At 43.0% G+C, this 59,916-nt stretch overlaps 2 protein-coding genes across 5 annotated transcripts in view; both read right to left on the bottom strand.

The window, feature by feature from the left end:
* The window catches only part of LOC124148353 (tetraspanin-18-like), a 16,931-nt gene extending 8,942 nt beyond the window's left edge, over window positions 1-7,989 (bottom strand). Inside the window, exon 1 of the mRNA XM_046519399.2 lies at window positions 7,803-7,989. Within this exon, the coding sequence (XP_046375355.1) occupies window positions 7,803-7,862 (60 nt within the window). The 5' untranslated portion in view covers window positions 7,863-7,989. The remainder of the gene's footprint in view (window positions 1-7,802) is intronic.
* Window positions 7,990-19,833: 11,844 nt separating this feature from the next.
* On the bottom strand, window positions 19,834-47,567 carry LOC124148378 (trichohyalin-like). Of its 4 annotated transcripts, none has more exons than XM_046519444.2 (6): window positions 47,416-47,567; window positions 28,933-29,028; window positions 27,364-27,566; window positions 23,719-23,952; window positions 22,454-22,681; window positions 19,834-21,673 (listed from the first exon to the last, which is right to left on the bottom strand). In XM_046519444.2, exons 2-6 carry the CDS (start codon window positions 28,939-28,941, stop codon window positions 21,271-21,273), a joined length of 1,077 nt encoding a protein of 358 aa, XP_046375400.2. In that variant the 5' UTR covers window positions 28,942-29,028; window positions 47,416-47,567; the 3' UTR covers window positions 19,834-21,270. The 4 variants fall into 4 exon arrangements, with proteins under 4 accessions (XP_046375400.2, XP_046375402.2, XP_046375401.2 ...); XM_046519446.2 differs by having other exon boundaries at window positions 28,981-29,028; window positions 47,416-47,566; XM_046519445.2 differs by having other exon boundaries at window positions 47,444-47,562.
* Between the last annotated feature and the right edge of the window lie 12,349 nt (window positions 47,568-59,916).

Raw genomic sequence — 59,916 nt, 5'->3', positions numbered from 1 at the left:
CTGCGGTATGGTATCTCAGTGGGCTAGCACTATAAATCGGCATCAGTCCGGACTAGTACAAGCAGCCACACAAACACACACACGTACATGCACGCCGCTATATAAGTGCAATAATCTTGGACGCGACGTTAAACCCCATTTCACCTCACCTCTTGTCAACCAAGTACACAACAAGGTCAATATGTCTCCGTCGACAGATCTAACCAACATTATTAAGTCTACGTCAACTCTGGGCATTTAACTGAAAATACAGATGGCAGATTACGTTCACCAAGGCCGGTCGGGAGGCTGTTGGTAGAAAACTATTAGAAATTGAATTTGAAGCTCTAATCTAAACTAAATCTGAACAACAAGGGGCGGTTGATACACTACTGCTCACAAGTACCTACCTCTTCTTGTGAAGAATTTCGCGATACCACAGGTGTACATTACGGGCTTTAACGTCGCGTTCAAGATTATTGCACTTATATAGCGACGTGCATGCACGTGTATGTGTGTGTGTGGCTGCTTGTACTAGTCCGGACTATGGCCGATTTTGTAGCCCACTGAGATACCATGCCCCAGTTTAACATGAATATCCCACTCAGACACAGTATACTGACTCCGAGCCGGCCAAACTTTGTTTTAGCCCCTTAATTCAATCAATCTTTATTTGTGCTTGAGGCCTCAGCCCCATATACAAAGTATACAAAGTATACAAAGTATACAAAAATACTTCTGAACGTCAGGCAGGGTAACAACAAGTACCATCTTTCAATGTCTTTTGGTGCGACGCGGCCGGGAATATAATCAAACCCACAACCTTCGTCTCCGGGCAGACGCTCTATCTACAAGACCACAAAGGCGAACCCTTTAATTCCGAAAACATAAAGCAATAATTCCGAAAAAATAAAGCTCAAATCCACTCAAGTGCGAAAGTTCCGCCTACGTTTCGCGAAAGTACTGCTCTAAAAGGTACTTAGTGTTGAGCGGTAATGTATATATACACCAATTTGTGCGTGACAGAATAACGCGTGAAAAAGGTGTTACTTACAAAGAAATCAATTATCATGATTCATGACTTGGCAAGGAGAGAAAATCAATAATCTGAGCAGACTTTATTCAACACTGTGATTTTGTTTTAAGCGACCTCCCCTTTATATCTAGATATGACTTGGTTCATCGACTCCTCCACACACCACCACCACCACCACCACCACCACCGCCGCCGGCACAACCACCGCCACCGCCGCCGCAAGTGGAGTAGTGACTATGTGTAAATAGCTTACCAACATATGCCCCAGTATATAAATTTGTACAATATGGCTGATTGTGAGAAAAACTTTTTATGGTAAATAGACATTTTAGTTACATAAACCAAAAACTATTACATAACGGTTGCGACTGCCACCGGATCGCGTTATACAATGTAATAGTCACGTAAAGTAGTGAAACTAGTGAATCCGGTTTCACAGTGGATTTCTCCAAATATTGGTATGACCTGTATCACTGAGAAGAGCCGAGTAAAGGGCCCCTGTTTATCACGACCTGAAGCAACGTAATATAGGCCAGCAGATAACTGGTTGCCATAGTCGCACTTGCTGACCTGGCATTCCTAGCGGTCATGCGCAGATCATGTCAGTCCTCTCCACTTTGCATGGCAGGCATAAGCAAAAGAGCTTAAAACTAAAACAACTTTATTTAAGCACTAACAGTAAATGTGCTTTGAGATGTTAACAATTCCATTGCCTGATCATCAGGATTCAAAGGGTCCTAGTTGGATGTCTTTTCAACTGTATAGCACATAACCGTCGGGGGAGTAGCTAAGGTTGGTTGGTTTGTTGTTTAACGCCGCACTCAGCAATATTCCAGCTATATGACGGCGGTCTGTAAATAATCGAGTCTGGACCAGACAATCCAGTGATTGACATCAGAGACCATATAATCTATTATATGGTCTCTGTTGACATCATGAGCATCGATCCAAGCATTTGGGGTCGATGACATGCATCGACCAAGTCAGCGAGCCTGATCACCCAATCCCGTTAGTCGCCTTTTACGACAAACATAGTCACCTTTAACGGCAAGCATGGGTTGCTGAAGACCAATTCTACCCCGGATCTTCCCGGGTCAGGGAGAAGCTAAGACTAAGTAGAAGAGTAGGCACCAAAGTGAATACCGTAAACGTGAACCGAGAGCCCAAAGCAGTTAACTAGGGTAACTAGGTAGTTAACTTGGCAGTAAACTAGGGAGTTAACTGGGGATGAACTTGGAAGTTTGCTGGGTTACCTAAGGAGTTTACAAGGTTAACTGGGGACCTGGGGAGTTAGCTAGGTTAACTAGGGAATTTACTAGGCTTATTTTAAGGAATGACGTGGGGAGTTAACTAGGTTAACTAGGGAGTAAACTAGAGAGTGACGTGGGGGGGGGGGGGGGGGGGGGGTAATTAGGTTAACTAGAGAGTAAACTAGGTCAACTAGGAAGTTAACTAGGTCAACTAGTGAGTTAACTGGGGAGTTAACTAGGGTTGAATAGGTGAACTAGAGAGTGACCTGGGGAGTTAACTAGGTTAATTAGGGAGTTAACTAGGGGTAACTGGGGAGTTAACTAGGGTGTTAACTAGGGTTAAATAAGTTAACTAGAGAGTGACCTGGTGAGTTAACTATGTTAGCTAGGGAGCTAACTAGGGAGTTTTAAACAAACAGGCCGTACAATTCGTTTTTCATTATGCATTTATTGTTGTTGTTAACTTATTTACATATCCTTTTATAATGTTCAAAAATTGCAATACAGCATCAGCTGTTTTCCCCATCCACTGCATTCGCGATAATTCAGATGTAACGAATCAGAAATGCTAAAATGAGGATTAACCTTTGTGCATTATTATGGATATGTTGTGTGCCTATTATTTTGCTGGATGGAAGCAAGAGTCTCCTGCTCGAGAAAGTCAAGTCTTGACGAGACTCCGATAACGACGTTTCCTAATATGACACAGGAATGCCTCGGTGCACACAGTGGGGAGATCATTCTCAATAGGACACAGATACCCAGCAAAAACAGTTTTATAAAAAAAAGATTTATTTTTCTTCAGGAAATCTAAATCACGTGCATTCTGTGCCTGAGGGCAGCTACGTCCCTCTCCGTCAAGCAGTTAGTGAAGGTCGCTGATCAGATATGTCGTTCTTGAGCCGTGTCTAAGTGGTAATGTGATACCTCATTATTCACCGTGCTTTGTCCCGTGAAGGGGGTATCAAAAATGTCCCCGGCCCGCGCGTCCAGGGCTCTCCTGGGGGGCTTGATCTTGCGATGTTATTCCGTGCAGGAAATTATCCTCATATTCCACTGATATCATTTAGACATAAGGCTAGTGTCTTATATGTTTATAGACACGTGTAACTTGATACGATGGTAAAAAAAACGATCAGTTACTAATAACCTACAGGTTTTATTTACCAAATCAATTACGCCTTGCTGACGGGTGTACTGCTTCATCAATATGTACCCGGTCCTCGGTAATAATACCCCTTTGTTTAAAGCAATACCATGTCTTGCTTCAAAGGAATTTGCAAAATCAAAAGTTTAAAATGGTGTTATGACTTTTTATAGTCCATAACAACCCGCACAAAAAATGTGGTGAATAAAATTCACTTTTGTCTTTGAATAAAACCATGTTCAACAAACACTACATGATAGTTCAGTGAATGTATTGAAATACCGGATTTAATATCCAAGATAATATCGCTGCCCGCAACATGGAAACCTGATGCGCGATTTTTTCTTCTGATATGGCCCTTGGCTTGAGAGTTGCACGCACTGACACACTACATGTTATCTCAATATACAGGAGCGTGACATTATATATCCATTTCACATAAGGGTTTAAAAAGTGTTTGAAAACCTTCAAATGAATGCTCATTAGAGATTATCATAGCCGAGGTCAGGGGAAGACGCGTGACCTCATCTGGCGGCATTGTTGAAGACAATACGATATGACGTCATCCACTGTTCATGACCCCATGAGTGTATGACGTAAAGTACTTAAGACAAGGGTGTCTTTGTGAGGACAGCCAATTAGAGCCCCTTCCAATGAACTGAATGTAGCAGATTATAAGTGTTTGTATTACTATTTACTACTCATAGTTCAAGTCATTACAGGGGTGGTCGGGTAGCCTAGTGGTTAAAGCGTTCGCTCGTCACGCCGAAGACCCGGGTTTGATTCCCGACATGGGTACAATGTGTGAAGCCCATTTCTGGTGTCCCCCGCCGTGATATTGCTGGAATATTGCTAAAAGCGACGTAAAACCAAACTCACTCACTCACTCACTCAAGTCATTACTAAATGTGGAATCATATATTACTTGTGATATGTCTTCTTACCAACGTAGACTTATAGCCATGTTCCGGTGTAATAATTTCAGACTTGCTGTTGAACTGCGGCGTCACAACAACATCCCATATAATGAACGTGTCTGCACTTTCTGTTTTTCGAAGGGACATAACCATGTTGAAGATGAATTCCATGTTCTTATGATTTGTGACCAGTATTCTAGAGCAAGAAGAAACTCTTTTCCCAAGCGTCTCGTTACCCCTCCCTCTATTGAGAATTTTATAAGACTGAAAAAAATTATAAAAAGCTTAGGTAAATTTCTCTTTCAAGAACATTCGAACGGAAACATAGTGTTGAATGGTAAATCATGATTAAATCAGCATGCAAATATATATACAGTATAATTCCATTGTATTATGGGCCGGTGGCCTGAAGTACCCAATATATTTGTCTGTCTGTCTGTATTACTATTAGAAATATTAATCAAAATTTACTGAATTGATATTTCTCGATCTGTATTAATAACCTTACGGGCAAAAGAATTTTTTTTAAATTTGAACTTGACCCAAAAATTACAAACGTTATTAAATACGTTACCAGGTTGAAAACACTCGCCGAAAAACGGCAAACGTACGGTCCAAAACACGACGATGACATCCGTATCAAATACATCACCATCGCATTACTATTTCTGGTTTGTTTTCCTTTAAGGGCAAATATCACAATTAATTCACGTATTTTTTTCATTAAAACGATTTACATTTTTCACATTTATCAAGTGTTCTATTCCCATAACAAAAACACCATGGCTTATGTCCCTTGCAATATGACGTCATTGGTGCCAATTGATAAACATTATGACGTCATCATGCTTTGTTAGAGCCGCTTCACGTGGTGTAGGTACAGGTGTGTGATTCTAGCGTCTCAGATGCCAGCCAGCATAGTGTTATGCTGAGTCACCACTGCGCCGGTGTGTGTCGTAGGCCATGTTGTTTTACCGCAAACTGGTACTTGATATCTTTTGCGTTGAGAATAGACAGGGACCCAGTTGAATTGGCACCAATGACGACATAATCTAAGGGGGTTAACTCAGGCCTGTTTAGCTCGAAAAACGAAGGCCTTATAACGGCATATCATTTTCACACTATTGTGAGCTTCTTTCTTTCACTGTGAAAAAAATTAGTGTATATTTTCAAACACAGATACTAACTAATTCTAAAATTGCGTTTTGTTTAGAAAAAGAAAGAAAGTAATTTTTGCGTGTACACTTCCCCTTTAAGCCACCATGAAACATTCGTGTATACGTTCTTTTGCCCGGCACTGTATTTCCCTTATCAAAAGCCAGATAATCATAAAAATATTATATATTCACAATGAGAATTGCGAATTTTCTGAATTCCCCACTTGTTCGAACAATCCTGTGAATCGAAACATGTTAGTTTACACAATTAAATGTCACCATTCACTGTCCTTATAAATCTCATTAAATAAATTCCTTAAACTCTGAAATTGCTACCTTTTTAATATATCATTTGAAGAGAAACCAATTACAAGGGCCCTGACGGGTATTTGAGTACAAACAAGTCTATGCATGACACAGTATCAATACGCAGACAGCTCGTCGAAAAAGAAGATCGCATTTCGTTGCAGCGTTTATGTCCTTAATAAATTCATATTATTGATTCTTTGACAGATTCAAGTCTAAAGCCTATCGTCGACACATGTTATCGTTATGGGAAACATGTACTAGCATGTATGCTCTGCATAAAAAGAAACGCAAAAGTAGAAAAATCGTAAATATGTGTTGCCGACATCCATACAAAATTAATATCCAGAAATGAATTGGTCATTTCTGCATGGATTGGGATTGATTTGTGACGAAAGAATGAGGTACAAGATTGAAAAATTGCAAAAACACAACCACGTGAGATCATCGCGCCGAAACACACCAACATGACATGCACGTGCAGCATCACTTGTTGGGCTATAAAAAACGTTGAGTTTTCATTTGATGCCATCACACCAAGTGAACAGCGTAAACATGTCACGACTAACGGAAGCCCAAAGCGACAACGCCTTCGGTCGACTGTGAAGTGGAGAATCATCTTTAACTCTAGCCATTACAAGACAGTTTAACCGTTATCAGACACACGGGACAACACGTGACCTTCCCAGATCCTGTCGAACACGTATCATTACTACAGCACAGGACAGATTGATACGTGAAAGAACCACCACGGCCACCTCTACAACTACGGCAATACCAGGATTTCGAAGGGTATCAGCCCAGACAGTGAGGTATTCGCGCTAGGCGACCAGTTCGAGGTGTCATTCGACGGACCTGCATCGTCGGCAACTGTGATGGAGACAAGTTTGGTTCGGTGACGAGTCACGATTTATGCTTTGACGTGCCGGATGGTAGACGTCGTGTTTACAGGCGTCGCGGGGAACGCTATGCACGAAACTGCATCCAGGAAGTGGACAAAATAGGTGGTGGTAGCGTGATGATGTGGGGAGCCATCACCTACACTGGTAGAACAGACTTGGTGAAAGTTCTCGGGAAGTTAACGGCACAACGTTACACGGATGAGATTCTTCGGCCACACGTCTTTTTCAGACAAGACCCCCGACCTCACACGGCAAGACTGACAACAGACTTTCTCAGGAATCACTACACCCAAGTCCTGCCAGGGCCCTGCAGGTCTCCACATTTTAATACAATCTAACATTTATGGGATGCACCAGATCAACGACTGCAAACACGTCAGCAGCAACCACAGAACCTCCGACAGTTGGCTAAGCACTGGAGGCAGAGTTTGTGAACATTCCCCAGGCCACGATTCGGGACCTGATTGCTTCCACGGGACGACGATGCCAGTCAGTTTTGGACTCTAATGGTTTCCATACAAGATATTGAGAACAGGTGACCTTCACCTTGAAAATCTACTGTTCCATGTGTGACATATGGAACCTGGGTCAATGACTATGACTATGTGTGTGTGTGTGTGTGCGTGTGTGTGTGCGTGTGTGTGGCCGCTTGTACTCGTCCGGACTGATGCCGATCTTATAATGCTAGCCCACGGAGATACCGTGCTGCACTGTGAGACAATATAATGTCTCCGAGCCGACCATTCCTTGTTTTAACCCCTTAATGCCGAGCGTCAGGCAGGGTAACAACAAATACCATCTTTTAACGTGTTACGTAGGACGGGGCCGGGAATCGAACCCCCGACATTCCGCTCTCTTGGCGGACGCTCTACCACTAGACCACGGAGGCGGTATTGTACTTATACATTCGCTTTAAGCATATACTACACTGATCCAATGATAACATACGTTTTCAAAATTGTATTTATTTACAAAATAGAATAAGCTTCTAGACAATAATAACTGACTTTAAACACATGATACCCTTATAGAAAAGCATATATTTCTTGTGTCTTTACATTGTATAAATAACCTATAGGGCTTTGCTGTAAACTGAATTAAAACTCACCACAAAAATAACATTGAGCAGTATCAGCACACATTTTCCTATACTTGCACAGCTCCCCATGGTGCTGCAGTCGTAGTATACCGCCTGTATCCAATACCTCCTCTGCTGCTGTGGTCGTAGCTGTTCGCCGAGAAACAACCTTGCCTGTCCGCTGCTGTGTACCCGTTGATTGGTTCACGGTCCGCTATTACGACATACGGAACACGTTTCCTAGAAGCGTCTCCTTATGCGCGTCTGTTAAAAGGCAAATGGGGGTTATCGATCCTTTGTTTATTGCTGTTAAAGCAGTTATACCTTGTTTTGCCGAAGTTCATCCATTGTGTTTTACCATAAAGGGAATTCTTCTCTTGAAAATATTACCGGGATATTCCATGTAACGCAGTTGATTGAGGTGAGGTGAAATTGGGTTTAACGTCGCGTCCAAGATTATTGCACTTATATAGCGACGTGCATGCACGTGTATGTGTGTGTGTGGCTGCTTGTACTAGTCCGGACTGATGCCGATTTGTAGTGCTAGCTCACTGAGATACCATGCCGCAGTTTAACATGAATACCCCACTCAGACACAGTATACTGACTCCGAGCCGACCAGTCCTTGTTTTAGCCCCTTAATGCCGAGCGCCAGACAGGGTAACAACAAGTACAATCTTTTAACGTCTTTTTGTATGACGCGGCCCGGGATCGAACCCTGGACCTTCCGCTCTCCGGGCGGACGCTCTACCACAAGACCACGGAGGCGGTCGCGCAGTTGATTGAAGGTAATGTTATAGCTTTTTTCTTCGGACATTGAGGGAGCCGTTGTTACAATGATTAGTTATACCATTCATTCATTCATTCATTCATTCAATCATTCATTCAACCAACCAACCAACCAACCAACCAACCAACAAACAAACAAACAAATAAACAAACCAATCAATCAATCAATTAATCCCTCATTTTGACATAGCCTAAGGCTTCGTGAATATGACAATTTAGTCATCATGATAACGTTATTGTGATCAGTTGATTAAAAACTAAATGTACACCTAGGAAAACACCTGACACCAGACACGAAGTCATTTCGAACCGATCAGGGAAGTTCGTGCACCACAATTTGTAGAGTCACAATGCAACGAAATACGACACGGGGCTTGCGTCGACGCATGATCTCATGTCGCAGATCGTTATCGATTTACATGTTTTATCCTTTGTACCTTCATCTATGTTTAATATGCCAACGGTGCGGCTGTCATATCACCGTATGATTTGTTGGAGTCGGAAATCAGGTTGTAAATACATCCAGAATATTGCTGAGTGTGGCGTTAAACATAAACAAACAAACAAACCACGTTGGAATTAATTCCAAATAATTAAATATCGTTGTCTTCATTGTAATTCCTGCGTTCCGATTAGCCGAACTGGTCATGTGTTATTGCATTCATTTCCCAATGAATGTAAAAAAATTAGCCACGCCCACCGAGGCGGACTACGTTTATTGCTGTGGAATGTCGGGGAATCCTAATATTACAGTCGAGGGAATTCCCGTACTGTTTACCTGCATCGTTATGCACAGGACTTTCTAGCGACATTCATGCATATTCATGGTCCAAACCCACCCCACCCCACCCCACCACCATGCCTCAGTGAACTTAAAGAAATGCACACTCAGTCAATCCTTAATTATTACCCAAATGGTTAGAAATAACCGACTTTATAAAAGTCGTATGTGAACTAGTGCAAATATCTACAACTACGGCAATACCAGGATTGCGAAGGGTATCAGCCCAGACAGTGAGGTATTCGTGCTAGGCGACCAGTTCGAGGTGTCATTCGACGGACCTGCATCGTCGGCAACTGTGATGGAGACAAGTTTGGTTCGGTGACGAGTCACGATTTATGCTTTGACGTGCCGGATGGTAGACGTCGTGTTTACAGGCGTCGCGGGGAACGCTATGCACGAAACTGCATCCAGGAAGTGGACAAAATAGGTGGTGGTAGCGTGATGATGTGGGGAGCCATCTACTACACTGGTAGAACAGACTTGTGAAAGTTCTCGGGAAGTTAAAGGCACAACGTTACACGGATGAGATTCTTCGGCCACACGTCTTTTTCAGACAAGACGCCCGACGGCGAGACTGACAACAGACTTTCTCAGGAATCACTACACCCAGGTCTCCACATTTTAACACAATCGAACATTTATTTATTATGCACCGGATCCACGACTGCGCGCACTTCTCCCGCACCAGGTTGTTCCTTCCGTCATCATGATGGCATTGTTGACGTCATTCGAATCTAATTGTGACGTGAGGACGGAATGACGTCACACTAAAAACGACGTCATAGTTGAATATTGTCATTCGACAAATTGTGGCTTTCTTGGGCAGTGCATTTTTCTAAAGAGGGATATTAAAAAACTAAGAAATAATGGATAATAAAGAAATTATAACACTAACACACACACACACACACACACACACACACACACACACACACACACACACACACACACGCGCGCGCGCGTGTAAGAATTCATGTCTAACCCTCGCTCTCGCTCGGGAAATACAAGACTTCTGACACTCGTTTGTAAAAAATAGTATGACACACATGCTCGTATAATAATCTATGTTTATTAAACACCATTTCTAGACCTGTGCATGTTATTTATCTGTCACGGAGACAAAAAGGTAAATGTCGGTGAAGTGCAAGTCGAGGTCCAAGTGTTGTTGGTACCGGCGTGTTCGCAATGGAGGCCAGTAAAAGTAATTGTTGTTTTTTATGGTTTTTTCCATTCCCAATCTTTATGTGGATTGGTAGACAAATTTTGACCAAACATATTTTAAAAATCAAACATTTGTTTCTTATATTCTACATCTGCTAAATATTGATTATTCATTTTCCAAACAATAAATGCAAAATGTCTATCCTTATCTATTTCTAATGATACAATTTTGGGATCTGATTTCATGCTTGGAGTTATGCTAAAAGTAATTGTTAACTGGTGTATTTATATACTTGAACGTGATAAAGAAACACAGGGGTGCTTGCATAACATACATCTAAGGTACTATACCGAGTGGACCCGTGAAGATTCCGGGATAGAATAGGTCTTCAGCAACCCATTCTTGCCGTAAAAGGCGACTATGCTTTTCGTAAAAGGCGACTAACGGGATTGGGTGGTCAGGCTCGCTGACTTGGTTGACACATGTCATCGATCCCAATACCGTGGATCGATGTTCATGCTGTCAATCACTGGATTGTCTGGTCCAGACTCGATTATTTACAGACCGCCGTCATATAGCTGGAATATTGCTGAGTTAAACGGCGTTAACCACAAACAAACAAACAAAACTATACTGAGTGCAGTCCCCCTTTAAGACAGAGCCATCGTGACATCAAGACTGACAGAGCCCTTTGAGGTCTTCATTCTCAATAACCTCTTACAAACCAATAACACATACACTATTCGCAGTATCTATAGATCTGAGTGAAGCTATACATCCACAAGGGGACGCTCTACCTGATCACGTGTGCGCCCAAGTTCCGGGTTGACTTAGTCAACATGGTGGCCACCGTGAAGATTTACTGCCCACTTGACCCAAGTCCCTGCTGTCTGATCGGAATATGTTCACCCCCACAGAGGCAAACACTGCACTTCAGGATATGTGTGACTGTGTTAACTTTTTGTAAAGCACAGACTTGTCTCCTGGCATCAACATGTTTGGACACAATCTCGAAGCATAAATGACGTCAATGGCATCCGTACACATCGAGTGAGTGAGTTAAAGTTTAACGTCACATCGGCAATACACATCATCATATGCTTACCGACGTCACACATAGACATCATCATATACATATCGACGTCACACACAGACATCATCATATATATACTGACGTCACATATAGACATCATTATATACATACTGACGTCACATATAGACATCATCACATATATACTGACGTCACACACAGACATCAGCATATGCATACCGACGTCACACACAGCGTCAGCATATGCATACACATATAGACATCATTATATATATACTGACGTCACACGTAGACATCATCATATACATACCGACGTCGCAAATACACATCATCATATATATACTGACGTCACACATAGACATCATCATATACATACCGACGTCGCAAATACACATTATCATATACATACTGACGTCACACATAAACATCATCATATATATACTGACGTCACACATAGACATCATCATATACATACTGACGTCACACATAGACACATCATAATATACACACTGACGTCACACATAGACACCATCATATACACACTGACGTCGCACATAGACATCATATACATACTGACGTCACACATAGACATCATCATATACACACTGACGTCACACATAGACACCATCATATACACACTGACGTCGCACATAGACATCATCATATACATACTGACGTCACACATAGACATCATCATATACACACTGACGTCACACATAGACATCATCATATACACACTGACGTCACACATAGCCACTATCATATACACACTGACGTCACACATAAACATCATTATATACACACTGACGTCACACATAGCCATCATCATATACACACTGACGTCGCATATATACATCATCATATATATACTGACGTCACACATAGACATCATCATATACATACCGACGTCGCAAATACACATTATCATATATATACTGACGTCACACATAGACATCATCATATACATACCGACGTCGCAAATACACATTATCATATACATACTGACGTCACACATAAACATCATCATATATATACTGACGTCACACATAGACATCATCATATACATACTGACGTCACACATAGACACATCATAATATACACACTGACGTCACACATAGACACCATCATATACACACTGACGTCGCACATAGACATCATATACATACTGACGTCACACATAGACATCATCATATACACACTGACGTCACACATAGACACCATCATATACACACTGACGTCGCACATAGACATCATCATATACATACTGACGTCACACATAGACATCATCATATACACACTGACGTCACACATAGACATCATCATATACACACTGACGTCACACATAGCCACTATCATATACACACTGACGTCACACATAAACATCATTATATACACACTGACGTCACACATAGCCATCATCATATACACACTGACGTCGCATATATACATCGTCATATATATACTGACGTCACACATAGACATTATCACATACACACTGACGTCACACATAGCAATCATCATATACACACTGACGTCACACATAAACATCAGCATATACACACTGACGTCACACATAGCCATCATCATATACAAACTGACGTCACACATAGACATCATCATATACATACTGACGTCACACATAGACATCATCATATACACACTGACGTCGCATATATACATCGTCATATATATACTGACGTCACACATAGACATTATCACATACACACTGACGTCACACATAGACATCATCATATACACACTGACGTCACACATAGGCATCATCATATACACACTGACGTCACACATAAACATCATCATATACACACTGACGTCACACATAGCCATCATCATATACAAACTGACGTCACACATAAACATCATCATATACATACTGACCCAATACACAGACATCATCATATGCATATTGACGTCACACGCAGACATCATCATATACACACTGACGTTGCATATATACATCGTCATACACACCCTGCAAGTATCATACACACAAACATCATACACACACTGCACACACCACACACGCACTGGAAGTATCATTCCACACTCCGCATACTGGTGTGTCAACATATTTGCTTATTGAGAGGCTCGGCCCTGTGACAGGTATGTTCACGTATGTCGCTGGCAGGCCTGGCGCTGAGTGGTGCATGCCCCGACCTGCCCCATGCTGCACCACTGAGTTGTGATGTCTCCCACGTGTCACCAGCTCACATCTTAGAGACGCAGAAGGGGACGATGGGTAATCAAATACAATCTATGGAATGCGTCTCTATGTGTAGGAGAATGTCCGAAATCTCGGGATTATTTTCGCACGTGAAGCTTGTTCGAGGCCGTTAGGCCGAGAACAAGTTTCATGTGCGAAAATAATCGCGAAATGAGGACTTTCTCCTACTTAAAACAAAGTTCGATCAAGTGATATTCACTATACTATGCTATACTATGGGAGGGTGACCGCTCTTGTTTAACTATGGGAGGAGAACCTTTCAAGGAAGACTGTGGGACGATTAAGTACCCATATTCAAACTATTGGAGTGTTAGCAAAACGGTTGCGTCTATCCAACTGTCATTAAAGTTCACGTAACTTTGTTTTAATCTGCGATTTAAGAGCTTTCTTACGTACCGTATTCGACGTAATAAGTGCCCAGGGCGCTCTTAAAATTAGAAAAAGGGAGCTCTTATTAGAAGTTTGGTGAAAAAAAACAGAGTTGAAAGATCGTAATTTTCGTGGTTTGTGCTGAGAGCCTGAATGATACAAAAGAAAAGTCTGTGCGTATTATACACGACAGATATATTTTTCCAGAATTGAATTGCCCGTAATTATGGGTGCATATAACACTCGAGTGTGTATTACACGCGAATAAATAAGTCTTGTGTACAATGATCAATCGGAAGAGGTGCCAATTGGGATTGTTCACTAGCCAATATATTAGCAAATAAAGCATTATTAGAGCGGGACGCTTTTTACGTCGAATACGGTATGTGTGTTTTTTTCTGACTTTGGCGCAACACAATTTGGCCATTGCTCTTTTCATTCTTTTGTGATTGATCCGGGACAAGCATTTTCCAATCATGGAGATCAATTTCAGCCTGAAAACAAGCTTGTCATTATTTCAGACCACGGTTGATAATTGCTGCAGGTCGGAGATAACTGGCGGTTATTCCCCACTGCGCCCGAACATGCATATCTTGGTGACAACACTGGTATAGCCTGTACTGCTGGATATAGGCTTATTGCCTCAATATATGAGGGCGCAGTCGTACTTAATATCTCACTGATCGTGTTACATGTTATTGAAGGGTATTGGCAAGTTATTGGACGGCAAGTCATGGCTTGTCTGCCAATCGTCAGTGCCAGGTGCAGTAAGTCAGATGCAAACACCTTATTATATACAGGCCGACGTGATATTGATGGTTGGTTTGTTGTTTAACGCCGCACTCAGCAATATTCCAGCTATATGACGGCGGTCTGTTAATAATCGAGTCTGGACCAGACAATCCAGTGATTGATACCATGAGTATCGATCCACGCAATTGGGATCGATGACATGCATCAACCAAGTCTGCGCGCCTGACCATCCGATCACGTTAGTCGCCTTTTACGACAAACATAGTCACCTTTTACGGCAAGCATGGGTTGCTGAAGACCTATTCTACCCCGGAATCTTCACGGGTCTGATATTGATGGAATATTGCTGGCTGTATGAGTGAGTGAGTCGGGCTTAACGCCGCTTTTAACATTATTACAGTTATATCACGACGTGTCAGCTTAATGTGGGAGGAAAGCCCGAAGTGATGCAGGTCTCAGACGTTTACCACTTCGGTGAAACCCACTAGCACGGGTATGGTGCTGACAAACCTAGAAACATAATCTGGGCGAACCGGGATTCGAACCCACAATCATAGGTTTCTGGCGTACCCAAGGGACGCAACTCTGCACAGCGAATCGCATCGCCTTAGACGACTGGGCCACCCGTGCCCCTGCTGGCTGTATGAACATATAAGTGTGTGTATGTATGTATGAGTGTATGACTGTATGAGTGTATGACTGTTCGATTGTGTGACTGCATGTCTGTGTACATCTTCCCGAGGCAAGGGCGTTAACTGACCATGAAAGTCCAGTTTCCACCCTTGCGGAACTGGGCAGGAATGTCCAGGCTCGATCGTAGCGCCACCAGTGGCTATTACGAGTTATGTCCCTTCTTTGTTACTCCTTTTGACCAATCAGATTCCTTATCTCATATCACTTGCATTTGCTTCAAACAAAACGGCGGCGGCTTGTCAAGACGATCTGCTCGATAGTCAAGATCTGTATTGTAATAAAACGGGTCTTTCCCCGTGAAGTGCATCAAATCACGTGAGAACCTTGATTAAAAACATGAAAGAATTTGCGAAATATCTGTCGACGCCCAGTTCGTGGTACACATGCTCTTCAAATCCTGCAGTCGACCGAAATCAGCACATTGAAATACATTACCAACCGGATGTCGTGTTCGTTGCGCGACTTTAATTGGGCTATGCACAGACTCGTTAGTCCAGTCAAAATGTGACTCCAGAATTCCAGCCTAGTTCGTCAAGGGTGGAAACTGGACTTTTACATTCAGTTAATTCCCTTGCCTCGAGAAGATGGTCCGTGTTCGTGTATGAGTTTATTACTGTATGAGTGTATGACTGTTTGCCTATGATTGATTGACTGCATGAGTGTATCAACGTTTGACTGTATGACTGTATGACTGTGTATGTATGAGTGGATGAATGGAAGATTATGTTTCAGCGCCAAAATGAATTCGTAGAATATTAATTCACTCACAAACTGTGGGACATATCGAAAGAAACGCACTCAGTCTTCTGGGATCTTGTAAAACTTTCACACGAGTCTTGCCAGTAATAACCTCGTATACTTGCCCATCATATAATATATTCGCATTAAGATAAGGAAATAGCACATGGTTGAAAAGAAAAAAGTAACATATACTGACTGTATGCTCAGTTTCTGAAATAGTGATTGAGTGAATATGGTTTTACGCCGCTTTTAGCAATATTCCAGCAATATCACGACGGGGACACCAGAAATGGGCTTCACACACTGTACCCATGTCGAGAACCGAACCCGGGTCTTCGGCGTGACGAGCGAACGCTTTAACCACTAGGCTACCTGACCGCCCCCTGAAATAAATAAGTCCGTTAGTTCATGATTGACTCAATTCCCCTTCGACGGGGGTTTTATGGGCTGTTTGAGAGCATTAAAGTGTAATAATTGAGGAGCTATATAGCCTATAGCAGCCCGATGTCCCCCTCTCACGGCAACCCTGAAAGGAGAATATCTAATGGGCAGCTTACTCAGGGGAGAAATCGGGCCATGGGCAAATCAGTGGGACATTTGTTATCAATAGGAAAATAACAGTCTAGGAATTCAAAAATCTGGGTCTAAAAGGCGCATGGCTGAGGTTTTTCATAAATGTAGGTAACATTGGAAATATGAACTGCGAAGAGATTTTGCGACGACGGCCGTCATATCAGTTCCCTGACCGCTTGTAGACCTCTGCGGCCCTGGGTCTTTTCAGGAATTTAAGACCGTTGGGTTTGAAAGAAATATGTCCTAAATCTTACCTTGTTTCATATCTGTCTGCAATCCCGTTAAGAAACGTTACGACAGGACACGTTCATCTAACGTGACGTTTCAAAGACAAGAGTAGCCTCCCTTCGAAAAAGGGCAAGGGTACATATGCATTTTCACCTCTCACAAACGGTATCTGAACATTGTAAGTTGTCAAGGAATGCGCACATTAATATTTTAGGTCAAAAGGTCAGTGGTTAGACAGTGACAACATTCAATATTGTTACAACTAAAACTTATCTTTCTGACAGTGTCGTATCCATAATGAAAGATAATGATAACCAGGTGTTGTATCTGATTTACCAGAGAATATGACTGATTGAAGGTAACAGTGACAGGTACGTGTGGTGATTCGGTTCTTGTGGTGATAGCACAATCATTGCTTGATGAGGAGTGGTGAACATCGTGTGTTATTTGAGTTACCTTAAATTCAGTTTTAATACGTGTTAGGAAAAAAGGACTTCACTTAGCTCGAGGGAACTGCGAATTATCTCCCTTGGTCCCTTGGCGAGCGCTGTACACGTGCTTTTGGCTAAGGCAATTTGTTATGGATAGAGAGAAGCGTGAAAGCGCAGGCAAAGAGATGCTTCAGGGAGTCGTGTCGTACAAACCGACAGTTTCCAGCAGAGATTTGGGCTGTGACAGAATCACCAGCATCTGAATCAGAGCCACATCAACCATTCATTACATAAAGGGGCTGTGGGGTAGCCCCCAGGTTAAAGCGTTCGCTCGCCACGTCGCTTTTAGCAATATTCCAGCAATATCGCGGCGGGGGACACCAGAAATGGGCTTTACACATTGTACCCATGTTGGGAAATCGAACCCGGGTCTTCGACGTGACGAGCTCAAGATTTAACCACAAGTTTGTTTGTTTGTCTGTTTGTTGTCCTAAGGGACGCACAATTTTTAATTTTCATTGTACCTACATCGTATAAAGAGCAATGGCGGGTGTCTGTTATTTCATCCATCAATTATACCCACTGTCCACGTAATCATTGATTTTATTCCAGGCTGTAAAGGAAGTATCTAAATGTACAGACGTTACACCATTTCATGGGTACAATGTGTGAAGCCCATTTCTGGTGTCCCCCGCCGTGATATTGCTGGAATATTGCTAAAAGCGGCGTAAAACCATACTCACTCACTCACTCACTCACTACACCATTTCATCACTTTACAGGGGGCGGTCGGGTAGCCTAGTGGTTAAAGCGTTCGCTCGTCACACCGAAGACCCGGGTTCGATTCCCGACATGGGTACAATGTGTGAAGCCCATTTCTGGTGTCCCCCGCCGTGATATTGCTTGAATATTGCTAATAAAAAGCGGCGTAAAACCATACTCACTCACTCACTCACTTATTACTTTACAGGACCCACATATTACCTGCAAGGACCCTTAAAATTAATTATTGGGGGTTCCGTAGACCCTCGACCTTGTAAGTCAAGGTGAAACCCTGAATAGATGCTTGTAGATATAACCACAATCTGTTTCCTTTATTATCGCAACAGGTCACCCTGATTATTCCGATAAACGTTATCTTAGGATAAAAACTGTACTAATGTCATCTTTATTTATTTTACAAATAGGGTGCACGGGTGGCCCAGTCGTCTAAGGTGCCGCAATTCGCTGCGCAGAGATGAGCCCCATGGGCACGCCAGAAACCTATGATTCGAATCCCGGTTCGCCCCGATTATGTTTCAAGGTTTGTCATCACCATACCCGTGCTCGTGGGTTTCACCGAAGTGGTAAACGTCTGAGACCTGCATCAGTACTTCGGGTTTTCCTCCCACATTAAGCTGACACGCCGTGATATAACTGGACTACTGTTAGAAGCGGCGTTAAACCCTTAAATCTTTGAAAGGGGCGGTCGGGTAGCCTAGTGGTGAAAGCGTTCGCTCGTCACGCCGAAGGCCCGGGTTCGATTGCCCACATGTGTACAATGTGTGAAGTGACATGAGTAGAACACGTTGATCTATTTTAAGAGAGTGAATGCGTGAGTGAGTGAGTGGTTCCTACTATATACCAGCATCCACATCGTGACCTTAGCAGTACAACTGTGGGGGCGGTCGGGTAGCCTAGCGGTTAAAGCGTTCGCTCGTCACGCCGAAGACCTGGGATCGATTCCCGACATGGGACAATGTGTGAAGCCCATTTCTGGTGTTCCCTGCCGTGATATTGCTGGAATATTGCTATAAGCGGCGTAAAACCATACTCACAGGTATATACTTACAGGTGCGACCGCCTCCGTGGTCTAGTGGTAGAGCGTCCGCCCGGAGAGCGGAAGGTCCGGGGTTCGATCCCCGGCCGTGTGATACCAAATGACGTTAAAAGATAGTACTTGTTGTTACCCTGTCTGGCCCTCGGCATTAAGGGGCTAAAACAAGGACTGGTCGGCTCGGAGTCAGTATACTGTGTCTGAGTGGGGTATTCATGTTAAACTGCGGTATGGTATCTCAGTGGGCTAGCACTATAAATCGGCATCAGTCCGGACTAGTACAAGCAGCCACACACACACACACACACACACACGTACGCGTGCATGTACGTCGCTGTATAAGTGATATAATCTTGGACGCGACGTTAAACCCCATTTCACCTCACCTCACCTCACAGGTGCGTGATTGAGTGTTACACAATAGGCTGGTCATACAAAATACTTTATTCAGTGTATATGAAGTTCCGCTGTAATACTGAATGAGGAAATTACAAAACTTGCAAGTCAGCTAATACTGGTCTTGTATTATATTGTCCCGTATATCACACGGTAGCAAACAGTGTCCAGAACGCATGGAAAAAGTTCCACTGTTAAACAGCACGGATGCAATACGCCAGGGCGAGTGGGTGGTTTGTCATGGGCATGCCCTTCAAAGATATACCCCACGGCAATAGATCTGAGGATTGGAAGACTGTAATACTGAGACCACACACACGCATATCGAATTCTCCATAGCCCCTAGGCATACGCAATTTGATGATATTGAAAAAGTGACAATAAATACTATTTACAGTACGTGAGAGAGAGAGAGAGTTGCTCTATTTAATGTGAAGTTCTCAAGAAGGTTCACTGATACTAATAATAAGCTCACTTGCAACGCTCTCAAACTCCCCAACATCATGCTTATGGCGCTAACACAAACACGAGAAAGATTATAGAATGTTGATATAACGTTTGAAAAGTCACGTCTTTAACTGTCATTTGAATTGTGAATCAGTCTGAATTGTGCTCAAGATTCTGTCTGAATTGTCAAAGATTCAGTTTGAATTGTCAAAGATTTAGTCTGAAATGTGCCAAAGATTCAGTCTGAATTGTGCCAAAGATTCAGTCTGAATTGTGCCAAAGATTCAGTCTGAATTGTGCCAAAGATTTAGTCTGAAATGTGCCAAAGATTCAGTCTGAATTGTGCCAAAGATTCAGCAAATCTCAAGTAGTCGGGCAGAGAATTCCACTTCGTACACTAAACTCTAAACATAAGTAGTGTCCTTAAAATTTGTACATTCAAAAGCTGTAGTCTTCAGTTCCAAACAGGAGCGACAAGTACGGGCCACGGTTGCGATCGTGAGGACATTTGTTTGTCAAGCCTCGTCTTAATGACATAGGGAATCGTCACCTATCGAAACATGGCCACACTGCGGTCGTGGTAGAAACGTAAAGATTATAATGGCACATGGTCACTGGGTTTGGTTCAGCCAAATAACGTTTTACTCAGCTGTTTTCACAGTTTCATTCTTATAACTGAAAGATTCCAAAGGAATAAGATACGAGTTAACAAGCCTTCGCGCAAACACAGGCATCAGATAGGGGAGAGGAGACGTCGTAATAGTGAACTGAACCCCGATGGGAAAGGACGGAATATTGCGTTTACATATATATCTATATCTACATAAAATAAAAACAAGAAGTGCTTCTCGATCAAATTGATAATAAGGGCATTATCCTGTCATTATTAACATCGAAACACGAGAAGACAACTGAAGGGATTTTTTTCCCAGCAAATGATGGAGTGGTCTCCCCTTGTCATGGTACTTTTCCTCGTTGATATTTCAACTCTAACTCAACAGTCTGTCTCAAAAGGTGTCATGGTCATTCTTGATTGACGCCCTCTTTCGTCTTATCATTTTCCTCTTTTTCCGATGACCTTTTCTCCTTGGTTGGCTCTTTATTGTCAACAATCTCTGCGCTTCCTTCCGGTTTCACGGATTTCTGATTGGTCGATTTATCCACGTGTGGTATCGTCTCCCTCTGTGATTGGTTAGATCTGTCAAGAGAGTCCAACCGAGACCTTTTCCCGAACTTCTTTTCTTTACCCTTCAGGTATTCGGCCTTAATTTTCTCCAGTCGGGCTAGCTGTTGCTCACGTTGTCTTACCAGAGTTTTCTCCCTTTGTTCGAGTTGCTCCCGTTTCCTGTTCAAGTCCATCTGTTCTATCTCGTTCTCCCGTTCAAGCATTTGCTGTTGGCGTCGCTTCCGCTCTTCCCAGGAGTCCCTGCGAATGATCAGTAATCAGCTGCATTAATCAACCCACTGGTTTCAGTACACGCAAGCATTAAATGTTAAAAAACTCGTTTTGTTTGTTGTTCAACGCCGCACTCGGCGGTCTGTAAATAATCGAGTCTGGACCAGACAAACCATTGACTGACATCATGAACATCGATCCACGCAATTGGTACGAAATGACATGCATCAACCAAGTCAGTGAGCCTGACCACCCGATCCCGTTAGTCGCATCTTATGATAAGCATAGTCGCCTTTTACGGCAAGCATAGGTTGCTGAAGATCCGTGAAGATCCGTCTTCAGCAATTCATGCTTGCCGTAAGAGGCCACTAACGGCATCTAACGGCATCGGGTGGTCAGGCTCGCTGACTTGGTTGATGCATGTCATCGTATCCCAAATGCGTGGATCGATGCTCATGATTTCAATCACTGGATTGTCTGGTCCAGACTCGATTACTTACAGACCGCCGTCACATAGCTGGAATAGTGCTGAGTGCGGCGTTAAGCAACAAACAAACAAAAGCTGAAGACCTATTCTACCCCGCATCTTCACGGGTGGGTGTATCATTTGCTCAGTGCGCCAGTATAAGGGAGGTAACTCTATGTGAGAATATGAATGATCTGAGTGCTCAAATAAGCCTTGCTGTGGCCAATGTTCACCCTGAAACAATACGAAAGTATATCCAATTTGTCTTGAAAATATGAATATTATAGAATGAATAAATACCCTAATGTTATCAGTATTCCACTTCATGACTTGAATCCACCCACCTGATTCTCCTCTCGGTGTCGGCCACGTGTTGATGTCGTTTCTCCTCCATCCTGAAAGACAGCAGGCTCTCCCGCCTCTTCAATCTGGAAACGAGGCTCTCACTCCGGTTGTACATGTCCAGCCTCGCTCTGAGAATGGAGTTTCGGCGCTGTTCATCCCGTTCAGTCAGATCACTCTCGGACTGGGCCTCGCGAGATCTCCGTCTGCTGGCTTCTTGTTCCAGTTTTCTGGAATGGTGAAGGATTTACTGACAAAATGGAGTCTGCTTCTATCTCTGTGTTGTTGCAGTGGCTAGTCTGCAGGGACGTCGCAGGATCATGGTTGTGTAGTGTAAGTGAGTATTGTTTTACGCCGCTTTTAGCGATATTCCAGCAAAATCCCGGCGGAGACACCAGAAATGGGCTTCACACATTGTACCCATGTGTGAAATCGAACTGGGTCTTCGTCGTGACGTGACACTTTAACCACTAGGCTCCCCTACCGCCCCTATTGTGTAGACAGGAACTGCTATGACCTCAAACGTGAGGAAAATACACGGAATACCTACCACCGTCTTGGCTTTTAATTGAATATATTTTGACATATTTCTTCAGCAGTCGGGCGGTGGGGCAGCCTAATGATTAAAGCGTTCGCTCTTCACTCTGAAGACCCGGGTTCGATTTCCCTAATGGGTACAATGTGTGAAGCCCATTTCTGTTGTCCCCGCCATGATATTGCTGGAATATTGCTAAAAGCGGCGTAAAATCCAACTCACCCACTGGTAGTCCGACGGCGTCTATAGTTTATTATGCTACCAACATACATCCACTCGTTTGCCTGTCCCAGTCTTGATTATATACTGGTCGGTTTGATATGGCTGAAACTATGCTCGGCATAAAACAACATTCATTTGCAAGTTTAGGATTTTAAGTCAGCCCCCTCCATCGCCACAGAAATACGAATACTTACTTCTGTTTTTGTTTTGTTTTGCACTCAGCAATATTCCAGCTATATGACAGCGGTCTGTAAATAATCGAGTCTGGACCAGACAATCCAGTGACTGACATCATGAACATTGATCTACGCAATTGGGACGCGCTGACTTGCATCAACCAAGTCAGCGAGCCTGACCACCCGATCCCGTTAGTCGCCTCTAACGACAAGCATAGTCGCGTTTATGGCAAGCATGGGTTGCTGAAGACGGGAAAATCTTCCTGGGGCTACATCACTGGTTATTGAAGCTCTACTGCCCAATCTATTCAGGTTAAAGTCTACTCCGACTTACCTGTGTCTCTTGAGGTTGAAGTCTGTGACGCTCCTGTGACGGAGGTACTCCCGGTACTCGTTGAACTCCTTCACAGAGCACGTGATCTTGGAGTCCTTGGTGATGAGTCCGTTGCCAAGCAGGATGCGTTTGGTGGGGGGTTTCTGAAAGTGATGCTTGAGGAAGGGGTCTTGCAGGGAGTCGTACTCAGCGGGGGTGGCGTTACCCAAGGGGTCCGTCAGGTCGAAGTCGTATCTGTAATGTGGAAGGTTCCAGAAGTTGACTAACAGACTGAAGAACTCGGAGGCTCAGAGGCTGACAACAAATACGAGTCGACTTCAAACTTCTAAGTGCTCAAATAAAAAAATACATTGTCGTTTGGAGATCTAGACCATGTCCTCAACTCTCAAGTCCGTGGGAACATGGGGGTCCGGATGGCTGCCCCCGCCTACCATCCTCCCGAGGCAAGAGGCTTAACTGACTTTAAAAGTCCAGTTTCCATCCTTGCCGAACTAGGCTGGAATTCCTTTGCTCGATCGTAGCGCCACCAGTGGATATTACGAGTTACGTCCCTTCTAAGCCTCTCCTGTGGACCAATCAGATTTCACCTCTCGTATCATTTGCATTTGCTTCAAACAAAACGGCGGCGCCAAGTCAAGACCATCTGATCGATTATCAAGATCTATATGGTGATAAAACGGGTCTTACATCGCGAAATGCATCAAATCACGTGAGCACCTTGATTAAAAACATGAAAAGATTTGGAAAATATCTGCTGACAACGAGTTGGCGGTGCAAATGCTTTGCAAATCCTGCAATCGATAAAAATCTGCATGACAGTATACAAACCGGATTTCGATTTCGTTGCGCGATTCTGATTTGACTATGCATAGACTCGTTAGTCCAGCCAAAATATAACTCCATAATACCAGCCTAGTTCAGCGAGGGTTGAAACCGGACTTTTATAGTCAGTTAACTCTCTTGCCTCGGGAAGATGCCGCCTACTTATTCACACCAATTCTTTTATCAACAACTTTTTACAATCAGAGTTGTGGGGATCCTCTTCCCATTGGTCAACATCTACATAAATACACCGGGTGTCTGTGTTTCTGGGAAGACTCTGAATCAGTGCAGTTGATGACATGGGACCATTGGGCAAGAAGCTTGGAGGTGCTGACTCTATTCTCATCCATCGCGATGGTCAAATTAACCGAGCGTTCCCGTTATCAAGGGGGCACGGGTGGCCCAGTCGTCTAAAGCGCCGCGATTCGCTGTGCAGAGTTGCGTCCCTTAGGCAGCGATCGTAGCTCTATGACGGGCGTAATTCAGTGTCCTGGCGGCCTTTTCGCGAAGCTGTCATACCTAAGACACCTTTCAGCGACTTGCGACTAAACTTACGACTGCCATTAGAGCTATTCTTGAATGCGTCTTAAAGCTATCGCAACGTTACCTGATTTCTTAGCTGAGAAGGGGCGGTCGGGTATCCTTGTGGTTAAAGCGTTCGCTCGTCACGCCGAAGACCCGGGTTCGATTCCCGACATGGGTACAATGTGTGAAGCCCATTTCTGGTGTCCCCCGCCGTGATATTGCTGGAATATTGCTAAAAGCGGCGTAAAACCATACTCACTCACTCACTCACTCACTTAGCTGAGACAGTGAGCTTTTTTGTGACGGAGGTAAGATAACCCAAGTGTTACCCAATGACGTCATTGATTATTGAGGGAATTCCCTAGATTGAAATTATATTATTTGTTTATCAAATTTTATATAATTTTTGAAGGTAAACAAACCCCTAATGAAGATAAATGTTGATGTTCTAATTAATGCTGTTGCCTCGCGTCATTGTTAAGCACAATTTATCAACGAAGCTGTTGTCCTTTATATATAGATATAGCAAGCATTGAAGATTATTATATGGAATTCCAAAGGGTAATTCCAAAGGAAAACGAAAATGTGAAGAAAAAAAATAAGCGTAAATAAGTAGCGATGACGTTGCGGGACGTGGCAAACATGTCGCAAGTGTGTCATAATAATTAATAATTGTTGCGATTTACGGGGTTTCACATTGTACGACGTTCTTTTCATTCGGTTTAATAAATACAAATACAACCGCAATATATAAGTTGTAAACATAGCTAGTACGATAGCAGCGCTTTGCGTAACCTTGGAAACAACAATGTTCATCTCTTCAACAACTAGTCTAAATGCTACATAGTGAAATCATTCAACTGATAGTGGTACGATATATCTTCACGCAGCCTCCTTCAGGATGTTCGTAAAACGTACATTTGACCCAATTAAGAATTTTCTTGTTCCGCGGTCGAACTTTGCCGCCATTTTGGTTTGAGAAGGAAGCGACCTCAGTCAGCGATTGGTATGATTGCAACCGGCTGGAAGTTAGTGCCCCGTTGTAAGGCGAATCGCTGTACATCGCTTGCAAGCGATTACGACCGCGACAATGTCGGTTAAGTCCATTTTTATGAACAGGGGGGTTAAATTTTGTATTTCCCGCATATGCTCACAATCTTCACGTCAATTATCTGTACTTTTTCTCCCACTACCGATTGTCATATCTCTCCCACTATTGGAAGCGATCGTTCGGCCATTGCGTTTATCTACGTTGCCCAGCTACATCTATGGGGAACAACTCACTAGAAACGTCCCTCTCAAAAATAACGTCGTCCAATTTACGACGTCAAGTTGCGAGCGCATGTTCGAATCTCCTGAAATGAAGTGAGAGAGTGAATTGGGTTTTACGCCGCTTTTAGCAATATTCCAGCAACATCACGGCGGGGGACACCAGAAATGGGCTTCACACATTTTACCCATGTCGGGAATCGAACCCCGGTCTTCGGCGTGACGAGCGAACGCTTTAACCACTAGGCTACCCGACCGCCCCCCTGAAATGAAGTCATGACAGAACAGTGTTTTATTGTGAAATATACCACGTTTCGTTGCGATTCATCGCTACGCGTTCGGTTCCAAATTCAATTCAGCGGGGTTAAACTACAGGTAACCCTAGCTCTACATTGAAAACCCAGTATGTTTATCTCCTAACTACGGTGGCCCATAAGGGACATGGAGTCTGTTTTTCAATATTTTGATGTTTCACTTACTTTTATCGTAACCTTTAGCAAATTAACACAATTTTTCATACAAATATGTTATAAATCATGTATAAAAACAACCGTAACATGGAAAATGTACTTTCAAGTAGCTATTGAGTCGCTGAAATGTGAAGCGAAAATGTCAAAAACTAAAATGGAAATGTCAAAAACCAAAACGAAAAGGTCAAAAACTAAAATGAAAATGTCAAAAACAAAAACGACAATTTCAAAAACAAAAGCGAAAATGTCAAAAACTAAAATGAAACCACAGAAAACTATTATCACCGCGGTGGAAATAGTTTTCTGTATTTTCATTTTAGTTTTTGACATTTTCATTTTAGTTTTTGACATTTTCGTTTCACTTTTCAGCGATTCAATATCTTCTTTACACATGATTTATAACATATTTGTAAGACAAATCGTGTTGATTTGCAAAAGGTTACGATAAAAGTAAGTGAAATATCAAAATATGGAAAAACAGACTCCATGTCCCTTATGGGCGACCGTACCTAACTGTAGTGATATCTCCAAGAAGAGCAGCATGAGATTGATGACGTACTTCTGCCTGTTGATGTACTTGGGTTGGCCGATCTCCGTGGTAAACAGCGTGTACGACCCCCGGGGACTGGGGGCCACGGGCAGCTTGGAGTCCAGGGACAGGGTGGACCAGTAGGGCAGGCTGTCCCCCAGGGGGAGGAGGGACCTGCTGAACACCTTCTGGCGGCGGGGGGCGGCGAGGCGGTCCATCGGTGAGATGCGGGCCTGGAACGGTGATGGCCACAATAACGTCACAAGCTGGAGAGTATTATGTTGAAGTTTGTTGGTTAACGTCGCACTCAGCAATATTCCAGTTATATGAAGGCGGTCTGTAAATAATCGTGTCTGGACCAGACAATCCAATGATTGACATCATGAACATCGATCCACCCATTCGGGATACGATGATATGCATCAACCAAGTCAGCGAGTCTGACCACCCGATCCCGTTAGTCGCCTCTTACGACAAGCATAGTCACCTTTTACGGTAAGCATGGGTTGCTGAAGACCTATTCTACCCCGGATCTTCATGGGTAGGAGAGCATTTTGACAAAGCTTTGCATTACTGTACTGAACGATGTTACTGCCACGTATTGTTGTCTGCAGCTTGTGTTAAATACCAAGGGATAAACAGTTATTATTGTTGACGTATTTTTTACAAACAATTATTCAGTATGGTTTTTTTTGCGTTTAAAACGGGATCGGGTGGTCAGGCTCGCTGACTTGGTTGATGAATGTCATCATATCTCTATTGCTCGATGAATCGATGCTCATTGTGTTAATCACTGGATTGTCTGGCCCAGAATAGATTATTTACAGACCGCTGTCATATAGTTGGAATATTGCTAAACAACAAACCAATATAAGGGTTTGATCAAATTCAGCATGGATATCGAAGTACCAAGTTAAAGATTGTCATGTATTATGAATTTACTGCATGGATTTTCCGTGCAGCATATTTGTGCTGTATATATTTTCATTCATATTTCTTTTGTATTTCTTTCCATTTATTCATTTATTTATTTTAACTTCCAGGCTGTATTTTAAATCTTATTACGCAGAATTTTGTTACTGTTATGCTGTATTTTAACGGACACTTAATTCGGAAATCGTTACAAGTAATAATACTTTTGCTGTCGTTATCTTTCACATAAAAATGACATTTAGTCAAAAAGCATTCTTAAAGTAATCCCATGTACGTATTGTCGTGATGTTAGTAGTAGTAGTAGTAGTAGTAGTAGTAGTAGTAGTAGCAGCAGCAGCAGCAGCAGCAGCAGCAGCAGCAGCAGTAGTAGTAGTAGTAGTAGCACCAGAAGTAGTGATACACTGTCACTGTGTAGGAATAGCGACTCCTCGGTCGGTTCAGTTTGGTCTCTGCGAGTAATATGCGTGTACCCTTATCACACTTCACACCCACAATCACAAACCCGCCTGCCTGCTCGTGTCGAGCTGTGGAGCAACACACACACACACACACACACACACACACACACACACACACACACACACACACACACACACACACACACACACACACACACACACACACACACACACGGACACGGACACTGACACACACACAGATATTAACCTTGGGCATATTCCTCTAACGGGAGTCTCGCGCCGGACGGGATCTCACCTGACTACCTGCTCTTCTCCCGGGGGGTCACGTGGTGCAGCGGCAAGCCTGAGAAAACAACAGTGAGTCAAGAATGTAATGACCCGTTTAAGGCCGAATAGTGCCGAGAACTGTCGGAGATTGCCGACCTCTAAAAAGTACGTGTCTTTACTTTTTATAAATACCCTGTCAAGGGGACTAATGTTTGTGAGTGACTAAGTGAGTGAGTCCCGAGTCTTCCCGAGTCTTCCACATAACCACCACAACGTTTGTAAAACACTGACTTTATGACTTTCTATATGATATAATATAATATAATATACACTTATCGGTTTGTTTGTTTGTTTTGTTTGTTTGTTGTTTAACGCCGCACTCAGCAATATTCCAGCTATATGACGGCGGTCTGTAAAATAATCGAGTCTGGACCAGACAATCCAGTGATTGACATCATGAGCATCGATCCACGCAATTGGGATCGATGACATGTATCAACCAAGTCAGCGAGCCTGACCACCCGATCCCGTTAGTCGCCTCTTACGACAAGCATAGTCGCCTTTTACGGCAAGTATTGGTTGCTGAAGACCTATTCTACCCCGGAATCTTCACGGGTCTACACTTATCGGTAAATGACTCTTGTCTCATTGACTCATGTCGAGAATTTTTCCGGATTTTGTGCACACTTAAGCTATTTATTATTTATTAGCACGTGCCAGATTGACGGTATTTTATTATACTGTTTCGTGACGTCTCATTGCAACAGCAAGAGGTCATGTTAAGTTGTCACGAAGACTTTTAGTGAGAGTGTAAGTATTGTTTTACGCCGCTTTTAGCAATATTCCAGCAATATTACGGCAGGGGACACATGAAATGGGCTTCACACATTGTACCCATGTGGGGAATCGAACCCGGGTCTTCGGCGTGACGAGCGAACTCTTTAACCACTAGGCTACCCCACCGACAGATGTATCGCCCCCGAAAAATTGTATGTATGATGTGGATTTTGTCTTACTATCAATAAGACATGTTAGGCCAACATGTGGAGAAATATCCCGTCACGGAAACGTTTAACGGCGCGTTATAACGCGGTCCATTGTAATAACGTGTAAACACAGAATTTCTGCAAACTCACATCACAATAAGGTAAACATTCAACTTCTTAAAGGTAGATGTTTCTTATTAAATATTTACTATATTCAGTCTTCGGTTTAAATGGACTCCTTGAGGGTACGGGTGGCCAAGTCGTCTAAGGCGCCGCGATTCGCTGTGCAGAGTTGCGTCCCTTGGGCACGCCAGAAACCTATGAATGTGGGTTAGAATTCCGGTTCGCCCCGATTATGTTTCTAGGTTTGTCAGCACCGTATCCGTGCTCGTGGGTTTCACCGAAGTGGTAAACGTCTGAGACCTGCATCACTTCGGGCTTTCCTCCCACATTAAGCTGACACGCCGTGATATAACTGGAATACTATTAAAAGCGGCATTAAAACCAAACTCATTCACACTTTAAATGGAATGGAAACAATGCAAAAGATGACGCAGCGTTTTGTCCATCAGCAACACTGACCGTATAACGTCCATAACAGGGGGAAGCGTACGTAATATATAATACACCGCTACATTGACGGAAGCGTGTTTCATTGGAACAATTGTATACAATCCAACTTTCAGCATGGCTCTACGTTCTGTGTAATACAAAAAGCAGAGTGAGTTAGGTTTTACGCCGCTTTTAACAGTATTCCAGTTATATCACGCCGTGGGAGGAAAGCCCGAAGTGATGCAGGTCTCAGACGTTTACCACTTCGGTGAAACCCACGAGCACGGGTATGGTGCTGACAAACCTAGAAACATAATCGGGACGAACCGGGATTCGAACCCACATTCATAGGTTTCTGGCGTGCCCAAGGGAAGCACCTGCACGGCGAAATGTCGTGCCTTACCCGACTGGGCCACCCGTGGCCCCCTACGGAGCAGAGACAAAGGTGCATGCTGCATAACTGCCACATAGTTAATATTCAGTACATTCACATGTTAGGCTATGTATAGCGTGACGGTATAAAATATATATTAACAGTGGTATAAATGCAATTAGCGTGCTTCATATTTCAGGCAAGTGGATAATGTAATGTTATTAGATTTTCAGAGATTGTGTGTGTGTGTGTGTGTGTGTTGGAGGGGGGGGGGGGGGGGGGGGGGGGATGCAGGACTTTTTGGGAGAGGGGATTCTTGTAAATGGGATTCGTACAAAACCCACAACCAACAACCCACAACCCACAACCCACAACCCACACACCCCACATCCCACAACCCACACACCCTACACCCCACACTCCACGTCCCACAACACACACACACCGTCAAACCCAACACCCCACACACACCCTGTCAAATCCGCACCCCACACCCAACACACACCACACACACACGCAACCCATAACATACAACACACACACACCGTCAAACCCAACACCCCACACACCCTGTCAAAACCGCAACCCGCACCCCACACACACACCGTCAAACCAAACACCCCACACACCCTGTCAAAACCGCACCCCACACCCAACACACACCACACACACACGCAACCCATAACATACAACACACACACACCGTCAAACCCAACACCCCACACATCCTGCCAAAACCGCACCCCACACACACCACACACCACACACACACGCAACCCATAACATACAACACACACACACCGTCAAACCCAACACCCCACACATCCTGTCAAAACCGCACCCCACACCCAACACACACCACACACACACGCAACCCATAACATACAACACACACACACCGTCAAACCCAACACCCCACACACCCTGTCAAAACCGCACCCCACACCCAACATACAACACACACACACGCAACCCATAACATACAACACACACACACCGTCAAACCCAACACCCACACACCCTGTCAAAACCGCACCCCACACCCAACACACAACATACACACACGCAACACGCAACACACAACACACAAACCCCGTCAAACCCCGCACCCCACACACCCCACACACCCCACAACCCGTCAACCCCGCACTGACGGGTATAATGATGATACAGTAACCAGGGTATAGGTACAGGAAACACTCGTATTTAGATAAAGTTTTGGCCTGTTTACATAAAAAAAAGAACTGCCACAAACGCCAACAGCCTGCTTGTTGCCGAGTCCAAGATTCCTGACAATGGCGCCGCTGTGTGGTTCTGTAAGACGATCTCTGACTACGGTAATCACTGCATGGGTTTAATATGCACCACAACCTTACAATCAAACTGTGCGGGGTTTGATCAACTTTGATAGATAAGAAAAAGAAAAGATAAGATTTAATAATGTTTCACGTGGCATAGGTTACACAGGAGTAAAAACGATTCGCACAGAAATATAATATACCCTCCGGCCTAAAATGCCCGGGAGACACAATATTAACTTGATGATACAAGAGATGATAGATGATAAGAGCACTCAACGTGCGAAAATATCAATGCATATTAAAAATAGTGGTTCAAAATATTTGCAGATACAAACATATTACATATCACAGCAACCTTATTAATTCAATTTAACTAAGAGTATTTATAGTCTAAGAACTGAGGACGGTCGGGTAGCCTAGTGATTAAAGCGTTCGCTCTTCATGCCGAAGACCCGGGTTCGATTCCCGTCATGGGTACAATGTGTGAAGCCCATTTCTGGTGTCCCCCGCCGTGATATTGCTGGAATATTGCTAAAAGCGGCGTAAATCAATATTCACTAAGAACTGACATTTCCTCCGCTTAAAAAGGTGTTCACAACAGCGGCTAAAATACTATTTCCCGGAACTGTCAATTGCCATTGCCTTGTTACCATTTAAATGGAAATCAGATTGGTGCGGTGTAAAGTTTTCAAACTAAATGGTCAAGAAAAGTTAATGCGGTCAAAGACGAAGTCTGACCATTCAGAAACCCCAGTAGTCATAACGGGGAAAACATGGCGGCCAAAACAAGAAGGCATTAAATGAGTAATTTGACACTTTATAATCCTCCATACTGGTTAATATCTCCCAATATCCCACACTGAGATTGAAGATACCAGTTTCAGTATATCAACAGACTCATACATTATAGCTGGTATGTATCAATCAGGAGATAAGTAAATAATCACAGGTCTTGGTACAGATCGAATATCTCGAAAACACGCCAGACCCGCGCCATCAATGGCTTCTCTCGGGTCTACTGTTGTATCAGATCATCTAATCGAAGACGGCTTAGTTGCCACCAGTTGCCTCGGTCAACAAAGACCCTGATGTGATATGGGAACTTCAAAGTAAGCAGGACTAAGTTATGTTACGACTCTTTTACACGTTCTGCCGCGATACAAATCTACCTAACACTCTATTTGTGGATCTGGGTATTGTTAGTTCAATTTCATAGGTGTTGGGTGTATTTTTAGGGGGCGAACAAATCCATCATGTGACAGGTTGATCCAAACGAACATACCATGACATTGTCTTAATCTGAATAGGTTGGTAGGCGGAATATCGTCACTTCGCGCATTTTGAACATTTATATACTACAGTAACATCAAAATAAGAAATAATTATCATAATAAAAAACGGATATTTGTAACGCGGTATCATCCATTCGTTGAAACATGCTCCAAGCGGTAACACCATTTTTGCTCCGATCAGTATTCAGTATGCACTCGATTTTCATTCTCAGCTCCCCGAGGAGGGTATTACCTGAGCAACCATGAGACGCAACAAGGTTAACAGTCACATTACCATCTTATCCCCATAAACCCATTCAGGGCTGAGGCGAGCCGTGAAGATCCGGGGTAGAATAGGTCTTCAGCAACCCATGCTTGCTGTAAAAGCCGACTATGCTTGTCATCAGAGGCGACTAACGGGATCGTGTGGTCAGGCTCGCTGACTTGGTTGATGCATGTCATCGTATCCCAATTGCGTAGATCGATGTTCACGATGTCAATCACTGGATAGTCTGGTCCAGACTCGATTATTTACCGACCGCCGTCATATAGCTGGAATATTGCTGAGTACGGTGTTAAACAACAAATAAACAAACAAACACTTCTTATATAAGTTAAGAGTTATAACAAATAAATAAATAAATAAATAAATAAATAAATAAATAAATAAATAAATGAATAAAGATGTCCATTTAAAAGGAGGCGGTGTGTATTTGTAGGCCCCCTGCAGTTGACCCCGGTGACTTTTGGATACCAATGTTCCTGCTATCCTGAATATTACACCATATTTATGAACCAATTAATTCCGCAGCATAAACTTAAAAGCCCCGACTGACAGATCTTATCAATGCATAATTCCCAGAGTTCCTGTCACACACTGTGTGTCTTTGTGAATCAGAATAAATAGTTGCTGCTTGTAATACTATAATCCATAAATATTGTCGTGACAAGCGAGCCCTGCCCGTCTTAATAGCCCATGTAGTTCCATGTACACTGCCTTATAGTATTACATGGCGTGTATTGTAACGAGCTAATCCACCGCGGCTGACTGCTTCCAGAGATGTAATCTCCTCTTGAATATACTACACGGTGCCCGCTTACTGAAACCTATACAAAACTAGTCGCCAGGAAAACGGTAGCAGATAAAACATTCACGTGACATGAAGTTATAAAGGTTTTGATATTGCTAATTTTTATATATATAGTTTCAAACGAATACTGCCGAACAATTGATGGAAACTCAAAGAATACAGCTTTTAAATAACATGAAGCTTAAATAAGCAGGTCAAATGGTAGAAATTCACGTCTCATCGGGAAAATACTCATTCCGACTACATGAGCATTCCGACACATTCGTCACCACTCGCCCCTTTCCGTAACCTGCTAGAAGACTCGTCCCCCTATCGATGAATGTTATGTGCGAAAATACGACAAATCAGAATGCGGGTATGATTTCAAGTTCTTTGTCAAAGAATCCCTAAGAAATAATATTTGATTTTACATATGTCTTGCGTCTAAAAAATATACCCAAGACACAGTTAAATGTGTTCAATCATACTGCATAATTCCGCAGGTCCCGATGTGCTTTAAATTGCATCTGAAATATATATAATATATGGGGAATGTATGTGAACCATTACGCAACGAGTTGACAATTGTTTTAGGTATGCCCATTTGCGCTAAGACGGAACCCGGTCGCAAAAATGGCCATGAGTAGGGCACGAGTCGTTATTCGGCTTGTCCCTGAATAACACGAGTCGGTCACGAATGAATGCGGTAGTTTCATGGCGATACTAAATGTGTGACAACATATTCAAGTAATGAGTCACCTTCAATCCCCGCCTGAAATAATACGAATATCCCTATTTTAAACAGAGTAGTGTTTCGAATTGGTGCCCGTTAAACTATGTGTTGTACCAGGTTAGATGAAAACACGTTACATGTTCTAAGGTTTCCTACAGCTGAAAGTTTTATTCAAGTATAGTAAGTAGTTGATGTTAGATACGCCGTTATCGGTAATATTCCAGCTACATGACGACGGTCTGAAACTATCTAAACACTGTCTAAACACATGAAATGAGTTATCGTCTCACAGCTTAAAAGCCACCTATTTACAACATCCCCTTAATCTAAACATGTTTAGAATTTAAACACGTTTAAAACATGTTGGTAATATAAACACGTTTAAACATGTTTAAAGTTCGAACATGTTAAAAATTTGCTCTAAATAAAGTGCACATCATTAGGTAAGTCAAATATGGATAAGATGTATAATTTATATAGAATCTCACCCGAGTGTCTTTTGATATCAAATATATCAACACAAATTGATAAAAGTGGAAAAACTCTGAGTCTTGCCAAGGAGTTTTTTCACTTTTATCAACGAGTGTTGATATATTTGATATCAAAAGACACGAGGGTGAGATTTTGTTTATCATCCAACATCATTCTTCCAACTTTTTCGGTTTGTAGATCAAGTCAGTGAGCCTGACCACTAGATCCTGTTAGTCGCCTCTTCCGACAAGCATAGTCGCCTTTCACGGCAAGCATGGGTTGCTGAAGACCTATTCTACCCCGGATCTTCACGGTTCTCACACATTAAGACTCTAAATGGTACGCATTTAGCTGTTAAACACAATCCTCAACATGTTTACACCTATAAACATGTCGAAATTATGGAACAAGGAACGTGTTTTGGTTTGTGTTTGGGATCTAAACATATAATTTTACAGATGAGTGTATTTGTTGCTTAACGCTGCACTCAGCAATATTCCAGCTATATGACGGCGGTCTGTAGATAATCGAGTCTGGACCAGACAATCCAGTGATTGACATAATGAGCATCGATCCACGCAACTGGGATACGATGATATGCTTCAACCAAATCAGCGAGCCTGACCACACGATCCCGTTAGTCGCCTTTTACGACAAGCATGGTTTGTTGAAGACCTATTCCAACTTCTTCACGGGTGTTGTAGAAGTATTTGTGGTGGTAACAGTAGATGTAGTTGTAGTGGTAGTTATTATGATATACACGTATGGCCTTAGCATTGCACTTCTTCCTCCATCCCCGACCCACCCCCACCCCCAACAACACTTGAAGCACTTGAATATTAGAATAATACAGAATATATATATATGAAAAAAACATAACTCATAAAAATATTCACTGAAAGCCCACACTGAAGAAGAAATACTCAATTTGCTGTGGCCTTACACTGGCACTAGGTATTTTTAACTTAATGACATCACCACACTCCTTAAGGGTCATTTAATCATGAATGTCATATTGTCATATCACATACAACCTCCTTGGTGCCACGTGGTACATTAACACTATATCAACGTGTACGTTGTGAGAAATTATAGTAGGTATTTAATAATGTCATTAATTGGTATATTTATCACAAGGTCTATGAATACTACTTCTAATAAATTTTCATAAATGTGTCTCGATTAGTTACTGATAAAAGTGTCGTGTACGACGTTGATCTTGGTATTAGGGTATGAGTGACAAGTTTTTAGCGTCGACTATGAAGATAAAGACACGGTATAAGCTCACACGGCATGACTTGTTTACACGTTCCTGACTTCGTCATTTTTCAAAACGTTTTTGGACAGCCGTGAGGGACGAGAATACCTGCTTTCGTCTTGCAATGTACTTGTTTTGTGCTCAAAAATGTTTTTCAACCACACACACCCCTCTCCCCACCCGTGCCGCCAGACAAACCAGTGCTTCCTAGAACGCGGAACACTGCCAGGTCTGGTCTGTATGGAAGCGTATTTGTGCCATAATCCCCCCCAAAAGTACCATCTACGTAGATGATACTTTGAGATGTAGATGTGAGGAGATGTTAGTATCAAGTATCAAGTATTATCTACGTAGATGATACTTTGAGATGTAGATGTAGATGCGAGGAGATGTTAGTATCAAGTATCAAGTATTATCTACGTAGATGATACTTTGAGATGTAGATGTAGATGTGAGGAGATGTTAGTATCAAGTATCAAGTATTATCTACGTAGATGATAAAAAAAACCTATTAGACTGTGGCACTAATACGTTTCCATAGGTCTGGTCAGGTCATATAGTTTGCTGGCTCCTTTCATGGGTCCCACTTGTATATGAATAATTATGTAGGACTGTTATCAAAGGACTGTACCTGGCAAAACCAGTGTTTTTTTCCGGCTTGGCGGAAATAGCCGACCGTGAGGTTGCTCAGCAGTTTATACCAATTCATTCGTCACCACTCGCCCCTTTCCGTAACCTGCAAGAAGACTCGGCTTGTCCCGGAATAACACGAGTTGGTCACGAATGATACCAATTGTAACTACGGCAACAGCGGAGTAGTACTTCACGCCACCTTCGCTCAGAAACACGCCAAAATGATTTTGCTGTCTTTTGGAAGATTTATAGAGCAGAAATCAGAATCACGGTTCTTGCTATCCAGGGATGATGGGGTAGCCTCGTGGTTAAAGCGTTCGCTCGTCACGCCTAAGATCCGGGTTCGATTCCCCACGTGGGTACAATGAGTGAAGCCCATTTCTGGTGTCCCCCGCCGTGATATTGCTGGAATATTGCTAAAAGCGGCGTAAAACCACACTCACTCACTTTAGCCACCCATGCTCCGTAATGGGATTCGAACCAAAGACTTTGGTGGGACACAAGAAGTTAACGCCGTCGTGTCAACTGACGTGACAAACTGTGACCCTTTTCACAAACGCGATCGTTAATCACGTCGAACGGCTGGTTCGAACCTCGAAATGGTCACACGTGTGAGCCAGTATCGGGGTATCATCGCCGCCATGGTTCCGCCAATAGGGCCACCTCCCATCTCCTCTCCCACACCCACAAATCCTGGATAAAAGGGGGGCACGGGTGGCCCAGTCGTCTAAGGCGCCGCGATTCGCTGTGCAGAGTTGCGTCCCTTGGGCACGCCAGAAACCTATGATTGTGGGTTAGAATCCCGGTTCGCACCGATTATGTTTCTAGGTTTGTCAGCACCATACCCGTGTTCGTTGGTTTCACCGAAGTGGTAAACGTCTGAGACCTGAATCACTTTGGGCTTTCCTCCCACATTAAGCTGACACGCCGTGATATAACTGGAATAATGTTAAAAGCGGCGTTAAACCCAACTTACTCACTCACTCACTCCTGGATAAAAGATAACCGACCCTCCGCCTGATCTTGTATATAAACCGCCTGTACACATCGCCCATGGCACCTAAAGCCGCAACACGCAAAGACAAGTTCTTACCCACCCGACATTATCAAACGCTTACACACATCTGATAGACTTATCACCGATCTGTTGTAATACAGTAACGCTCAACATGCGATAGTGGGCGTCCCGACCCTCACCTGCTTGACTCGGGGGGTCGGGACACTCGAGAGCTGCCCCCCAACCACCCACACCCTCCACAGTTGTCGAGCTGTGAGTGTGACGGACCATTGGTAATATTAACGGTTGTTTATACCAGGTGGTTGGGTACATAAACATATAGCTGATTGAGTGCAAGGGCATGTTTACTCTCTCAACGCGGGGAGTTGTTTGGTTTATAGGGTATGATAAAAGACAAGAGAATCATATGCGTGTCCCGATTGCCTCCGGCAAGGTGCCCGATTAGAGGACTCTTGAGACAAAGTAGCCATTCACAGGCAGTACCATAGGAGACGATGGGCGTCCTTAGCGCTACAACCAGCAGAGGTCCTATACACTTACAATATGTTGTAGCTTGTACTGATCTCAAAATCAATATAACTTTTTGTCCCTCTATTTAATCAATAGTTGAAACTTTAGGTTCGGGCGCATGGCTTAAACAACATACAATTCATTTGCTATAGTTGTGGAGTTGTAATATTTATATTTAAGGCATATTAATAATAGAGCATCAGCTTTTCGAAGTCGCATTGTCGTATTGTCCCGCATTTTAACGCCTTTTTTTTACACATTTTTGATGGGGCGACAATGCGACAGCGACATATTTTGACTTTGAAAAATGTGGCGTTGTCGCGCTTTGGTAAAATAAAAAAGATTATTCAAAGCGCAACAATGCGACAATGCGACACATTGTCAAAATGTCGCGTTGTCGCATTGTCAAAATGTCGCCGATGGTTAATTTTGACACTTTTTGCTTGTTTATGGAAGGGCGACAAGGCGACAAGGCGACCATGTCACACAAACAAACACACACAAACACACACACACAAACACACACAAACACACACACACCGCGTCGGTATATAAGTGAAGTAATCTTGAACTCTACCTTAAACCACATTTCGCCTCACCTCACTGACACATAACATACCTATAGTGAGTGGTTACCAGGGACAAGCCGGATAAACGGGGTTCACGTATCGGTCTGATCTCTAGGTACCACGTACCACTTGAAGTCTGTCACAGACATTCACCCCAGAGCCTTAAGTGGAATCTAAGTTTTACCAAATATTCAAATAAATACTGTATCTTGTCAGTGGGACATTAGCCCCAAAAGGTAAATGGTGTTTGCCAGGGACAAAGCAAGTGTGAGGGGAAAGTTGTAGGGGGCCCTTGAGTGACACCTGGCTACACGCTGGTAATCTTTGACAACTGTTGGTGAGGGGCACAGATCACAGAATTCACAACCCCTTTTATTTCTCTGTACAAGAGAGTGAGTTTTGATTTTACGCCTTTTTAGCAATATTCCAGCAATATCACGGCGGGGGACACCAGAAATGGGCTCTACACATTGTACCCATGTCGGGAATCGAAACCCCCCCCCGTCCCACTTTGAACAAACATATTGTAAACATATTAATACTCCCGGCGTTACAGCCACAACTTGTTCGTACAGTAGACTACGGTTATAACGAACTCAAAGGGACCACTAATTTAGTTCGTTATAACCGTAATTCGTTATAAACATATATACATCCAATGGCTGGGACAAAAAAACAGTTCGTTACATCGGCTAGTTCGTTATAAACGTGTTCGTTATAAACGTAGTTTACTGTATTTTCAGTTCATAAATTATGAGTGAGTGAGTGAGTTGGGTTTAACGCCGCCTTGTATAGTATTCTAGCTATATTGTGGCGTGTTTGCTTTATATGGGAGGAAAGTCCGAAGTGATTGAGGTCTCAGACGTTTACCAATAACTTATTGCCAAAAACAGTGTCAATGGAAATAATAGTGTCTATAAATGGGTACCCGGAAGGATGGATATTCAATCAACATGACGGTGGGCTATACATATCGAGTCTGGCCCAGACAAACCAGTGGTTGATATCATGATCAGCATCCAGTAGTACCAGTAGTATAAGTAGCAGCACCAGTAACAGTTGTAGCGTGTCAGTAGTAGCAGTAATAGTAGTAGTTGCTTCGCAGTAGTAGTAGTAGTAGTAGTAGTAGGATGAGGAGGAGGGGGAGCAGTACTGGTGGTGGTGGTAATAGTGGTAGTCGTAGTAGTAGTAGTAGTAGTAGTAGTAGTAGAGTATGGTTTTACGCCGCTTTTAGCAATATTCAAGCAATATCACGGCGGGGGACACCAGAAATGGGCTTCACACATTGTTCCCAATGTCGGGAATCGAACCCGGGTCTTCGGCGTGACGAGCTAACGCTTTAACCACTAGGCTACCCGACCGCCCCTTTATGGAGGAGTTGAGTGGGTGAGTGAGTGCGTTTGGTTTTACGCCGCTTTTAGCAATATTCCAGCAATATCACGGCGGGGGACACCAGAAATGGGCTTCACACATTGTACCCATGTCGGGAATCGAACCCGGGTCTTCGGCATGACGAGCGAACGCTTGAACCACTAGGCTACCCGACCGCCCCTAGAAGTAGTAGAAGTATAGTAGTAGATATATTCATAGTATTATATTATCCATTTCATAATTATTAGAATTAGTCATTTGAATATTAATATCAGTGGTGTCAAAAGCTGGCTCCAATGTCTTTTTCTGTAAGTTCTCTCCGTACCACTTGCAAGTGTCGCGTGCTCGAGACGTATGTTTTTTTGTACAGAGTATATGGCTGTGATCTGTGGTAAAGACATAGCTCTGTCACGTTCGCTCTCCGTTGTCTGACAATAGGCCGTCTCCCGGTGCACTGTAGCCGTTTGTAGCTAAACGTTGTCATGCACCGCTCTACAACGTCTTTCTACAACCCTTACTATGTTCTTATTGTTACCTGCATCGTGATTACTATCGACACGTCGACACGTGCATGCTATGTATAACAGCCATTCGTGACCAACTCGTGTTATTCCGGGACAAGCCGAATAGCGACTCGTGCCCCTCTCGTGGCCATTTTTGCAACCGGGTTCCGTCTTAGCGCAAACGGGCATACCTAAAACAATTGTCAACTCGTTGCGCAATGATTCACATATATTTTCCCATATATTATATATATTTCAGATGCAATTTAAAGCACATCAGGATATGCGAAATTATACAGTATGATTGAACACATTTAACTGTGTCTTGGGTATATTTTTAGATGCAAGACGTATGTAAAAACAGAAATTATTTCTGAGGGATTCTTTGACGAAGAACTTGAAATCATACGCGCATTCTGATTGGTTTGTCGTATTTTCGCACATAACATTCATCGATAGGGGGACGAGTCTTCTTGCAGGTTACGGAAAAGGGCGAGTGGTGACGAATGGTATACCAGCCGCTTAATGCTTAATGTTTATACAAAAACGATCCTCCGCGGTATTAATTTACATAAAAAGTGAAGAATATAAGAGAAGAACATTAAATATAATTACCACAGATATATAATTAGTTAGAATAAATCTCAGACAGTCTGGTTATATGAAGCTTGCTAATATAAAACTTGATTATATACTCATTGCAAATATAAAAGGGAATATGTGTCAAATGTTATAATGAGCAGAGGGGCGGTCGGGTAGCCTAGTGGTTAAAGTGTTCGCTCGTCACGCCGAAGACCCGGGTTTGATTCCCGACATGGGTAAATTTCTGGCCATTTCTGGTGTCCCCCGCCGTGATATTGCTGGAATATTGCTAAAAGCAGCGTAAAACCATACTCACTCACTATAATGTGCAGATATCTATGTTGTTTTGTTATATATCCAATAAATTTAAAAGGAGTTCAAAGCTAAATAAACTTTGGGCTAATAAGGTAAAAAAATGAAAAGTAGAACCAACATGAAAAAGTTTTTTTAGGATTTAAGATATTTATGTTATTGATGGTGGTGAAACACCGAAAAGAAACCTCTTTTTATAAAAGAAACCCCAACAGAATAGCATCTTGTAGTCAGTGATCATTGTTATAAGTCTTATATTCTCATGAGGTGTCTGCCAAATGGGGCATTCTCAGCTTGGGTAACAAACGCTGGATAGTGGCATTTGGGATTTTGAGGTATCTGACAAATGGGGTGAGATCCCCATCTTCAACGTGCATCGTCTACCCATCTATTGCATAGAGTTGCACAGTGCTTCCTATTCACGTACCCGCTGATTTCAGTCCGTGTATCTTACAGTACATGCAGCTCACTGTGATATGAGTTAGTGAGTGCGTCTATTTTTACGCCGCTTTTAGCAATATTCCAGGGATATCACGGCGGGGGACACCAGAAATGGGCTCCACACATTGTACCCATGTCGGAATAGAACCCGGGTCTTCGGCGTGACGAGCGAAAGCTTTAACCACTGGGCTACCCGACCGCCCCCATTGTGATATGAAAGCAGATTACAGCTAATCCTAGCCAAGTCGCGAAAGAAACAAGTAACAAAAATTAACGGTGTCTTTGAGATGGATATTTTTATGATTTAATCATATATGGCTGGAAATGCCATGACTCATTACTATCCCGGGCCGGTAAAAAATCAGATGTTTTTTTATATACGAGGTTTGCATGTAACTCCCCTGTTGATAACTGTATATCCTCAGCAACTATATGTAATATGCAGTACACGTTTTACACCACGAGCATTAACAGCCCAGATCGAGCGTTTCTACTGCCAGGCCAGGTGTTAAACAACACAATACGTGGTAGATCTTCTGTATTATAAGTAGCACTGATCATTGTCACTTCGAATTAACTACCTGCAGATTAATTATCGCCCGCCGGTGTAGCGCGACAACTGACCTTAAGACAAACTGTTCTGAGGTCGGTTAGCGTCGTGTCTGTGTGATTTATCACTGATTTCAGCATGTCAATATATACTGCACAGTCAGCAGTATTCCTACTGCATCACGGCGGTCTGTATATTGCCTGAGCCTCCAGGTAAACCAGTGGTTGACAGCATGAGCACCCTTTCACGACGTCATGATAACATGGCACACAATCAACCATGACACATTGCAACTATCCGATGCTCGTGAACCACTACCCAGTGGGACTCGGGGTTATAATTAATCCCTGGGGGTGGATGGGTGCTGGGGTGTGGGTGGTTGGTGTGTAAAGGAGGGGGGTGGGGTCAGGCCCGGGGTGTTGGTTAATAGCGCGCATCGTACTCTAACGCCTTGGGTCGCCAGTATCATTTAATATATCAGCTTCCCTCATCCGGTTGAAAATCATTGGCATCGTCTGTATTGAGTATGTTAAATGTTCAGTTTTCTTCATTTCGAACCTTAATACCCCATTTTGTTACGAATAATTAATCACTTTATCACTTTATCAGTAATCACACAATATGCCTGTAATTTCCTGTAAATCTGATAAAAAATGGACTGAACAGTAACGTTTCCAATCTTATTTATATCTCCCTTTCTTAAATGATGAGGGGGCACGGGTGGCCCAGTTGTCTGAGACGCCGCAATTCGCTATGCAGAGTTGCGTCCCTTGGGCACGCCAGAAACCTATGATTGTGGGTTCGATTATGTTTCTAGGTTTGCCAGCGCCATACCCGTGCTCGTGGTTTTCATCGAAGTGGGAAACGTCTGAGACCTGCATCACTTTGGGTTTCCTCCCACATTTAGCTGACTCGCCGTGACATAACAGGAATACTGATAAAACGGCGTTAAACCCAACCCACTCACTCACTCACTTAAATGATGATACAAGACTGATACAGCCCAATGAGACTTCTATTGCCGATGTTGACTGAAACTGATACCAGTGTCACGTGTGCGGAGCACCTTCGCTGATTGGGCATGGTCCAGCACGTGCACTCGTATGGCGCTTTCTATTGGACAGCTTTTTACATGTCAATTACAATTCAAAACCTCAAAACCTAAAACCTCCCTGAGGGGTTATAGAAATACCAACATTGTTATTTGTGGTATAATAAACTCGCTACATGAAGACTGATATGATCGGAGCTTGGGAGAGGGGTGGTGTGTGACGGGAGAGGATTTGTTCTGGTCTCCGAGTCAGGAATGACAGCGACTCAGTTAGATCCGATCTCATTAACCTCTGATTCAAACTAATCAATTCGTAACAATATGTCCTTGTCTGTGAATACCTGACAATCACCTGCCATACACGGCGACCTGCCGTGACAAATGAGATAGACCCCGCCATTGAGATCCTGCCAAGTATAAGGCACGTCAGGCCAAGCGGTTAAACACCCGTTATACCCTGAACACACACGCACATACACATGCAAACACACACGTACACATATGCATGTTCATAAACAAACACACACACACCAAAACCCATACACACACACGAACATACACACACACACAAACGCACACAAACACACACACACACCAAAACCCATACACACACACACACACACACGAACATACACACACACACACACAAAGAAAACACACACACACAAACACACACACATAAACATATGCATACACATAAACAAACACACACACACCAAAACCCACGAACATACACACACACAAACAAACACACACACACACACAGACAAACACACACACAGACAAACACACACACATAAACGCACACAAACACCTACACACATACACATATGCATACACATAAACAAACACACAGACACACACCAAAACCCATACACACACGAACATACACACACAAACACACGGACAAACACAAACACACAGACAAACACACACACACAAACAAACAAACAAACACATACACACACAAACACACACACACACACACACACACACACACACAAGCACGCACATCGCACCGTTACCCCGTCACCAACATCCACCTCTATACACAACGCTCACGCCCATACATACAGACACTAATACATCCCTTATCTTCGTACGTAAAAATACCATGTACAGCCACTAAGACACACCCTTAACTTCCTAAAGTAACACCCACCTTTGGACACTAAAACACGCCCCTTATCTCTTAACGTAACGCCCACTTACCGACACTGATAAATCCATAATCTCCTAATGTAAAATACCATTTACAGACACTAAAACACGCCCCTTATCTCTAAACGTAATATCCCCTTATCTCTTGACGTAACTTCCACTTTCGTACACTAAGTCACGCCCCTTACCTCTTAACGTAATACTCACTTTCAGACACTCAGACCCGCCATTACCCTTGACGTAACATCCACTTTTAGACACTCAGACCCGCCACATATCTCTTGACGTAACATCCACTTTTAGACACTCAGACCCGCCGCTTATCTCTTGACGTAACATCCACTTTCGTACACTCAGAACCGCCACTTATCTCTTGACGTACCATCCACTTTCGTACACTCAGAACCGCCACTTATCTCTTGACGTACCATCCACTTTCAGACACTAAGACGTATCCCGCATCTATTTAGTCTATATAGTTTCACAGGAACTACCTCGAGAAATCATTCAGGTCACAAAAGCGAACATCGTTCCCAACGTCAGACCGATTCGAGTAGTCTAAATGCGGTGATATTCAATTTACCTTGATATTTAAACATACTTTGCATTGTTTAGGGCCCACCGTAATCATCACACACCTGTCGTTGACGTATAGCAGGCTACTGAACTCGGCGAAGCTACTTGTACGTAATGTTAACACAACTTAAAGTGGTTTCAGAACACGTATAATTCCCAATGTAAAGTCCACACAGACACCGTTATCAATCAGTTGATATCATTGACTCTTGTACAAATCAGTCGATGTCCTGAATTCTTGTTTCAATCAGGAAATCAGATTTATCCGACTGCTTTTTGATCACTCACTCACTCACATCTTAACAAGAGTGGGAAATTCAAAGATAAATTTGAAAACACAAAAAAAGCATTACAGCTGTAATATATGTAATGGTTAAAATACGACAGAGAACGGTACTTCCTAATGGACATCAGTCATGGAAACGGGTATGAATGTTTCTTAAAACAATTGTTATTAGGTGTTGCAACAATCATTAGCTGGAACGAACACGCTTATAACGAACTGACGGATATAACGAACATTTTTTTTGGCCCCATCCATTTGCTGTAATTATGCTGTATATGTGCTTATAACGAACTACGGATATTACGAACTAAATTCAATGGTCCCTTTAAGTTCGTTATAACCGTAGTTTGCTGTAGATATATCTTGGAGAACGGCTCACCGGCAAACTCCAACTTCCAAATAAAGGGGCTTAATTCTATAGTAAAATCAAAGTTGGGACCGATTACAAGGTCCGAGATAGCAAGTATCTTTATCTCGAATACGAGATGAGAGGTTAAATGTATAGGTATATACACATAGTGAGACAGTTCGGAGAATAGGTTCGAGATATCGGTACATTCGAGAAAGGATATCGAGATCTCGGGTCGACTGTAGGTGCAAAATTCGGTTGTCTACTCCCAAAATAAAAATTGTTTAAGTATTGGCGTTATAATGTATTCGTAATAATTTCTTTCACATTCATGTAACCCTTTAAATTGACATAAAATCTTAAAGAATTCTTGAGAATGATTACAATGATTCATACACATTATTAACAAAATAATATTTCTTGTAAAATTTGAAACAAAAATCTCATCACCATAATGGACAGTTACCTAGGTTCATTAGGAACATGCATACAATAGAGTATTGTCACACATATAACAGACATGTCAATGGACGTACCTGATAATTAAAATAACGCCTTCTTTACCTTTGATATGGTTGTTTAAAGACAACCACACGTTACTAAGGACGGTGAACTTCACGCTGGTGGGGGTGCGCTGGGTGTATGTGCTGTTTTAAACATGACCACTGCTACATTGTATCTACAGAGAGCTACCCGCAGGGGGCCGGGTATCTAGTGACTCCCTGATTGGCTAGATAGCTGATCTGATAACAGGATTATAACCTCACAGACACAGTTGATCTCGCGATGAGATAAGACAGAGTTATCGCCCATGATAACACATGGCTGCAAGGTAGTTCTCAAGAGGAGTATTACCACAACTTCAAGAGTATCGCGCGTCTAACTTTTTCTGAACGACATCTTCCGATAACGCTGGGATTTCAGCGTGAATCAGACCGCCTCCGTGGTCGAGTGGTAGAGCGTCCGCCCGGAGAGCGGAAGGTCCGGGGTTCGATCCCCGACCGCGTCATATCAAAAGACGTTAATACATGGTACTTGTTGTTACCCTGTCTGGCGCTCGGAATGAAGGGGCTAAAACAAGGACTGGTCGGCTCGGAGTCAGTATGCTGTGTCTGAGTGGGGTATTCATGTTAAACTGCGGCATGGTATCTCAGTGAGCTAGCACTATAAATCGGCATCAATCCGGACCAGTACAAGCAGCCACACACGTGCATGCACGTCGCTGTATAAGTACATTGTACAATAATCTTGGACGCGACGTTAAACCCCATTGCACCTTACCTCACCTTCAACGTGAATCTCTTTGACACTTGGAACCCAATAATTTAGAATTGTATACGCCCGTGTGTTCCGTTGCCGGGGCGTGGGTGCACGGGTGGCGGTGACGCCGGAATTTGGCATTGGTCCCTTAGATATGTCGGAAACCCGTGTTCGAGTCTCTAATTCGTCCTGTTTATGATTCTGGGTTTTGTCAGCACCATACCCGTGCGTGCTTGACGATGTCACAATTGCATTATAATAAAGAAGTTGTTATCCTTGAAGGCTTTGTCTACTTTGACACCTTACCAATGCGACCAGTGAAGAGAATAGGTCTTAAGCAGCCCGTGCTTGTTGTAACAGGCGACTGATTGGATCGGTGGTCAGGCTCGCTGCCTTGGTTGATGCATCGTGTCAAAATTTCGTGGATCGATGCTCACGCTGGCGATCACTGGATTGTCTGGTCCAGACTCGATTATTTACAGATCCCCATAGCTGTAATATTGTTAAGTGCGGCATAATACAACAAACAAACAAACCATACCCATGCTTGTGGGTTTTACCAAAGTGGTGGAGTTGGAAACCGGCACCGCTTCTGTTCAAAACGGCGATAAACTCACTCACTCACTCACTCACTCACTCACTCACTCACTCACTCGGGCACATGGATGATGCATTTCAAGAAGACACATTGAACGTTTCAGAACTTAAATTAAGGAAACATACAGGCAGTCCCTTTTCAGCGACCTCGCACTTTGCACTCAATAGACATGAGAAGAATATCTTGAACTATTTATTTGAAGTGAGTGAGTGGTTCCTACTATATACCATCGTGACCTCAGCAGTACAACTGTAAGGGCGGTCGGGTAGCCTAGTGGTTAAAGTGCTCGCTCGTCACGCCGAAGACCCGGGTTCGATTCCCGACATGGGTACAATGTATGAAGCCCATTTCTGGAGTCCCCCGCCGTGATATTGCTGGAATATTGCTAAAAGCGGCGTAAAACCATACTCACTCACCCACTACAACTGTCACCCATACTTTGGCGTACATGGTCGATGTACGGCTACAGTGGGACTGGTGAACGTGGCCCCCAATGTGAACACATGATCACTTTTGTATCGCCGTGTTCAAGTGTTCAAATCTAAAGTCACTGTACTGTCTTATATGTTACATTGTCAATCACTAGGTAAGGGTTAAAGCGTCGCAGCTGCTAGCTACGAATTCCTGGCATATAAGTTAGCATGTACTTGTTCTAATATGTGTATTTTGTATGTCAAGTGAATTTCCTTAATACATCAAAAGTGAGGTCATCTAGTCCCATGTGTTTGTTTTATCGCCGCTAAAGCTAGGTATTAGTCATGTAATGTTTCTGGCATGTCGTCACGACTGCGTGTCACGCGGGGGGTTAGATGTAGCCCACAGGGCTGGACTTGTTGTGGTCAATCTCATTAAAATCAGATCTAAGTGTTCTCGCCGTCCCTAAACAAAGTTCTGAGGACATCCCATTACGGGTCACGTCAGAACGACCTTTCTTCCGACCAATCAGAGCGTAGCTAACCGGATCATGAAGGTGACAGTCGCAATGTGTTTTGTAATCATGCAACCTCGAAAACGTTAACACGGGGTATTCCGAACGACAGTTACGGTCCGTAGGACTGATTCGGTCAAAATTATCGTCTATCTCTCGCTTCCGTGGGATAAACATTTGAACGGAGGAGGCGTTGCACAGTACGTGGGAAGCACTGCCATACAATCGCAACAATATATTAGACATTCCGGAATGTTCGTTTGTTCAGTTTTCAAAATTGTAATCGAGAACAACATTTTTTACAAGTGTAGTCTGAAATGGATGTCACCAGGTTGAAAGGCGTGCCGTAAAGCTCGAGAAAGCTGCTTTCTAATCGGCTGATGTCGACTTCTTGTTAGTCGTTTCAGTGGTCCATTTGAAACTTCAGATGTCAATACGAGTGGTAAACGATGTCACACAGTTCGGCAGGTGTCAGTGTGCGTGAAAGGTTATGTCAGATGTCAATACTAGTGGTAAACGATGTCACACAGTTCGGCAGGTGTCAGTGTGCGGGACAGGTTAGGTCATATATCAATACGAGTGGTAAACGATGTCACACAGTTCGGCAGGTGTCAGTGTGCGGGACAGGTTAGGTCATATATCAATACGAGTTGTAAACGATGTCCGACAGTTCGGCAGGTGTCAATGTGTGGGACAGCTGGTTATGTCAGATGTCAATACTAGTGGTAAACGATGTCACACAGTTCGGCAAGTGTCAGTGTGTGGGACAGGTTATGTCAGATGTCAATACGAGGGGTAAACGATGTCAGACAGTTCGGCAGGTGTCAGTGTACATTAGGATAGGTTATGCCAGATTCTTTTTAAACTCCTTACAGTGACAGCACACTGCATCTCGATCTCAGTTCGTATTCAGTTGTGGCAAATGTTAGACATGGCGGATTAAATGTATTCATATTCCCCTGGAAAAGGTTTCGTGTACCCTCTGTTAGGCCTGACGGCAGGGTACATCAGCCCGTGTTCCAATCGTGATAAGTCAACAATGGACAATAGGAAATGAAGCGGCCTTACAATCCCTGTCAACAACGTGGTTTGCTCGCCATGCCAGTTAGCCGCTAACAGTCCCTGTCACAAGTGGTTTGCTCGCCATGCTGATATCCCACTAACACTCCCTGTCACAAGTGGTTTGATCGTCATGCTGGTATCCCACTAACACTCCCTGTCACAAGGTGGTTTGCTCGTCATCCTGGTATCCCGCTAACACTCCCTGTCACAAGGTGGTTTGCTCGCCATGCTGATATCCCACTAACACTCCCTGTCACAAGTGGTTTGCTCGCCATGCTGATATCCCACTAACACTCCCTGTCACAAGTGGTTTGCTCGTCATCCTGGTATCCCACTAACACTCCCTGTCACAAGCGGTTTGCTCGTCATCCTGGTATCCCGCTAACAATCCCTGTCACAAGTGGTTTGCTCGTCATCCTGGTATCCCACTAACACTCCCTGTCACAAGTGGTTTGCTTGCAATCCTGGTATCCCACTAACACTCCCTGTCACAAGCGGTTTGCTCGTCATCCTGGTATCCCACTAACACTCCCTGTCAAAAGTGGTTTGCTCGTCATCCTGGTATCCCACTAACACTCCCTGTCAAAAGTGGTTTGCTCGTCATCCTGGTATCCCGCTAACAATCCCTGTCACAAGTGGTTTGCTCGCCATGCTGATATCCCGCTCACAATCCCTGTCACAAGTGGTTTGCTCGTCATCCTGGTATCCCACTAACACTCCCTGTCACAAGTGGTTTGCTTGCCATGCTGGTATCCTAATAACACTCCCTGTCACAAGTGGTTTGCTTAACATCCTGGTATCCCACTAACAATCCCTGTCAAAAGTGGTTTGCTCGCCATGCTGGTATCCCACTAACACTCCCTGTCAAAAGTGGTTTGCTCGCCATCCTGGTATCCCGCTAACACTCCCTGTCACAAGTGGTTTGCTCGCCATCCTGCTATCCCACTAACACTCCCTGTCACAAGTGGTTTGCTTAACATCCTGGTATCCCACTAACACTCCCTGTCAAAAGTGGTTTGCTCGTCATCCTGGTATCCCACTAACACTCCCTGTCAAAAGTGGTTTGCTCTTCATCCTGGTATCCCACTAACAATCCCTGTCACAAGTGGTTTGCTCGTCATCCTGGTATCCCACTAACACTCCCTGTCACAAGTGGTTTGCTCGTCATCCTGGTATCCCACTAACTCTCCCTGTCACAAGTGGTTTGCTCGTCATCCTGGTATCCCACTAACAATCCCTGTCACAAGTGGTTTGCTCGTCATCCTGGTATCCCGCTAACAATCCATGTCACAAGTGGTTTGCTTGCAATCCTGGTATCCCGCTAACAATCCCTGTCACAAGTGGTTTGCTTGCAATCCTGATATCCCGCTAACACTCCCTGTCACAAGTGGTTTGCTTGTCATCCTGGTATCCCAATAACACTCCCTGTCACAAGTGGTTTACTCGCCATCCTGGTATCTGGCTAACAATCCCTGTCAAAAGTGGTTTACTCGTCATCCTGGTATCCCACTAACACTCCCTGTCACAAGCGGTTTGCTCGTCATCCTGGTATCCCGCTAACACTCCCTGTCACAAGTGGTTTGCTTGCCATCCTGGTATCCCAATAACACTCCCTGTCACAAGTGGTTTACTCGTCATCCTGGTATCCGGCTAACAATCCCTGTCACAAGTCGTTTACTCGCCATCCTGGTATCCCAATAACACTCCCTGTCACAAGTGGTTTACTCGTCATCCTGGTATCCGGCTAACAATCCCTGTCACAAGTCGTTTACTCGCCATCCTGGTATCCCAATAACACTCCCTGTCACAAGTGGTTTGCTTGCCATGCTGATATCCCACTGACACTCCCTGTCACAAGTGGATTGCTCGTCATCCTGGTATCCCACTAACACTCCCTGTCACAAGTGGTTTGCTCGCCATGCTGATATCCCACTAACACTCCCTGTCACAAGTGGTTTGCTTAACATCCTGGTATCCCACTAACAATCCCTGTCAAAAGTGGTTTGCTCGCCATGCTGGTATCCCACTAACACTCCCTGTCAAAAGTGGTTTGCTCGCCATCCTGGTATCCCGCTAACACTCCCTGTCACAAGTGGTTTGCTCGCCATCCTGCTATCCCACTAACACTCCCTGTCACAAGTGGTTTGCTTAACATCCTGGTATCCCACTAACACTCCCTGTCAAAAGTGGTTTGCTCGTCATCCTGGTATCCCACTAACACTCCCTGTCAAAAGTGGTTTGCTCGTCATCCTGGTATCCCACTAACAATCCCTGTCACAAGTGGTTTGCTCGTCATCCTGGTATCCCACTAACACTCCCTGTCACAAGTGGTTTGCTCGTCATCCTGGTATCCCACTAACACTCCCTGTCACAAGTGGTTTGCTCGTCATCCTGGTATCCCACTAACAATCCCTGTCACAAGTGGTTTGCTCGTCATCCTGGTATCCCGCTAACAATCCCTGTCACAAGTGGTTTGCTTGCAATCCTGGTATCCCACTAACAATCCCTGTCACAAGTGGTTTGCTTGCAATCCTGATATCCCGCTAACACTCCCTGTCACAAGTGGTTTGCTTGTCATCCTGGTATCCCAATAACACTCCCTGTCACAAGTGGTTTACTCGCCATCCTGGTATCTGGCTAACAATCCCTGTCAAAAGTGGTTTACTCGTCATCCTGGTATCCCACTAACACTCCCTGTCACAAGCGGTTTGCTCGTCATCCTGGTATCCCGCTAACACTCCCTGTCACAAGTGGTTTGCTTGCCATCCTGGTATCCCAATAACACTCCCTGTCACAAGTGGTTTACTCGTCATCCTGGTATCCGGCTAACAATCCCTGTCACAAGTCGTTTACTCGCCATCCTGGTATCCCACTAACACTCCCTGTCACAAGTGGTTTGCTTGCCATGCTGATATCCCACTGACACTCCCTGTCACAAGTGGTTTGCTCGTCATCCTGGTATCCCACTAACACTCCCTGTCACAAGTGGTTTGCTCGCCATGCTGATATCCCACTAACACTCCCTGTCACAAGTGGTTTGCTCGCCACCCTGGTATCCCAATAACACTCCCTGTCACAAGTGGTTTGCTCATCATCCTGGTATCCCACTAACAATCCCTGTCACAAGTGGTTTGCTTGCCATGCTGGTATCCTACTACCACTCCCTGTCACAAGTGATTTGCTCGCCATGCTGGTATCCCACTAACACTCCCTGTCACAAGTGGTTTGCTCGCCATCCTGCTATCCCACTAACACTCCCTGTCACAAGTGGTTTGCTCGTCATCCTGGTATCCCACTTACACTCCCTGTCACAAGTGGTTTGCTCGTCAACCTGGTATCCCACTAACAATCCCTGTCACAAGTGGTTTGCTTGCCATGCTGGTATCCTACTACCACTCCCTGTCACAAGTGATTTGCTCGCCATGCTGGTATCCCACTAACACTCCCTGTCACAAGTGGTTTGCTCGCCATCCTGCTATCCCACTAACACTCCCTGTCACAAGTGGTTTGCTCGTCATCCTGGTATCCCACTTACACTCCCTGTCACAAGTGGTTTGCTCGTCAACCTGGTATCCCGCTAACACTCCCTGTCACAAGTGGTTTCCTCGTCATCCTGGTATCCCACTTACACTCCCTGTCACAAGTGGTTTGCTTGTCATCCTGGTAGCCCACTTACACTCCCTGTCACAAGTGGTTTGCTCGCCATCCTGGTATCCCACTAACACTCCCTGTCACAAGTGGTTTGCTTGCCATGCTGGTATCCCACTAACACTCCCTGTCACAAGTGGTTTGCTCTTCATCCTGGTATCCCACTAACACTCCCTGTCAAAAGTGGTTTGCTTGCCATGCTGATATCCCACTAACACTCCCTGTCACAAGTGGTTTGCTCGTCATCCTGGTATCCCACTAACACTCCCTGTCCCTGTCACAAGTGAATGTAAAAAAAAAGCCACGCCCACCAAGGCACACTACTTTTATTTTTGCGGAAGGTCGGGGAATCCCAATATAACAGTCGAGGAAATCCCCTTTCTGCTCACGTGTATTGTCATGCACAGGACATTTAGCGACTTTCATGCATATTCATTGTACAAACTACCCTTTGAAACCGAAGGCCGAGAATGAATGAAACAGCAAACGTGCAGGGTCGCTCGCCTGTTTTTTTCCAGCTCGCCTCTGTTCAACTTTCATGTCTTCGGGTTTCATTTTTGACTAGTATTTTCCTACTGTGTTTTACCGTAACCAGGGAAGTAATGTTTGAATCTGGCGGTAACTGACCATGTTATTTGAAACAGCCTCCTTATCCCGGACATATTTCTTCCGGTTCCTTGCAGTGTGACTGTTGCAGTTCTTTTCGCCTCTTGCCTTAATTGACAAGTCCAATGAACATTGTTTTGATCCTACTCTCCGTTGATTGGCTACTGACTGTATAGGCGTGTCAAGTTATGTGCATAAATTAAACGATCACCTGATTCATGTCACGCCACAGTATGTATTCCTTCACCTGGAATGTTTATCAATCTCATCATTTTTGTCTGTTTTGATATATACAACTGTTTTGGGTTAAACTATTGTAGATAAAACATGTTTTACGTTTTCAAATTTAATTATAAGCATTGACTGTGTTTTGTTTTTGGTTCATTGAGGTATGAATCGAAAAGCCGATGTGCAAACTGTTGTAAGAATCCGCTAAACCTAAACAAATACACAGTCAATCCTTAAATAATTAAATTTTCGTTGTGTTCAATGAAATTCCTGCATTCTGATTAGCTGAATTGGTCACGTGTTATTGCATTCATTTCCCAATGAAAGTATAAAATTAAGCCACGCCCACCGAAACGGACCACTTTTATGACTACGGAATGTCGGGGAATACCAGTGTACAGTGGAGGGAATTCCCTTTCTGCTCACCTGTATCTACTTGAAGTTATCAGGCCTAGTAACATTTTAGTGTTATTTTAGGGTATCAAACATATCAACAACAAAACACAAATCCCATGATTCAAAGTTAATAAAGAGTTTACTAACGAAATTAAGATTTTACATTTTACATTTTATGTCTTGTCTGGTTTCCGTAGTTACCATACACTGGACCAAATATCATCCATTCCAAACAATCCAAAACTTGGAAATACAACCATTCCAAATGGAAATATGACCATTCCAAAATTTGTCAAGGTCATATTTCCAAGCTTGGATTTGTTTGGATTTGTTTGGATATGTTTGGATACAACATGTCATAATCATATCTGTTAAACGTTGTACAACTTTTGACCTTATGTGAGATTAGTAATGACATGAAAGTAAATAATTAAGAGTATTTTGGCACTATTTACCACGAAAAGACCAAATCATGATCAAATTTAACTAATAAAACAATTTCTGTCATTTAAAGTGGCTACTCTTTATATTTAATTTCTTATCTTCCTTGTCTATAATCATATGACATTGACTATGAACTTTGAACAATTAAACAAATATTTTGTTTTCCCATACCGACTTACGGTTGTCGTAGAACAAAGATCGTTTCGAGAATAGAGGGCCTCATTATTATAATTTGAACTAATATACATATGTACATAATAGTACTAGGTACAAATGAATTTTGATAAGTGTTCGTACAAGAATATGAACTTCGAATTATCTCGGATTTATGCGCAACACATAGGACTGGAAATTATATAATTGGTCTGGAACTATCTGACGGTAATCAAAACAGGGAACAAGATTTCGTCAAATGAATCATTGAGCCAGGAATGCAACGATTTAAATGCTGACAAAATGAATAAACATATCTGGAACAGAGTAGACTGTTCATGTGGACAATTATATGCTACGTCTATTGCCAATGAAGTTTATCACCCCATATTATAGCATTTGTTTCATATAAAAGATAGAAGCCAAATAAATGGGACAATTAGTTGTTATGAACTAGCTTTACCTCTGTGACATATTACGCAACTAAAGGTGAATACATTTATCAAATAATCAATTACAGTAATTAACCTAGTGTCCTTATTTACACACAATTTAATTACGTATTGGGGTACAATATATAATACACATATACACGGAATGAATTCTTATTTTGTCAATTTAATCATAACCCAAATCATACAAATCGAACATGTGAAAATAAAAGTAGTGACTAACTTTATGATCAAGGGAATAAATACTCAAATGTATCTATTAATCCTAATAGTATAACAATAAATCCTGTGTATTTACTGAGCATATTTAGATACATCCGGATCTACGACCGCAGTCATATAATCAATCAAGGAAAGTATATTAGATTGAATTAAAAATGCGCTATAGCTAAAACAAAATTTTCCGTTATCCATGTAAGCCTAAACCTGGGAGAAATAAAGTTCTGTTGTGTTCTGAAGACGCCGTCATGATTAGTTGGCGCCAGTCTAGACTGTCCAATAAACGTGAATATACAAACCGTGATGTTACTTGACCAGTTGATGACACCTGTCAAACTCAAAGTGCCCCTGGTCCTCCACCCACCATGTGTAATACTTCAGCGTACTTGATTGTTTAATTTGCAGTTATATCACTGTTAGGCTGAGTGATGAGAGAATACATTTTGTTGTTTTTGTTAACGATCGTTTCTACTTTCAACGTGGTAACCTTATAAGTGACTAACTTTTTTATCATGATGAAATGAAACCTATTACAATAATCAGAGGGCCTGACGATCGCATTTTTCGCATAAATGTTATGCTCGCATTAATTTCATGATTTACTGAAGATAGATTTGAACATTTCTGAGCAACGATCATGTTTGGGTAAGGGAAGTAAATCTTGTCTCCGCTTGCATTTGGATTCAATCGGGCGAGCACTTCCGAGATCGCAGCTTGACTGTTCGGTACGGCCGAAAGGGGGCAGCCATGTTGTTCACGCTGCGCTGATCACGGGGATTCATTTTTCTGTATTCTGCTTATGAGCCGGGATGCGCATGAAACACGGGTGTCAAAACGAATATATTTACCAATTATATGTACGGTCAATTAGCAAGTTCAAGAGACAATACCCTGGTTCTACCACCTTTAGGTGTAATTTAGGTGAAAAAAAGCTACAACGTATCTACAGTGATCTGGAGTTGACAGAGTTGCTAAATACCTCTGATAAGTCATCTCCATGGGTTTTAAATAGCATTTCATCCAAACTTGTCTCCATTGACAAACAGCGATGGAAAGACAGCGTCCAGTCAACAACAAAGTTAAGAACTTTCAAACTTTTTAAGACTGAGTTGTTCACTGAGAGTTACACTCGACTCCCAAGATACCAGCGATGGAAACATGCTTCCCTGAGATGTGGTTCCCTAAAACTGGAGATTGAAACGGGCCGACACTGCGCCCCTCCTATCCCGGCTACACAATGCTTTTGTAAATATTGTACAGACCAAGTTGAAGACGAAACCCACTTTCTTTTACACTGTCCCTTTTATGACGATACTCTTTCATCTTATCTTAATAATATGTTCTATCCTACACCTGTAGATATCACCATTTTAAATAACCATTGTAACTTACCACTATTAGGAAGCATGTGCTTCAAAATGTTTATGCGTAGAAAATTATTTTATGTATAATTTAACAAACAGACAATATATTTAACTGTTTACCTTATCATTTACATTCTTAATATTTATATTCCTAAATTATGACTATGATTATAATATTATGTATAATTTTATCTCATTTTACATTATTTTATAAAGCACTTACATTTGTGTAAGATATAGTCTCTCGTAACCCCCTTGGGTGACATTTGTACTTTTAAGTTTTTAGATATTTAAAATGCTTTATTTAAACCTCTGCTGTACAAATGGTGAAACTTTAATAAACGCCTTTAGACAGCGCCGACTTCCTGTGTACATGTACGTACATGGCAATAAATGGTTTGACAGTTGTTTGACGAAGTCAGTCAATAATTATTGACACAGTGATGTAATTAAAATTTGTCACTATTCACAACTCCTATTTTGTTTTTTCTATTGTTCAGCTGTATTTTCGATCAGTTTTTTATGTATAAAAAATCTTCTCTAGTATTTATAAACCAAACCTAAAAACATTATATAAGAACAAAAAAAAAATTAAAACGTAAGTTTTCTATTAAAACAACCATGCAAGTAAGATTTCAGCCGTAATATTACTTTAGTTACTTCACAGATTACACATCTTATATGCTGCAAACGCAGCGAATGTAATGCTAATACGTCACGGCTGTCTGGGATTGCCTAAAAGTCGGGCCGGGCCGGGCCAGCGGGTAATACTCAAAATGGATTGCAGAATTTTAAAACGAAACGTGCATATCTAGGCAGATCTCAAATGTCCGGCAAACGTATAGTTTTTCTCATTTCATTGAGTTTGAATCAAAGTGCATCTTCAACAATGTAATTAACTGATGATTATGACTACATACCGTGAGTCCTCGTAGAAAAGTCAGTGTATTGACTGTGTGTTTTCTTTGATGGGAATGTTTCTCACCGACCTTAGCGTGTAGGGGTGTGATGTCCTGGGCAGAAAATGATAGTGTTTTGACTACTCTTCTTTCATTAATTAACGTGTTGGGCATCCCTAATTAACCTTTACTAATTTATGTTAAACCAACACAGGATGTTTTCTGGAAGTGGATATTCGCGAATGTCACAGGGCTGACAGGACACGTGTTAATAACTGTCCTAGCACTTCTTAAGTTGACCGTGTGCGAAATACGCTTCAGTCGGAAAGCGCACGTAAAATCTCCTAGTATAAGTAAGTAACTAAAGTTTGACACTCGCAAATTAATCTCCGAATGGATAGAAACAAACGACCTAGTACTCCTTAATAGCAACCAACCCACGAGGTACGATAAGATAAACCAAAAAATGTCGGCTATCGACCTAACCATATGCACCGCAGATCTAGCCCAAAGTACTCAATGGGAAGTGCACGACGTCCCGCTAGGTAGTGACCACTTCCCCATAAACATAACCATAGGAAATGCAAACGTACCAATCCAAACAGAAAACCAAGAACCAAAATTCCATTACAATAAAGCTAACTGGGACCAATTCCAAGATATCTGCAACGAAGCTAACTTAAACGAAATAGAAAATAATGATCCAGAAACTTATTGTAAAAACCTAACAGACTATATAATAAACGCAGCCAAAACCTCCATCCCCTTCAAAACATCTAA

The sequence above is a fragment of the Haliotis rufescens genome, unplaced genomic scaffold (assembly GCF_023055435.1).
Source record: "Haliotis rufescens isolate VD_foot unplaced genomic scaffold, xgHalRufe1.0.p SCAF_18, whole genome shotgun sequence".
Taxonomy (NCBI): Eukaryota; Metazoa; Mollusca; class Gastropoda; order Lepetellida; family Haliotidae; genus Haliotis; species Haliotis rufescens.
Note: the sequence above shows the minus strand (reverse complement) of the source record. Positions and strands in the feature narration are given on the sequence as shown.

Excerpts from the sequence above, each read along its gene's own strand:
- LOC124148378 (XM_046519444.2), bottom strand. Across the intron at positions 23,953-27,363 it reads AAGTACATCAACAGGCAGAA|ATACGACTTCGACCTGACGG; the intron begins GTACGTCATCAA and ends TCCACATTACAG. Across the intron at positions 21,674-22,453 it reads GACACCGAGAGGAGAATCAG|GGACTCCTGGGAAGAGCGGA; the intron begins GTGGGTGGATTC and ends GATCATTCGCAG.